Source organism: Phacochoerus africanus, unplaced genomic scaffold (genome assembly GCF_016906955.1).
Source record: "Phacochoerus africanus isolate WHEZ1 unplaced genomic scaffold, ROS_Pafr_v1 Scaffold_68, whole genome shotgun sequence".
NCBI lineage: Eukaryota > Metazoa > Chordata > Mammalia > Artiodactyla > Suidae > Phacochoerus > Phacochoerus africanus.
Window position 1 is genome coordinate 1 of NW_025927440.1, and position 55,452 is coordinate 55,452.

Sequence of the window (55,452 nt, forward strand, 5' to 3'; positions counted from 1 at the left end):
CATGGTTCCAGAGCCCTCTGTCTGGCAGGACAGTAGGGGTTGCAGTGAGGTAGGGGTGGCATTTCACTGCAGAAATCAGGTCAGAAAGAGGACAGGGACATTGGGATCCTCTGCAACAAGGAGCCTAGCCCTCAGATTAGTGGCCAACAGAAGGGCATCTGGCCATGTCCCCAGTCCAGACCAACCAGACCCCACACTCATGTCCATAAACATCTCCCTGGGGGTGGCCAGTCTCCCAGGCTCCTAGTGGATGGATCAATTTTACTCTGCAGCATTTCCTCCATGGCTTTTCAAAGCTGGTCCTTGTCACCTGCAGGGCTCCAGTGTTTCACCTCTGTCTCCCTGAGTTGCTCAGGAGGAATTCAAGAACAAATGGGGTGAGAACAGAGGCAACAGAACTGCCACAGGGGCACAGTGATCCCTCCTCCCACATGGGTGACACCACACAAGGAGGGAGATGGGACAGTCGAGTGTATGGCAGGGTTGGGAATGCTTCTCAGGAGAGATGACCTTCACCAAGGCCTTGGTCTGGGCTTTGGTTAATAGCTCACTTAGCTGGGACCCACCAAAGATCAGCCCTACATTACTGGTAAGAAACAGAGACATAAAGGGAGAGAAACCACCTAAACAAGAGCACTGATTCACAGTAGAACCAAGACATGACCTTGGACCCAGAGCCCACACTCTGAATGTGCTGTGCAGTGAAGGGTGACTGCAGCAGGCCTGGGATGTCCACACCCTTGCCTGATCCTAGAAGGCCAGCTCTGAGCCTTTGGAATGACCTCCTCAGGGGAGCATTTCTGTTTAGCTGAGGTCTTGAGCCACACGAGGTCATTTGCACTAACATTAATTTTAGGACTGCTCCTACTCACCCCATCCCTTGCATCCAATTTTGTTTCATATTTGTGGAGCTCTCAGGTGGGAGAGAGTGGTAAAACAGCTCTGCTTTGTATCACTGCAGGATCTTGGGCAAAAGAAGTAAAGAAACAAAACTGCTAGGAAAAAGAATCTTAAAAAAGCAGTTTTGTCTAGCACATGTATAAAATTTCAAAAAAAATGGTAACAAAAAGAACAGCCAAATTAAAATGCAAAAGTGTAGATACACTCAAATAAGCTATGTGAATGAAAACTATATATTAATTTATATGTTAGAAACAAATAAAACATTTTTCAAAACATATTCATCTGTACAGTTGAGATCCAGCTCTCACTGTAAGTGAATTTCCCTCAGTTCTTATACACATGGAAGTCCTAGAGGAAGAGGGCACAAGTAACACATTATGAGATGGAACATACTCTCTTATATTAGATTTTTTTTTCTTTTTAGGGTCATGCCTGTAGCATATGGAAATTCACAGGCTAGGTGTTGATTCAGAGCTAGAGCTGCTGGTCTATAGCACAGTTCATGGCAATGTGAGATCCTTGACCACCAAGAAAGGACATGATTGAACATGCATCCTCATGGATACTAGTCGGGTTCATTACCACTGAGCCATGAATGGACTCTCCTATATTTTATTCTCAGTGAAGTTGTGCTGATCCCTAGAGTTGTGGGATCTCAGTTCAGGAAACAGTAGGGTTGAGATAAGCATTATAGTAACACATTGCTATACAACCATTATTATATGTTTGCCTTATAAAAGGACAGAGCCTAGGGGAGTTCCCATTGTGGCTCAGTGGTTAACAAATCCAACTAGGAAACATGAGGTTGCGGGGTTCGATCCCTGGCCTTGCTCAGTGGGTTAAGGATCTGGCATTGCTGTGAGCTATGGTGTAGGTCACAGATGTGGCTCGGACCCCAAGGTGCTGTAGCTCTGGCATAGGCCAGTGGCTGCAGCTCCAATTGAACCCCTAGCCTGGGAACCTCCACAGGCCGTGGGTGCGGCCCTAGAAAAAGGCAAAAGACAAAAAAAAAAGGACAAATCCTATATATCACTCATTTAAATATGAGGCTTTAACTTCAAATCTTCTAGTTATCAATCATGCAGCTTTTGTCAAATTACATGGTTTATCTGAGTTTGATGTCACCTGAATATGGGAACAATATCTCTCTCACATAAGTTAAATGATATATATTTTAACACAGTGCCAGTACATATTTCATTTGAATAATAAATTCAGAGAAAAAAATGTATGCGATGATGACAATGCCCTTTAAAATTTATTGTGACTTTTGGAACTCTCCTAATTTTACTGGAATAAAATTGATGTCAAAGTATTTTCCATGCTTAATTTAAACATTAACTCTGTGTAGGTGAGCAAAGTACTTTTATGCGGATCTCCATGAAGTGTGTGATCATTTATGCTGTTTTGTACCTTTATTTAATTGTCCCTTACATTTTTCAACTAGAGAATGTGTAAGGTGTCCTAGATAATTAGCAAAAACCATGGGCAATTTTTTTAAATCACTCAGATGATTTGGGCATAATCACGTGTATCAATTATATGCTATTTCCTCAGGGAGCATGGCAAAGAGAGAAGGAAGGCATGCATTCTCCCTACCCAAAGAAAAAGCAAAAATTATTTTGGTGAAGAAATCCAATTCTTCATTAAAGGTGAATAGATAGGAATTGTTGATTTCAATTATCATCTGGCTATAGGTAATTTCCCATGGTTTCTGTCTTCTGGACATGGACACTCTTACGGTCATTGACAGCTGATTCTTTACACCACAAAGATTCATTATCTCCCTTTTTAACTGGAGTATTTTTAGGACATTAAATCTTACAAATTGACTAGGTTTATATATCCCTCTTATTGTGAAAAGTTGAAAATGTATTTGGACATTGCAAGTAAAGAGAAAAAAATCTGAAAAAAATCAACACTGATCTAAGCTATTATAAAATAATAAGGTTAGGCTTTCCAGATAAAATACACAATACCCTGTTATGTATGAATTTTAGATTAAAATATTTTTAGTATATGTCCTATGTACTGCTTGTCCAATGTAATATTTTAAAAAACATTAAAATATGTATTATTTTACAATATTTTATAAAAGTTTGCAATATTTTAAAGGAAAATAATTCCAATATAAGGATATAAGTCTTTACATGTAAGGATGAACTCTCATGCATGAAATTGTATTTTTTTTTCAGTTTTCTACTTGTTTTCCCAACTAGTTGCTTACTACTTATTTTGTTTGTTTTATTTTGTCTTCAGAATAGGTTTTAGAAACTGAGTAAGTAGACTGGAAAATAAGTAGAATGATTTAAGGATTATAGAGAAACCCCTGAAACCCAATAATTCCTAACTACTATCACCAAGGCTGAAGATTAAAAAGCCAGCCATCCTTTTGCATCCTTTTGTACCCTGTCTGCTGTAGTGGTTACTTCCAAATGGAAGTACATAAAAAGTTGCATAAAGATATTAAGAAATGACCAGTAGGAATTCCCTGGTGGCTCAGTGGGTGAAGGAGATGGCATCATTGCTGTTGTGACTATAGTCATTGTTGTGGCGTGGGTTTGATTCCTGGACCAGAAACTTCCATATGCTGTAGGTATGGCTGAAATAAAAATTAAAAAAAAGAAAAAAGAAAAAAATGATCAAAGATGTCTTTTTTAATAAGAAGGGACAGTGGATTCATAACATTTTAGACTTCTTGATAGCATTCTTATCAATAAATACCCAGAGGTGAGATTGCTATGGGGAATTACTAATGAACATATATAAAATTTCAATCATGCAAGATGACTAGGATTAGATAAGTCAATTTCTGTAAGTTCCTCCATTTTCCTGGGTATGTCTCATATCTACATGTTATACAACTTTGATTTTTTTTATTATCTGCTGTATAACATTGTGTATATAGTTAACAATGCTGCAGTGTACCCTTATAAGTATTTTAGTGGGAGTAAATTCTCATATTAGTATGAGCAGGCTAAAAGAATCTTGACATCTTCAGGGTTGCACTTGTGGTTCAGTGGGTTAAGAAACTGACATAGTGTCTGTGAGAATGTGGGTTTGATCCCTGGCCTTGCTCAGTATGTTAAGGATCCAGCATTGCCAAGAGCTGTGGTGTAGTTTGAAAAAGCTATCTTGAGAGGGAGTTAATAACTGACACTCAAAATGGAGGCAAACTCAATAAACACAAGAATAATTCCCAGCAATACAATAAAGTCTTCAAAGTGGTAGGATTGCTCCTGGAATGTTGTATCCATTTGCTTGATTCAGTGTGTCTCCCATTGTAAGGAAAACATTGTAAGGCCTTGCAACATTTAGTTTTTATTTTTAAAAATGAAATGGCTAGATAGAAATAGCTTAGCAGTCTCCAGTATTGCATTTCTATTCCTTGGATCAAACTGGCTAAATCAACCCTAAAAGTTAGAAGATACCTAGAGCTCTGCCAAGTGTCATTCAGCGGCTTCAGACTCTTGGTGCCTTTAGGGGAGCGACATTTGCTCCTCCTCCATCAAATGTCTCTTTAGCATGTGATTATTTCCAGTTGAAAATTCAATACCCAAAAGACGCAGAAAGATTCTTTGATCTTCCCCTCTATCACCTGAAAGAATTTAGGTAAAAGGCTTGTTCCCATAGTAGAAATATCACCAGCCATATCAGTAGAGAAAGTCTGCTAGGGGTGATGGGGGAACTCAGGAAGTGCCTTGAGGTCAGAACACCATGTGCCATTGTTTCTGCATGGCCAACAAATATCTACTTATCAAATATTTGCTTTTCCATTTCCATGTGAAATACCTCCTTTCCCTTTGACGTCCCAAATCACTACCCCCAACATCCTCTTTAGTCCTTAGCTGAAGATGATATTGAAGGTCAGAGCTTTGGCAATTTCTGTAAGTTCCTCAGTTTTCCTGGGCTTCTCTCATATCTACATGTTATACAACTTTGATTTTTTTTTCCTGCTAGTCTATCTCATGGAAATTTAATTCTTAGACCAGCTGAAAGAACCTAGAAGGGTAAATGAGAATTTCTTCCTCTCTGACAGCTCTGATGAAATAGAAATGTATATTTAAGTCAGGTCAGAAAACTTTAAACAAAATTTTTTTCTCTACCCTTTAGCCTCTTGTCCCCTTTACTGTGCATTGTGTATCTGCATTAGGAATCAACCAGACCTCCCTGTCAGCAGAAATGCCTGCTGAATCATAAAGAGCAATATTCTCCTAATATTAAGAAGATAATTGTATAGGAGATAACCTTCTTTCTTAATTTTGTACAAGGCCACAATGACCCATGACTCACTGCTTGCTTTGTATTCATACAAGAGAATTGGATAAACTATCAATAATCCATCCTTTAATGTATAACCTTCTGACTCAAATTCTTAAACAACTTTGCTTTTACCTTTAATGGATGGAGCAGTTCTCAGATCTTCTGAGAGGCTGGTCTTGGGTTATAAATCTCAATTTGGTTCAAATAAAATCTTCCATTTATCTTTTTAGTTTGACTTATTTTTTGTTTGTTTTTTTAGGGCCACATGGCATAAGGAGGTTCCCAGGCTAGGGATCCAACCTGAGCTGTAGATTCTGGCCCATACCACAGCTTGTATTCATTTGCTTGACTCAGTCTTAGCAACACCAGATCTGAGCTGCATCTGCAACCTACACCACAGCTCGTGGCAATGCTGGATCCTCAACCTACTGAGTGAGGACAGGGATCGAACCCACATCCCCTTGCATCTTAGTCAGATTCATTAACCACTGATCCATGACAGGAACTCCCTTAGTGATTTATTTTTTAACTAAAGCTCTCAGAAATTTCACTTGATAGGGAGAAGTTTCTGCCTTGGCCCTTTTGGACTGTGCAGGCTAAACCAAGGATTGCATGTTATAATGATTATATCCTACATTTAATCTGTTTGAATATTTTGAATGATACCTACACCTCCAATTGAAAATCATGCTTACAGAGTTCCAGATTTTCACAAAGGAGAAATAGAATGTGAAAAGAAGGGAATCAAGGTGGATTAAGCCAAAGGAGTTCATTATCTTCAGTCAGAGCAGTTCTACTTGGTTTTCCTGATTTTCCATACAAACTTTATGAAATGTAGCAAGTGGAACTTATCAATAAAATATATTTATGCATTCTTTTCAGCTCCAGAGCAAAGTCTAATTAAAATGCATGGATAAATAGTTTCCCTTGTATTCAGTCAAATTAATCCTCATATTTTAGGTCTCGATTTAATGGCACTCCCTCCCCAACATGCCTTATTGTTGATTCAATATTTCTTTTATTGTTTCCACAGAAACTCACATTTCTCCTGATGGAAACACTTATTAAACTCTTGGTCAGGGAACCATGTGTTTGTTGTCAGGTAAATACTTAAAATCTATTTATGTTCAATATACTGAGTAATTAATAAAAACATATTTTGAGATAAATAAAAGATTAAAAATAACAAATGGGACATCTGGAGATGAAAATGCAATATTTGAAAGGAACATATATTTGTTGAATGTGAAAAACAGCATATAATGTGCTGAAAAAGAAATGATAGGTACACTTACACACATCACAATAAAGGCTATCAAAAATGAGGTCAAAGGAAAACTGAAATACTGAATGAATGTAATGAAAATAGTCTCAGTGATCCCTAGAACAGCAGCAAGCTTCATAGAGTACATTCAAATGTAGTGCAAGTGGAAAGAAGAAATTATATGAGGCAGAAAATCTTGCAGAAGAAATCTTGGCCAGAATTTTTTCCAAACCATAAAAAATAAAAAATAAAAAACAACCATAACCGCAAGATATAAAATTCTAACATAATTCTAAGCAGGATAAACAGAAAGGAAATTACACCAAAGTATGTCATATAAGGTTTCTGAAAATCAAAGATACAGAAAAACATTTTTAAAAGATAGGGATGAAAGATAACTTATGAACTGATGAAGAAAATATTTACTGCAGATCATTGGAAAAAACAATGTCATTAAACATTGTCTTATATCGACTTTTAATTATACATCCATCAAAATTATACTTGGTTAATGAATGATACTTTGTCATAATAATATATAATGCTTTTCAACAAAGTCACTTTTCATTTACTCATGAATTGCATATGTATGTTTAAAATATACTTAGCCTATACATTATATTATGTACTTGAGATGCTGACAAAGGCATATTTATTTTTCCCAATGTTTAGTGCCATCAGGTAATTTATTTATTCCGTTAGACCCAGGCATGACATAATTTTGACTTTTCCTAATGTGCATTTGAAGAATAATTAACAAATACCCAAGAAACTCTCCCTTGGTAATTGTGTGCCCTTTTTTAAACTCTTGAATAATATCAAATATTTAACAAAATGAGTCTCAAAGGGGTTTGAAAAACCCAAAATATTCTGTGACAGACAATGAAGATGAAAACAATAGGAAGTAAAAGCAGATTTTCCAATTAGGTAGGTAGCAAACATTGGTCATTGAAAACTTCTCAGGACCTACAGCTTAAACTCAAACATCACCAAAGATCTTGAAAGCATTATGCTGTGCAAAACTGCTTCTTTTGTTTAAACATATTTATCTATCAGGAATAGGATCAACATGTACTACAGACCAGTATAGTCTCTGATAACCCTATGTTGTGCATTTAGACAAACAGCATTTTTTTTCAAATGAACATAATACTTAAAGTATCTATTTTAACAAGGATCTTTATCCCTATTTACCTAGTATTTCTCCTGTCCCACTTTTTATTTCCTATGTTCTCAGGTGGACCTTACTAGAACAGAAGAATGCTATTATGTTTTTGTAGATATATTCTGAATACAGAATTACTTTGAATCCTGACTCTACCACTTATTATCTAGATTACTTGGTTAAGTTAATTCACTCCTTGTGTGCCTTGTTTCCTTGACTCTCAGGTGGACTATGGTAATACAAACTACACCTGAACAACAAGGGTTTGCACTGCATGGGTCCTCTTAGACACAGATTATTTTCAATACATGCATTGCTATGTTTACCAGTGTTTGAATCTGCAGATTCAGAATCCCCTGAGGACAAGGAAGGTAGAGTATGAGGCACGAGTATCTGCAGATTTTGGGATCTATGGCAGGTCCTAGAACCAATACCCTGTGAACACAGAGGTGACCATACTATCTACTTCCTAAAGTTATTGTGTGGATCAAGTAAATTAATATATGTAAAGTGCTCATAAAAATGCCTGGCACATAATGCATTCTCTGTCAGTGCTTGATATTCATTTGTATTTTGTTTTCTACTGGGTCTCTTTACATGAATCTCCATATATCATCAGAATTCATAAATAATCAGAATGGCCAAGTTCCTTTTATTCAAAAGAAGGATGTATGATTGGAAGTTCAGTATAGGCAATTTGTCAGAAATAACTGATGTGACAAAGGAGAACTAAGATATTAATAGCAAAATTCTAAAACTTAAAATAGCATTGGATTTTGAATTGAGTAAAAATCTGACTTTATACTAAGTGGAAGTACTGAAATTTATATTCAATGGTCAGAGGTTTTACAATCACCATGTAATCCATCACTCCACCAACAGTTTACAATGTCTGTCTATGTCTTACAACTTTAAACAGGCATGATGATTGTTGATAATGTTTAGTTGCATGGTTTGGGTGTTGATTTTTATTTTATAAATTACTTGAAAATTTAAAAAAGCAGAAATATAGTATATAGGTCATTTGATATATTTAAGTAGCTGTATCAAAACAGTCACTTCAAAATATCTTGCCCCTTTAAAGTGTACTTTACAAATGTTTCAGTGAATGTGTGCTTTGTGAGTCTATCAACTAGGAATGGGCACTCCACTGGGCCTTAATATTTTTGGAGAGCACCTAGGGACAATTCCCTTGGCCAGAGCTAGTGTGTGGTTCATCAACCCTTGTGATTCTTATTATGATTTCAGGATGCACCCTGGTGACAGTCATCAGGGAACCTTGAAAAACAAGGCTTATTACTCATACCCTGGAGGGTACATGGCACACTCAGAGCCATACAAAGAGGTTGAGGAGAGAGCAAGGGAGGGAGAAAAGCCATGGGTTCTTCTTTCATTGTGGTCAACAGTGGTGTGCATAGATTCAGTTTGTATTGGTGAATTAAAAGCATAAGAGCAGAAATTAATGTGCAAGAAGGGAAAAGCAGGTTCAAGCAAGAAGTCAGTTACCTGTATCATCTAGGTCTTTCTAAAAGGGAAACCTTATGGTTGGAGCAGCCTGGCTCTTGAACTAATTTTGTGGCTGAAAATGTACTTACTTGAGGTGAATGTCTTCAAATGGACTGTCTAGTAAGCAAAAGCTGATGTCAAGAACAGCATTACAATCAGAAATGCTAATCATTAGGCACTTTCACTGCCATGTGAATGTAGGTATGTGTGATTTTGACCTTATGGGAAGAGGAATCTCCATTTATATTTGAGACAAAGAAAACAATTCTATATCTCATATATCATGTATTTAATTCCCTTAGGAGATGGCATTTCCTGGAATTCTGGACCAATATTTTCTCTGAGGCAACACAGATTCGGTCCCCAGCCTGGTACAATGATTTAAGGATCCAATTTTGGGGCAGCTAGGGTGAAGATCTCAACTGCTGCTGGGATTCAATCCATATACCTCCAGGAGTGTCCATTAAAAAAGAGGAGAGCATCTCAAATATAAGTAGTACTGATCTTATACACAGGTTACCAAGATGAACCATATGGAGAAACACAATCATACTGTAGCACCAAACGTGACTACATTTATTCTCATGGGGATCACCAATAACCCCAGGCTGCAGGTGCCTCCCTTTGGAATCATCCTGGTCATATTCTGTATCACAGTGCTGGGAAATCTGGGCATGGTTTCCAGACTCATTTGAACTCCAAAGTACCATGTGCTTTTTGCTTAGACATTTGTCAATTACTGATCTGGTTACTCCATTCTCATTGGCCTAAAAATGATGGTCAACTTTGTCCCTCACCAAAATACAATCTCCTATCATTGGTGTGCCACCCAACTAGCAGTCTTTGAGATTTTCATCATCACTGAGATATTTATGCTATCAGCAATGGCCTAACATCATTATATAGCCATTTGCAAACCTCTACATAGTCACCACGGCAGAAGTATGTTGGGGCCTAGTACTCACTCCCTAGCTCTCTAGCACTTTTGTGTTACAGATTCTCACCATTAAGTTATTTAAGTTGTCCTTCTGTGGCTCTAACCTCTAACATCACCAGTTATTTTTACCATGACTGTCCCCCTCTGATATCCATGCCCTATTCTGACACACATGAATTAGATTTGATCTTTTTGATATTTTCAGGGTGTAATTTGCTCTCTTCACCCTTGATTGTTCTTGTATAACACACATTTATTCTCATGGCCATTCTCAGAATGAACTCAACTGAGGGAAGTTACAAAGCCTTCTACCTGCAGTTCACACCTGACAGTAGAGATCGTGTTCTACAGGACATTATTGTTTATTTACCTGCAACACAAATCCAGCTATACATCTTCTATGGATAAAATGGCCTCTGTGTTTTACACCCTGGTGATCCCTATGCTGAATCCATTGATCTATTGCCTAAGAAACAGAGAAGTTAAAGATGCTCTGAGGAGAACTTTAACTAATTGATGCAAAATCCCCAATTAATATCTTAATATTCAGTTAAAAGTGGGTCCCAAAGTTGTTGTTTAATATTCTGTCAGTCCAATTATGCCATCAGAAAGTAGAAATGGTTGACCATGTTGCTTTCTTCTTGTACATGATGAAACACTTCCTCTTGGACTGAATAAATATTATAGCCAGATAATTTAAATCTCAAGTAATTTTCAAGACCATATAGGAACCTATATATTTAGAAAGAAGGAAAACCATACCAAATTTTTTGGTCAAGCTTACACTTGTGGATGTTAAAAAAAAAATCTTAAGTAGTCAAAATGGAGTACAATTAACTAGAAAATTAGTAATGTATATGTCATAGCAGTCGTTGTGTATTAAAGATAAATAAAAGTGAACCATGAAGAATGTGTGGGTTAGAAAAGCCTTAAATAGTAAGAAAATCTGTTATTATAACACAGCATGAAAAATCTGCTTCAAGAATCTAAGCTAGGAGTTCCCGTCTTGGTGCAGTGGTTAACGAATCCGACTAGGAACCATGAGGTTGCGGGTTTGGTCCCTGCCCTTGCTCAGTGGGCTAATGATCCAGAGATTGCCATGAGCTGTGGTGTAGGTTGCAGATACGGCTCGGAGCCCACGTTGCTGTGGCTCTGGCGTAGGCCGGTGGCTACAGCACCGATTCGACCCCTAGCCTGGGAACCTCCATATGCCGCGGGAGCAGCCCGAGAAATAGCTTTTAAGACAAAAAAAAAAAAAAAGAATCTAAGCTAAATAGGAAATAAAGCATGCCACCTCAGAAGGAAATTTTTAGTCAGATTGTATCATGATTCTCCTTCTCTCCTTTTCACAGCTAGAGTGGACATTTGGAAGATTTTTTTCTTAATGAAGAACCATGAGAAAAATATTGGCTAATTCTAGATATCCTTTGAGAGACTCTCATACTACAGCTAACTTTGTTTTTTTGATAGCTTCTGGATAAACAAGTTGATTTAGGATTGGCAAGCTCAAGATAAAGGAGTTATCTGGTCACTTCCTAAATGACATCAATATTTTGAAAAGCTGTGTCAATGATAACAAAGTTTAGAGATAACTGATACCCTTTAGAGTTAATTGAACTTTCATCATGTCTCCTTTGACTCCCTCATGAGCTTGTACAAACAGAGCTGATATTTTGCTAACACAAGGTTTCATTCTCCTTTTCTACTCACTCAGCCAATGCATGGATTCCTTACATCTTCATGTTCTCCTATTTGTTTAAAGAGGCGTTTTTTAGATTTTTAAAAATGTATACACTACCTCAGTAATGCTTGTTTCAATCTACCCTGGAATTCAAAGTGAAAATTGTGAGGAATTATATCAAAATATGAATCAGGATCTCTTTATCTAAGATGCATACATTTCATTTCCTTTTTCCTTTTTTTTTTTTTTTGTCTTTGGTCTTTTTAGGGCTGCACCCATGGCACATGGATGTGGGGTCTAATTGCAACTAATCTAACATGGGATCCTTGATCCACTGAGCAAGGCCAGGGATGGAAACTGCAACCTCATGGGTCATAGATTTGTTTCCACTGAGGCACAACAGGAACTCTCAACTTTGTCCATTTTTAATGCACTGAGGTTTACTTTACTAAGGAAGTTCATTTTAAGTGTTCTCATCACAAAAGAAAAAAATATCTATGTGAGGGGATGGCTTAGCTAATCACTTCAAATTAGCTATATTTAGCCAATCTATACATATGCAGATATTTTATATACAGCTATATATATATTTATTTATATATTATTTATATAATTAAAATATGTGTTTAGCCATATATAAATATATATTGTATATATTATATGCATATTTCACTATATATATAAATATATAGCTAAATCTTAAAATATCATATGGTATCCTAGAAACTTATCCAAGATTTATGTACTCATTATGAATTCTATAAAGCTACAAACTTTTAATTTTTAAGTAAAAATGAAATAAAGTAAAACATAAATTAAACCAAGTAAATGAAATATAAAACTTCGTTGTCCAAGAAAATCAATTCTGCTTACCATGTTAGCTTTGGATCCTGTCCATAAGCATATATATTATGAATAAATTTCACTTTTGAGACTAACAATTTGTATTATATTGCAGACTTTCTTGATCATGTATGATTTTCCCCCAAATTCTTGCATTGCTATTAATTTTCACAACCCCCAAGTAAAGTTAAATATTATTCATATGTGCAGTATCACCCATACAGAAAGAACTTTTAAAAAATCATACCAAAAAGCCTAAACTTACCTTTGTAACTTGAGAATTCATCATGAGCACCTTTCTTGGGTAATAAAGTTTTTTTTTTAATTTTTAATATCAGCACCCAACTGTGGAATACAGATTAATCATTTTGTATTTGGTCATTCTTCAACTGATGGACACTTGGTTGTTTGCATGTTTTTATTTCTTTTACTATTTTAAAAATGCTCTAAATAGTCCTTGTGCTTATAAAACAATATACTATTGATTTTTATTTCTGAAATAAATGCACAAGTTTTCCTCTACAATCTAACTATGTGCTGATAGGTAAATGATTTACATGTTTACATAGTACTTTAAAATAAAAATAAAGCACTAACAAAAAGTGCTATGTATTTTGATTTTTTTTCCAAGTACTATTTTTTTCCAAGAAAGGATACTGACATCTCTGTTTCATTGAATGATGACAACATTGCAAAATATCAATAATAGATGAGTAACATCAGCTATTTGACATCATGGATACAATGTGAATTGTCCTAAAGCATTACCTTATTTTTTAATAGAAAGCTTATAATATTCCTGACTTCACTGTCCCCAGTCATTGTCTTAATACCCACAAAACACATATTTGCATTATACTTATAATAATGAAGAGTTTAGATATAATGCTTCCAACCTATTTGAAAATATTTTAGTTCTTGTACACTGAAACTTCTTTCTGAAGTACAATTTTAATTTTACTGAGATTATTTGTGTTCACTCCATACCTAATTAATGGCTTGATGCAGTAAGAGCTTTGAATTAGGAAACTGGAAAGTATTTGTATTGACTTTTAAATGGCAATAGTTGCAAGGCCCTAGTGGCTCAAGTGCATATACTCAACCTCTAATTATTTATAAATGTCCTTGAGGTCGATTTCCTTCATGGACTCTGTAATGATTTCTTCAATTTCTGTCCAATTACTACTTTATTCAGACTGCCAATATACTCTTTTTTGAAGAGATTTTTCCAGACACTTCAATTTTCCCACATGTAATAGGAAAACATTCTGGCTTTAAGGTGTTGAGGAAAGATGACTCAAAAAAGGAGCATTATCTATTTTAATACTTTATCCTCATCAGCTGAGTGGCTCATCCCTTAATTTAACACAATATTATTAAGACCAAAGGTATACCTTTTAACAAGGTATGTACTTAATTTTAAATTAGAGACCACATTTAATATTAAAATAATTTAATAATCACTACCAAATGTGACTGCTTTTGTAGTGAGCAGGCATGTCTAGACATAACCTTAAGATCTAAAAGCTAAATCCCCTTGTGTCTGGCTTTAGCCTGTTTCTGTACAGTAGAGAGAATTCCAGAATAGCTAAATCAATTTTGAAGAATAAATTTGAGGACATTACAATAATGATTTCAAGACTATAGGAATTCCTGTTGTGGCTCAGTGGTTAACTGAATCTGACTAAAAACCATGAGGTTGTGGGTTTGATCCCTGGCCTTGCTCAGTGGGTTAAGGATCCAGCATTGCTGTGAGCTGTGGTGTAGGTTGCAGATGCAGCTTGGATCCCACATTGCTGTGGCTCTGGTGAAGGCTGGTGGCTACAGCTTGGATTAGACCCCTAGCCTGGGAACATCCACATGCCACAGGTGCTGCCCTAGGAAAAAAAATAAAAAGATTATAAACCTATAGTAATCAAGATAGAGCAATATATTATAGAGATAGATAAAAAGAAGTATGGAGCGAGTGTCCAAAAGATATGCACATAGGTATGTTCAATTTATTATCAACAAAGAAGCCAAAGTAAGTAAAAAGGCTATAGCTTATGCATAAATATCCTCTAAAAATTAATGGGTTAGCAATGAGATCCAGCTGTGTAGCACTGAGATCTATGTCTAGTCACTTATGATAGAGCATGATAATGTGAGAAAGTAGAATGTGTACATGTATGTGTAACAGGGTCACCATGCTGTACAGAAGAAAAAAATGAATTGGGGAAATAATTTAAAAATAAAATTAAATTTAAAATAAATTAATTAATTAATTAAAAATTAATGACAGAAAGACCACATAATAACAGTGAGGGAAATGTCTGAAAAGACATTTCACAGAGGGAATATGAATGCACAATAAACACATAAAATGACCTAACATATTTAGTTATCAGGGAAATGAAATTACAAGAGCAATGAAATGCTATTTCCCACCCACCAGTTTGAGTTAAATTAAAAATGCTAAATTCCCAAGTACAAAGTATCATAACAGCTACAATGTTCGGCTCTTAAAAATAACATACATTGTTGATTGGACTACACAAAAGTACTTTGCTTTAGAAAAGAGTTTGGCTGCTTTAAGCAATGTGGATCATGGTCTTCTAGAAACCAGAACTAAGAATATATTTCTATTGTTTAAGTCAACCAGTTTACAATATTTTGTTACAACTGCCCATGAAGACTGATATATTTTTCATCTCTCCCACGACCAGGTAACCATCCATAAGTACTTAATGCGAATCTGTTTGTTTTCATCTGCTCTTAAAATGTATATATTACTCTCCCATATGCCTGCATTAACATGTTATGTGTATGTCATTTTGCCTTTGGCTTCAAATTCCAGCTTTAAATTTAAGGCCCTACAGGAAAAAAATCTTATGTCAAAAAATAATAAGTGTTATTGCAAAGAGGACTTAAGCTTCAAAGGAGAGAATTACTCCATGGCAGGTTCCTCTCTACATAATTCTTTTAGTCTTTTAATATGTAAATACATATATTAAAATATTCCGTGTGTAAAAAATTTATTTGTGGGACAGGAAATTTGTAGACATGACACAAGGGCTTTATTTTTAAACATTCTGTTTGACTCAGAGTTATCTTCTACCTTTTCTCACTTGAAAGACAATCATAAAGAAAAATTAAAATAATACTTTTACTACTGAGGATTGTTCTTTGGAGGAAAAAAATCTTCATTTTGAACGTCACTTTACCCCATTACTTGAAATAATGACTATGCTAATTTTGTATTATTTGAAGTAAAGCAGAGAAAAAACCCAACAGAATGGTATAAAAAATACAATTTATTAATGGACTTTGTTCTCTTTTCACTGCTAACCCATTGGTTTCTAAATCTTTAATATTATACTTTTGCAATAACAAATCTCAATGCAAATGAGCTACTCAACAGGTACACTTTAATTAGATGCCATGTAGTTGAACTCACTTCAATAATGTAGGTCCAGACTACCACACACATACATACATATGTGCATGCGTGTACACACACACACACACACACACACACACACACACACACAGACTGCTGCAGTGTCTGGATGAACTCCTAGAGGGAAATCTTGTTAAGGAGTAAATCCCAAGTGAAATCTTCCCCAAGGATGTAAAAAGCAATTTGTGGATGCTAGAATCACCTGTGCTTTGGAGTTAGACTCTGAAAGGTTTATAGAGCTCCACTAAATCTCAAAGCCACAGCCATGTAGAAACTCTATGAGTGTGAAACAGATTTTCTTTAGAGGTGGGTAGGCAATATTTACCTTATCTTTGTACAGCTTCCAAAAATCCAAAACTATATGTTAAACTGAGCCACTTCACTTTCATTTTGGAAGGCACTGGACATTGTGAGTAATGATATAATACAATACTTAAAGTAAAACTTATTTCCAATATTTAGAACATTTTTGGAGAATACGCATTGTTGAATATCATACTGCTATTTATGTTTCACAATTAAAACTGGTGCCATTAGGTCTTATGTACTTAAATAAGTTATAACACTACTGACACAATGGATGTTTTCTCAGTGAGATGATTTATATCATAGTTGTATTTCTGCAATATTAGCTAAAATTAAAAAATAAACATTTCAAAAAAATCTGTGAAAGAAAACTGGATACACAATTACTTAAACTTTAAATGATGTTCCTTTTTGATGATATAAATATACATCACAAATTTCCTTAAGAAAATTTCCATTAACTCTGTTAACATACAAATATAAGGAAAAGCATATATGGAAGAAGAGTATATAATCAATGTGTAATAGAATATCTTTAGGTAAACCATCTATTTCATAGTAAAAGAAATCTGTCAACATTTAAATTAAAATTTCTAAAAGTTCTCTGATGGCTCAGCTGGTAAAGGATCTGGCATTGTCATTGCTGTGGCTCTGGTTATTGCTATGCTGTGAGTTCAATCTCTGGCCCTGAGGCTTCCTCTTTTCATGGGCATGGCCAAAAAACCCAAAAACAAGTTATCAAAAAAGAAGGATTTCTATTTAAGGAAGGGCACTGTATAAGCAGAATCAAGATATTAAAAATCTGTAGACTCCAAGATTCCTGGTTTGATAGGACACAACCTCTATGACATTCTCAAGGAGAAAATGAAACTTGGGAAGAAAATTAACTTACTAGGATACCTTTGGATCAAGTAACCAAAAATAAAGTGTTGAAAAATAAATTTACTTGAAAAAAATCCAGTCTTGCAAGTTTATAATGAAAGAAAATTCTGGAATTTCCATCGTGGCACAGCAGAAACGAATCTGACTGGGAATCATGAGGTTGCAGGTTCGATCCCTGGCCTTGCTCAGTGGGTTAAGAATCCAGCATTGCAGTGAGCTGTGGTGTAGGTTACAGATGTGGCTCAGATCTGGCATTGCTGTGGCTGTTGGGTAGGCCAGCAGCTGTAGCTCTGATTAGACCCCTAGCCTGGGACTCTCCATATGCCACACCATGGGTGCAGCCCTAAAAAAAAAAAAAAAGAAAAGACCAAAAAAAGAGAAAATTCTAAGTTCATGGAGACAATTTTAAATACATTTTTAGTACTATTATTACTCATTAGCTAAAAACCATTGGTAATAGTTTAAAGAAAACTCACTTGTCTTTTTATCCTCCCCATTGCTTAGTAACACTCCTAAAAAAGATTGGAAATGCCTAAAGTGTGACCAGGAATGATTTATTTAATACTCCAAATTCTAGTTTGCTAGCCTCATTTGCCATTAGATTTATTCCCAGTTTCTGATGACACAAGGTCACTGCTACAAATAATGAACAATCTTCTTTCAGATAACATGCCACCTCTGTGTGTGTGTGTGTGTGTGTGTGAGCAAATGGAGCACTCTCAGAAGAATCAACAGGAGTAAGAATGCAGAAGACCAGAGATAAAATTTTATATTCAGCACATGCCTGGTAACTTAGTAAGACAAGAAAAGTGATATGGACCTGATTATGAAAGTCATTGAAAATGAAGCTAAAGATATTTCAATTATTCTAAAAAGACATCTTAGATTACTCAAAAAGCTTTCATAATACCATTTGCCTTCCAACTAATATGAGAATCATGACACATAGAGCAAAGATACAATATAGTCTATGAGTGTATTAATAACCTAGGGAAATCTTGACCTAAGGGAATACAAGAATGGCTGCTTAGAATGGCAAAGCATTATGGAAATTGGCAAATAATATGATACAGAATTCTGAAAGGGGAAATTAGAGGATGAATGCAATGCTTGTGAATTAAAACAGCTGCTACATAAAATTTATTTTTGCAGTTTAAGATACAGTCTCTAGCAAGCAGCACATTAGATTTCAGCTGAAATAGAGGAGCTGATCTAATTTGGAAGAATAATTGCAGGAAATCTCACCCAAGGAATTGCCCTTCCCTTGCAATCTAATGGTCCAGTCCAGAAAATAAATTCTTTAAACTTTGTAACCACTTATCCTTGTTTTTCCCCCATGGATGACTTTCCAAACTCTTACATGGCTCCTGGAAATTTCAAATGGGTCTCTGAGTTCATTCTTACAGGAGTCTCAGACAACCCAGACCTCCAGCTTCCCCTCTTCCTTGTGTTACTGGTCATCTATGGGCTGGCCATGGCTGGGAACCTGACCATCATCACTCTCACCAGTGTGGACCCTCGACTGCAGACCCCTGTGTATTGCCTATCATCAATCTTGGCAATTTGACTGTCATTGCCCCTAAAATTATTATCCTTTTTTTAGTACAAAAGCATACCACCTCTTACCCAATAAGGAGGGTTCTTAGTTTTCATTGTGGCTGAGGTTTTCATGTTAGCTGTGATGGTCTATGACCACTATGTGGGCATTTGTAATCCACTGCTCTACATAGTGGTGTTATCTTGGAGGATCTGCCTTCTACTAGTTTCCCTCACATACCTTTACAGCTTTCCACAGCTATTGTAGTTTCATCTTGTGTGTTCTCTGTGTCTTACTGTTATTCCAATAATTTTTTCTTTCCTGTGATAATGTCCCTCTGTTACCATTGTCCTGCTCTGATACTTACTTTCTAGAAACAGTAGTATTTGTATCTGCAGCTACAAACTTGGTTTCTTCCATAACTATGGTTCTGATGTCTTATTTCAACATTGTATTGTCCATTCTAAGGATGGAAAAAAGCCTTTTCCACCTGTGCATCACATATGATGGCAGGGTCAGTTTTCTATGAAACACTTCTTTTCATGTATTTACAGCCTCAAACAAACCATTCATTGGATACTGATAAAACAGTCTCAGTGTTTTATACATTGGTGATTCCTATGCTGAATCCCATGATCTTTATCCTGAGGAATAAGGACATGAAGGCTGCCTTAAAGAAATTTCTGAGAAATTCAGGCTGTTCTTTAAGTCAATATGAATTTAAAACTCTATAGGTAAATGAAGAGATGGTTAGGATAGGCTGCCATTGTCTTAGAAGAAACTGAGGTTAGATGGCTGGCTTGCAGGTTTATAAGTAATTCTCAGAATTAAAATTGGCTAAGATTTAATAAACATTGACTTTAAAAATAGGAGTTCCCTAGTGGCTCAGTGGGTTAAGGATCCAGTGTCATCACTGCTATGGCTCAGATCACTGCTGTGGCACAGGATGGGAACTTCCACACACCAGGGGCATGGCCAAAATTAAATAAATATTTAAATAAAAAATAAACTGAAACTCTTGGACTTATGAGCTACATACAGAACTGGAATCCAGAAAGATATGTTAAAAAATTAAGTTTGAATAGAACAGCAACAATGGATGATAGAAATAAGTTGATTGTTCTTATTTATTGATTACCTTTTTTCTTTTTTTCCTGCACAAGTTTGGGTTTGTGGATCACTGCATCTTGAAGAGGTGTAATTACAGATGGCTAAAATCCTTTTCAGCTAACTTAGTGAAATTAAACTGACATGTATCTTTAAAACTATGTAACTCTTTTAATATTGTGTGATTGAAAAATACAAATGAATTTATATTCTGAGTATTAATAAAACATTGAGATTATTCAATTCCATTAATAATTTATATAATTTATCATACATTTACATATCAATATGAAAGCATATTCAAGTATCACTGAGTATGTTTTTATTTTATTCATGAACAGTCGATTTCATCAAGATTTTTCCTTTCCCCCTGCTCTAAGGATCAAGTTTATTTATTATGTTTAATAATTTTGCTTTATCATGATACATTAGATATTCAACGGACAATGTGAGAATTATTTATACCATTACAGTAAAATCTGTTTTGTTATTTTGTTCTGTTTTCTGATAATTTGTGATCAGTTAGATTACAACAAATCTGTGGCATACCTTTCAATACGTAGAGGTGGCCAGAATCTTTCTCAGACTTACAAATCAGAATCACCAGAGAAAGGTCACTAAGTCCATATTTTAATAAGCTCAATAAGTGACTGACATTTAACCTTAGCGATGAGTCTTAACAAATAAAGAACTAATTGAAAGACATATATGGAAAATCATATTATTTGGGTATGTTCACTTATAAATTGGTTTTAGTGTTGATGAGCTTCTTCAAATATAGGTGCTAAATCTTCATTCATAATAGTTAAAATATAAGAAGAGAAATGTAGTCCTACATGGCAAATATAAACTCATAGACATGAAAGATCATTGTTGGGTTATAATCAGACTACCCCCCAACACCTAATTTTTTTTTGAAGTCTACTAATTCCTTACTGATTAAGTTATTTGAGTTTTTTTTTAACTTCCAAAGTAGGGAGGAGAAATATGAGGCATCTTGGAGTAAGGGTTTCTTTAATCTGTTTCACTAACATTGGGATAAATCCTTTAGTTCATACTTTGCATTGCCTCTTGTGACCTTGAATTTATTATTAAGTGATTGATAAATGGTACTAGTTTTAGAATGGGTAGTTAGAGCATATCTTTAGTAAGCAAGGAGTCCATATAGTCCTTTGGAATCTTTTTACTTGCCTGAAATTAGGGATGAGAATTCATAGATCTACTAAAAAATGAGAAAGAATGAAATTATGTATAGCTTTTATTTTAGAATACTCCTAACTAGTTAATCTATGTTAAAACATTGATAGTTCAGTCTAATGTTACAGGAAGGGAAATCTATAATTCACTACACTACATTTGTTTGTCTGAACAGCCAACCTCTGTTTACCGGGCATGGAGTTTATTACATGTTTACGCACAGTCTCTGTTCTATAAATCTTGTTTGTGATGAGCTAGGAGAGTGAGGAAATGGGCATTGAAGGATGAGCTATGGATAAGTTACAAATGGACACTTCCAGTGGTTGCTAAAACTCTGGATAGAAATCTATGAATTTATGTTACACAAGACCATAGGTGAAATATATCCAGGATTCACTGTATAAAGTTCCTGAACTCCCTCATAAAATGTAGCTTTGTTTTTTCATATACCTCTCTGAAATATCCCCTATCAGTTATGCTTATTTACTTGTTTAAATTTATATAATATTTTAAGATTAAGAAAATGGGAAATCAAATGCAATATCTTATATTCCTAGTTCATCAGTAAGAGTTTCCTCTTAGTTACATTTAAGGACAGATTGTCCTGGCACGCTACCCATCTTCCTAAATATTTTGTTTCTTTGAAATGTTGTACCATGTATAATGATGCAGCATTTCAACACCAAAACAAAAGTCACTGCATTTTATAACAAGGCACAAGCAGAGGGGATATTTAGCCAAGAGTACCAGATGTGTTTCTCTGATGGAAATTTTTTAAAGAGAGACACAGCAGTGTGCAAATGCAGCATCGTGACTGTGCAGTGCCTGGTGCTCACTGCCGAGGCGGGGCAGTCCAAGTGGTCGCCATGGAGCTGTAGTAGTGGGGCTGGGGCCACTGCGAGCTGTTGAATTGAGTGCTGGGGAGGCCCATCGCTGGGCATGGCTGCTAGTGCTCAGCTTCGTGTTTGGGTGGTATGTACTCAGGATCCTCCTCAGGACTGTCCTTCTCCTCTTTTTTTTTTTTTTTTTTTGTCTTTTTGCTATTTCTTTGGGCCGCTCCCATGGTATATGGAGGTTCCCAGGCTAGGGGTCGAATCGGAGCTGTAGCCGCCAGCCTATGCCAGAGCCACAGCAACACGGGATCCGAGCCGCGTCTGCAACCGACACCACAGCTCACCCCAACGCCGGATCGTTAACACACTGACCAAGGGCAGGGACCGAACCCGCAAACTCATGGTTTCTAGTCGGATTCGTTAACCACTGCGCCACGACAGGAACTCCCCTTCGCCTCTTTCATGTCCTGGGTACTGCAGGAGGATGCGGAGCAGAAGTCCCAGAGGCACGCAGAGATCCAGGATATGAAGTAGGAGCTCCCCACCGTCAACATGATGGCCGAGTTTGCCAGATACGCCAGGCTGGAGCAGATCAACAAGATAACTGATAAGCTCAAAACTCACGTGAAAGCACGGACAGTGCCACTGGCCAAGATAAAATGGGTGGTAAGTGTTGCTTTCTACATATTGCAACTGTGCTGATGGTCTCACTCATTTGGAAGTATTATTCTGTCCCTGTGGCTGTGGTGCCTGGGAAATGGATAACTCCGCTAGACTGCCTGGCAGCATTTCCTACTAGAATAGCAGGTGGTGTTGGAATTACCTGTTGGATTTTAGTCTGCAACAAAGTTGTGGCTATTGCATTTCACCCTTTCAGCTGAAAGAAGATGAATGCAGCTACAGCACTGTAAAAAAGGAATTGTCATTTAGGAGGTTGAAAATATGATTTATGCTGTTTGTTTATTGTGTTTTTTTTTAAAGAAACATGGGCCACAGGTTAGTTTTTATTTTTGAACGTGTTTATTTTTGGAATTTATGTTGAGATTCTTATAGGAGTCATAATGTTATACAATTTGTCACAAGCCATAAAGATCAGTCTCACACCTACGTTCTAGCCAGCATGGCACCAGATTTTTAATAAGAACTGTGTGATGTCATGTGGTGTCCACATGTTGTTCCTTGTGATTTGCATTCTTGTCATATTTTAAAGGTCACATTGCCAACGGAAAGTCATAATTTTCTTTTTTCTTTTTCTGGCTGTGTCCACTGGATCCTTAACCTGCTGAGCTACCAGGAAACTCCCCTCAAAATTTTCTAATAATTTAAGGACTTTAAAGAATTCATGCTATTTTTAATCCAGATTAAAACGTAACTTAATGTGAAGACCACTACGATAATTTGAAATATTTTTATTTCTTTATATATCTATATATTTTCTAACTAGAGACATTTTGAGTGAAGTAAATCAGAAAGAGAAAGACAAATACCATATGAAAATGTGTTTTTTAATCTCATGCAGTACTATCAATAGAGAACACTAATTGACACTGCTTGTGCTTTTTACTTCCTCTGCTTGAAATGTCAGTTGTTGGGTAAGACTTTGGATGTATTATCTGCTTATTTGAAGCTGGTAATTTTTCATCACTATGTTTTATAAATGTATTCATGAGCCCATAATGCATTGTTTTGTGCTTGAGCTGTGTGTTTTAAAGTATTTCAAATGAAGGGTATTTTTAAGGCCTTGAAAAAAATTTAAAAAATTAAAGAGACACTATACATTCATAGAAAAATTATTTGATAAAATCATACAGTTCAAACATATAAACTTCCTACCTTAATCATAGTATGCAAAGTAGAAATGTTCTGTGACCTCTAGGCCTTTGCTATATTTTCTCAAATTGTCCTTCATGAAAAAGAAATACAAGATTTTATCCCCCTTTTCATTATATGGCAGACAACTGTTAGAGTTAAATATTTATTCAATGGAAAACTTAGGAACAGATTTTACATTGATAATTAGTATATAAAACATACAAATCCACCCTTCTTTTCCCTCACATTAGACCTGTAATATAGTCTTACTCATCATCTAGTTCAGAGTGACTAGGATGCAAGCTAATGCCCAGAGGTTTTATCAAATGCCTCGTGCATACAGTTCTGAGGGGTAGAACTGGCTACTGGGTTACTTTTGTCTAATAACCCCCCAGTTTAAGAAGTTCCCATGGGACCTCATCAAACTGAAAAGCTTTTGCACAGCAAAGGAAACCCAAAAGAAAACAAAAAGACAACTTTCAGAATGGGAGAAAATAGTTTCAAATGATGCAACAGACAAGGGCTTAATCTCTAGGATATATAAACAACTTACACAACCCAACAGCAAAAAGGCCAATCAATCAATGGAAAAATGGGCAAAAGACCTGAATAGACATTTCTCCATAGAAGATATACAGATGGCCAACAAACACATGAAAAAATGCTCAACATCGCTGGTTATAAGAGAAATGCAAATCAAAACTACCATGAGATATATACCACCTCACACCAGTCAGAATGGCCCTCAATAATAAGTCCACAAATAACAAGTGCTGGAGGGGCTGCGGAGAAAAGGGAACCCTCCTGCACTGTTGGTGGGAATGTAAACTGGTACAGCCACTATGGAGAACAGTTTGGAGATACCTTAGAAATCTATACATAGAACTTCCATATGACCCCGCAATCCCACTCTTGGGCATCTATCCAGACAAAACTCGACTTAAAAGAGACACATGCACCCGCATGTTCATTGCAGCACTCTTCACAATAGCCAGGACATGGAAACCACCCAAATGTCCATCGACAGAGGATTGGATTCGGAAGATGTGGTATATATACACAATGGAATACTCCTCAGCCATAAAAAAGAACAACATAGTGCCATTTGCAGCAACATGGATGGAGCTAGAGACTCTCATCCTGAGTGAAATGAGCCAGAAAGACAAGATAATACCATATGATATCACTTGTAACTGGAATCTAATATCCAGCACAAATCAACATCTCCACAGAAGAAACAGTCATGGATTTGGAAAATAGACTTGTGGCTGCCTGATGGGAGGGGGAGGGAGTGGGAGGGATTGGGAGCTTGGGCTTATCAGACACAACTTAGAATAGATTTACAAGGAGATCCTGCTGAGTAGCATTGAGAACTATGTCTGGATACTCATATTGCAACAGAACAAAGGGTGGGGGTAAAAATGTATACATGTAAGGATAACTTGATCCCCATGCTGTACAGTGGGAAAAAATTAAAAAAAATAAAAGAAAAAAAAGAAAGTGTGTTTCCATGGACAAGTTTGGTTTTCAGAGAAAACATTTTATTTCCAAAACTGAATTTTAGGCTTACACACAACTGTGATTAAGAAAATAATTTTTATGAGAAAAAAATGACATGTCCCCCAGGAAGCATTGGTGGTAAACCATTCAGGGAAACGAGGCAAAAAGCCAGCATGTGGAGAATATAAAGAAGTCCCATTTTTGATTCAAATATCATGCCCATCCATTTCTACTATCCCTGAATCACTAGACACTTCCAGATAAAACCACTGAAAATGTGAGATTTAAACTTATTATAAACAGTTAATGTTTTCATGTTTCATGTTGACTTGTATTTTGTAGTGTCCTATAAGCACAATTTATCTCTTCACAAATGTTTCATTGTTTATTTCAAGTAATTTTCCAATTTATCACAATCTTTTAAATTATTACAGTTATTTGTATTGATAGCATGAATATATTTTTCATTTGCCAAAAATATCAGTCAATATTTTTGTTATTTCTGGCTTTGAGAAAGAAAAGTCAGAAGGATATAATGTCTATTATTCATAGGAAAGGTTAAATACACCTTTAAGAAAATATTTTACTAATTAGGTAAATAACTATAGGTTTTTCAAGACAAATTTTTCTATTAAAGAACTTTGAATATTTCTAAATATGCATATCAAAATGAGACAATGAATTTTTTAGGAAAAGGATGCTTTCCCCCCAGAAGTTATATACAATCAGAAATATATCAGTCCATTCATAAAATAAGCTGAATATTTTGTAAAGCATACATGGTAATTTGTCTCATATAAAAAGCTCAGAACTTTTTTTATTGTCTGATGAACGTTTTACTGTCTTAACAATGTTTAACAGGTTGTCTGTATCCGTATTCAAAAAAGGTTGATACATTGGCATTTGGTTAATGTATGTCATGTCTATGTTTTATACTTCTGTCTCCTTTTTTTTTCATTTCCTTTGTTCCTTGTAATTTTGTTTTTGTTGTTAAAGAATAAGACTGCTTTATCCTGTAGAGTTTCCTATTATCTATATGTTAAGACTTGCATCCCTGTGAGGTTGTTGAATAATTTCCCCTGTTTAATGAGGGCTGATAAGATACTGGTTAGTTTTTTTGCTTGTTTCTTTGTTTTAGTGAGAGTACTTTATAGATATTATTGTATGCTTCCATCATGGATAAATAATGTCTGATTATCTATCATTTTATGATGTCAGCAGCCATTGATAGATCCATTGCTTAGATCCATTAATTCATCAGGTCTGCAAAAATTGTTGTATTTTTTTCCTTAGTGGATTTTATTACATTTACAGGTGGACAATAATCATGACAACCAAACCCTAAAGAACATTTTTGAAGTGATCACGATGGTGCACCAATGATTCATCCATTTGAACAGATTAGATTTATGATGTGTCTATTTATCCAGTAATGAACCTGCAGGTGTTTGCTGAGAAAGAGTGGCACATTCAGTAGATGTTAAAGCACATTAAATGAATTTGTGATTAAAATAAATTTGTAAATGTCCTATTACTGATTTCACTAGTGGAGAATTAACTGAGTTTTGATATAGATTCAATTTGCCAAGGGGATTGACCAAGCAATATGATGGGTTTTTTAAAAAAATCTTCCTAAAGTTTATTCAACAACTGTTTTTAAAAGTTGGTGACTATAATAATGAATCAAGGTAAATAATGTAGAAATGATGAAATAAGGCCAACTTTGAGTATATCACTGTATCATGAACAGTCTAACAAAATCCTGCTGACTATAAACAGAATGAGTTACTATACTTATAGCTCACATATTTGTGTAAAATTGTATTCTATGTTGGCACCCCAAGTTTCAGTGGGATGGTACAAGGAGGTGGGGCCTTTGGTAGCCAATTAGTTTATGAGGGTGGAGTCCCTCCAGGAGGAAGCGAGCTCTACTCTTTTCCTGTTTTATTGTGCAATGATGCATGAGAAAAATGACCCTGTGCGAATCAGAAACATGGCATTCATCAGAACCTGACTTTGTTGCACCTGATCCTTTAGAAATATGAAAAACAAATAATTACTGTTTAAGCCACCTCTTTCAGAGTATTCTGTTGCAGCAGTCCAAACTCACTAAAGCAGCCACCCCTATGGATCTTGAGAGTAAGATTTCTTTCTTTTGTTACTTATCTGGTAGTAAAGAGTTGCAGATATTTCAAGTAAAAAGCATGGCACTAGACAGAATTAAATTGGCAAGGAAAACTTTATTCAATACTTTGTGCTAAAGGTCAAGATTATTGCAAGGACAGAGATTGAACTCAGCTCCTCTGAAACATAAGAGGGGTGTTTGTAAACAGAGAGTGAACTAATTATAAAGTACTCCAAGTCCTTACCCTGAAGGGTGGGCTTCTGTGCTTACTATTTAGCAGTAATGGAAGTTAGGGTCTACCTTTGCATAGAGACTGGGATAAAGGTGCCTTATGTTTCTTGATTATTACTTTGAGGATGGAAGGCTCCCAGATTTTTGAACAACACATTCCTAGGTTGTAAAACTTTCACATATCCAAGGGACAGAGATGGAAGTTATATTTTTGTTTTCTTATGTCACTGCTCCAAGAATAAGGTAATGAAGAAAGAAAAAAAGTTACCTGAAGTTTCGTTGAGCTGTGGGAGTATTAAGCCCCTTTTCTTGCCTGTAAGTATTTGACAGTAAGGCAAAACCCAACAAAATTTAAATATGTTGACCTGATAATAGATGCACTGCTGATCATCCTACCATTAGGACTATACATGAGGAACATATGTATCAATGAAGCAGGCAAAAATAAAACCTAAACATTTCTCACCATACCTTATTAACACATAATAATTCTATAAAATGAGAAATAAGTACAATACAATAATAACAACTCACAGCGTCTGGTGTTTTTCTACATGATAATCATAGTATATTTTCTGATGCTATCATAAGGTTAACAGTGTAAGTGGCTGGAAATAACATTTGGGCATGCCAGACTTTCTCTACTGGCTTGACATCCCACCCAGACACCAGATCCCTGAACACATTTACAAGGCCACTTATTTCTTATTCTCAAGCCTATTATCCAGTGCCAAGGTAAAGAGATTTTATCAAAATGTGGTGGCATATGCTGTATGGCATTAGGATGGTAACTAAATACATTCTAGAGTACCTGATATTACTTATTTCTCAGTCAACATATGTCCTATATAATATAATTTGCTGGCTGTGAGAGGTCTTGGTCTCAGTTTTGAGCCTAAAAATTATTATACTGTATGACACTGTATAAACTAATGCCTTTATGTATGAGTATCTTATACATAAAATTAACCATGGCACCTACATTCATACATGTTCTGAGAAATACATGATACTTTTGTATGAATGCTAATTACAGTTCCAGTGCATATTAGGTGCTCAAAACATGAGCTCCCTAGCTAGTAATTGAAACAAGTGATAATAGTAGCAACAGTAATACTCAAAAACACCTCAAAGTATTTCATACACTGTACTTTGATATTGTGTTTAATTCCTTGACTGTCTTATTTCAAATATGTGACCTTTATGTGTAATATGGTTGGTTGAAGTCTTTGATGTCTTTATTCTATCTGTAACATTCCCTAATCTTGCATAATGTAATGAGAACCTGTTTTTCCTTCTTGACTAGCAAACACTATGCTTTTTTATTTTTATTACTCAAATGAATTTATCATATCTGTAGTTGTATAATGATCATAACAATCTGATTTCACAGGATTTCCATCCCACAGCCCAAGCACACCCCTCCACCCCCAAACTGTCTCCTCCGGAGACCATAAGTTTTTCAATGTCTATGAGTCAGCATCTGTTCTGCAAGGAAGTTCAGTCTGTCCTTTTTTCAAATTCCACACGTCAGTGAAAGCATTTGATGTTGGCGTCTCATTGTATGGCTGACTTCACTTAGCATGATAGTTTCCAGGTCCATCCATGTTGCAAAAAATGCCAATATTTCATTCTTTTTAATGGCTGACTAATATTCCATTGGGTATATGTACCACCTCTTCTTGATCCACTCCTCTGTTGATGGACATTTAGTTTGTTTCCATGTTTTGGCTATTGTAAATAGTGCTGCAATGAACAGTGGAGTACATGTGTCTTTGTGAGTTGTGGTTTTCTCTGGATAGATGCTGAGGAGTGGGATTGCTGGATCAAATGGTAGTTCTATGTTTAGTTTTCTGAGGAATCTCCATACTGTTTTCCACAGTGGTTGCACCAGTTTACAATCCCAACAACAGTGTACTAGTGTTCCTTTTTCTCCACACCATCTCCAGCACTTATTGTTTGTAGACTTTTGGATGATGGCCATTCTGGCTGGTGTAAGGTGGTACCTCAGAGTGGTTTTGATTTTCACCTCGCTAATAGTGACGTTGAACATCCTTTCATGAGTTTCTTGGCCATCTGTATGTCTTTGGAGAACTGCCTGTTTACATCTTCTGCCCATTTTTTGATAGGCTTGTTTATTTGGTATGGAGCTGCAGAAGGTGTTTATAAATTTGGGAGATTAATCCCATGTCAGTCAATTCACTTGCAAAGATTTTCTCCCATTCTGTGGGTTGTCTTTTCATGTTGTTTCATGTTGTTTAGGGTATCCTTTGCTGTGCAGAAACTGTTGCTTTGTAGTACCGTCTGAAGTCCGGGAGCCTGATTCCTCCAGCTCCATTTTTCTTTTTCAGGATGTCTTTGGATATTCTGGGTCTTTTGTGCTTCCAAACAAACTTTAAAATATTTTGTTTGAGTTCTGTGAAAAATGTCCTTGGTAATTTGATAGGGATTGCCTTGAATCTGTAGATTGCTTTAGGTAGTATAGTCATTTTGATAATACTGACTCTTCCAATCCAGGAGCATGGTATATCTTTCCATCTATTTGTGTCATCTTTGATTTCTTTCATCAGTGGCTTATACTTTTCAGAGTACAGGTCTTTTGTCTCTTCAGGTAGATTTACTCCTAGGTATTTTATTCTTTTGGATTCGATGGTAAATGGGATTGCTTCCCTAATTTCACTTTCTGCTCTTTCATTGTTAGTGTATAGAAATGCCATCAATTTCTGTGTATTAATTTTGTATCCTGCGCCTTTGCCAAATTCATGGATGAGTTCTAACAGTTTTCTTGGAGAGACTTTAGGATTCTCTGGGTATAGTATCATGTCATCTGCAAACAGTGATAGTTTTACTTCTTCCTTTCCAGTTTGGATTCCTTTTATTTCTTTTACTTCTCTGATTGCTGTGGCTAGGACTTCCAGAACTATGTTGAAGAGTAGTGGTGAGAGCAGACATCCTGGTCTTCTTCCTGATCTCAGTGGGAATTCTTTCAGGTTTTCACCATTGAGAATGATGTTTGCTGTGGGCTTGTCATATATGGCCTTTATTATGTTGAGGTAGTTTCCTGTTTTGACCATCTGTGTGTCTTCTTTGGAGAACTGTCTGTTTAGATCTTCTGGCTGTTTTTTATAGGCTTGTTTGTTTTTTTGGTATGGAGCTTCAGAAGTTGTTTATAAATTTTGGAGATTAATCCCTTGTCAGTTGATTCACTTGCAAAGATTTTCTTCCATTCTGTGGGTTGTCTTCTTGTGTTATTTAGGGTTTCCTTTGCTGTGCGGAAACTTTTCAGTTTGATTAGGTCCCATTTGTTTATTTTTGGTTTTACTGTCATGACTCTAAGAGGTGGATCTGAGAAGATGTTGCTGTCATTTATGTCAGAGAGTGTTTGGCCTATGTTTTCCTCTAAGAGTTTGATACTGTCTGGTCTTCTATCTAGGTCTCTAATCCATTTTGAGTTTATTCTTGTGTATGGTGTTAGGGAGTGTTCTAATTTCATTCTTTTCCATGTGGCTGTCCAGTTTTTCCAGCACCACTCATTGAACAAGCTGTCCTTTTTCCATTGTATATTCTTGCCTCCTTTATCACAGATTAGTTGGCTGTAGGTGCGTGGGTTTAATTCTGGCCTTTCTATCCTGTTCCACTGATCTCTATTTCTGTCTTTGTGCCAGTACTATGTGGTTTTGATTTTTGCTTTGTAGTACCGTCTGAGTCCGGGAGCCTGATTCCTCCAGCTCCATTTTTCTTTTTCAGGATATCTTTGGCTATTTTGGGTCTTTTGTGCTTCCAAACAAACTTTAAAATATTTTGAGTTCTGTGAAAAATGTCCTTGGTAATTTGATAGGGATTGCCTTGAATCTGTAGGTTGCCTTAGGTAGTATAGTCATTTTGATAATATTAGCTCCTCCAATCCATGAGCATGGTATATCAGTATATCTTTCCATCTATTTGTGTCATCTTTGATTTCTTTCATCAGTGGCTTAGAGTTTTCAGAGTACACGTCTTTTGTCTACTTTAGGTAGGTTTACTCCTAGGTGTTTTTTCTTTTGGATGTGATGGTAAACGGGATTGCTTCCCTAATTTGTTTCTGTTCTTTCATTGTTAGTGTATGGACATGCCATCGATTTCTGTGTATTAATTTTGTATCCTGCAACTTTGCCAAATTCATGGATGAGTTCTAACAGTTTTCTGGTAGAATCTTTAGGATTATCTAGGTATAGTACCATGTCATCTGCAAATAGTGATAGTTTTACTTCATCCTTTTCAGTTTGGATTCCTTTTATTTCTTCTACTTCTCAGATCACTGTGGCTAGGACTTCCAGAACTATGTTGAAGAGTAGTGGCAAGAGTGGACATCCTTGTCTAGTCCCTGATCTCAGCAAGAATTCCTTCAGATTTTCGCCATTGAGAATGATGTTTGCTGTGGGTTTGTCGTATGTGGCCTTTATCATATTTAGGTAGGTTCCTGTTATGCCCACTTTCTGAAGGGTTTTTATCAGAAATGGGTGTTGGATTTTGTCAAAGGCTTTTTCCACATCTATTGAGAGAATTATGTGGTTTTTATTCTTCAGTTTGTTAATGTGGTGTATCACACTGATGGATTAGCGCATATTGAAGAACCCTTGCATCCCTGGCATAAATCCCACTTGATCATGATGTACTATCCTTTTAATGTATTGTTGGATGTGGTTCACTATTATTTTGTTGAAGATTTTTGCATCGATGTTCATCAGTGAAATTGGCCTATAGTTTTCTTTTTTTGTGGTATCTTTTTCTGGTTTTGTTACCAGGGTGATGATGGCCTCATAGAATGAGTTTGGGAGAATCCCTTCCTCTGCAACTTTTTGGAATAGTTTCAGAAGGATAGGTGTTAGCTCTTCTCTAAATGTTTGATAGAATTCGCCTGTGAAGCCATCTGGCCCTGGACTTTTGTTTCTTGGGAGTTTTTTAATCACAGTTTCATATTTAGTTCTTGTGATGGGTCCATTCATCTTTTCTATTTCATCTTGGTTTAGTCTTGGAAGATTGTACTTTTCTAAGAATGTGTCCATTTCTTCTAGGTTTTCCATTTTATTGGCATATAGTTGCATATAGTAGTCTCTTGTGATCCTTTGTATTTCAGTGATGTCTGTTGTTACTTCCCCGGTTTCATTTCCAATTTCATTGATTTGAGTCCTCGCTCTTTTTTTCTTGATAAGTCTGGCTAGGGGGTTATCAATTTTGTTGATCTTTTCAAAGAACCAGCTTTTCATTTCATTGATCTTTTCTATGGTTTTCTTTGTTTCTATTTCATTGATTTCTGCTCTGATCTTTATGATTTCTTTCCTTCTACTAACTTTAGGTCTTGTCTGTCCTTCTCTCTTGAGCTGCTTTAGATATAAAGACTATGCTATTTCTTAGGCAATCTGTGAATTTGTTCTTTACCCTTTTTGTAAGATATAAAATCAGAAAATCTTTATTAGGAACAGGCCATCTACATAAAATAATTCACTCTTGGATAGCACTTTATTCTCTTTTGTGGTCATGGTCCACTGTAATACTTTTGAAAGAATTCAATATATTAGGAGGGAATGAGAATACATTAAGTGAATCTCAGGGCATATTAAAAATGTTATGACTTTCCTAAGTAGAAATAGAATATTCCTAAGTAGAAATTCACAAAATAATTTTGAGGAAATTGATAGAAAAAAACTGCATTTATCTTACCAGAATAATGAAAATCAAAAGATAGTATTTTTAAATTACCTACCTTACAATAACTTAGTATACAAACGTGTGTACATATGTGTGTTTATATATATGTATGTATATATGTAACATAGAAATTTGAAGTTAAATTAATAAAGAAGACTTGTTTTTGTTTTTGTTTTTTTTGTTTGTTTGTTTGTTTGCTTTTCATGGCTGTAATTGTGGCATATGGAAGTTCCCAGGCTAGGCATTGAAATCAGAGCTACAGCTGCTGGCCTATTTCATAGCCACAGCAATGCAGGATCCAAGATGTGTCTGCAACCTACATCACAGCTCACAGCAACACCAGATCCCCAACCCAGTGAGCAAGGCCACGGATTGAACCTGCATCCTCATGGATATTGGTTCAGACTCATTTACACTGCCCCACAACAGGAACTCCCAGAAGGTTACTTATTGGAGTGTTTATATAGCACACAATTGCATAGAGTTTCATGATCAATATCCAATCAACCTCCCTTGATAAATGGTGGTCTAACACCTGGAAGGTCTATTCATTAAAAAGAAGAAGTAATAACAGCAAAATTGTGACCGGAGCTTTATATGATAAATTATAATTGCATCAAATGAATAAAATACCCAGGAATAAACTTAGCAAAGAAAAGTGAGATATCTTTACACTGCAAATTATAAGACATTAATGCAGTCAATTGAAAAAGTTAAAAAGAAATTAATGGATATTCTGTGCTCACAGGTCAAGTCCTAGTATAGTTAAAATACCTATGTTAGCCAGAGCAATATACAGAGTCAATGAAATCTCTATCAAAATTCCAATGGTATTTTTCACAGATGATGTGTACAGAACCAAAAAGGACCCAAATAGTTGAGACAATCTTGAGAAAGACAAAGCTGGATGCTTCATGCTCTTTGATTTAAAATTATATTACAAATCTACAACAATCAAAACAATATAGTATTGACATAACAACAGAGATAGATAAAAGGAATAGAAGAAAAAAAAACCAAAATAAACCCACATATCAATGATCAATTAATTTATGACAAAGGAGGCAAGACTACAAGGCAGAAAGTATAGTCTCTTCAATAAATATATTGGGAAAAGTGAACAGCCACATGCACAAACAAAACTGGGCCTCTTTCTTATATATAATACACAAAAATCAACTCAAAATGGTTCACATATTTAAACACAGACCAGAAAACAGAAAATTCCTAGAAGAAAACATTGGGGGTACATTCTTTGACCCAAGAATTTGACAATGATCTTGGCAATGATTTTTTGGATTCAACAACTAAAGCAAAGACAACTAAAACAAAATTAAACAAGTGGGACTACCTCAAACTTAAAAGTTATGCATTGCAAAGGAAACAATCTAAAAAATGAAAAGGCAATCTATGGACTTGGAGAAAATATTTGAGAATCACATATCTGACAAGGCAGGGGTTAATATCCAAAAGATAGGTGAGTTAGTCTAAGTCCTACCTTCACGGGGCACTCTGTTCAGACACACTTGATAATCTAAGGAGTTACTTGCTATTTCATGCCATGGAAATCCAGTACTTTCCACTTAAGGACCTTCCAAAAATACCTTAGCTGCCATTTTTGGTGGTCTTGTTCTTGGAAACACTTTGGTGCTCTGGTCTGTTTCATTCATAGTTGTGTGAAGGAACATCATTCTACTTTAGGTACCTCAAGCAAAAATATATTTAGTGTAGAGAATTGGTACTTACAAAAGCATCAGAAGCCATGGTGGAGTGAAAGTCACTAGATTCTTCTGTGTTATTTTTTTCAGTTGTGATCTAAATAACCAAAAGTTTCTCTCATGACACATCATAAAGTGACTGGAAAACTCCACTGATTATTAAGGAGTTCCTAACTACATTTGTAGTTAAAAGAGAATAACTTGCTGCTCCTACAATGTGTGGCTACAGGAACCAACTTAAGGGGAGGAAGTAATTCTGTGAAATAAAAGGAAAAAAGAAAAGTATAAAAAATAACCCTCTATATAGACTCATGGATGCCCACCTCAGGGTTATGATAACAAATGACACATAAAATACAAGAAAGACTGTTGTGCTTTGATTCAGATTTTTAGAAATATTTTCCAAATGACTCAATGCAAAAGATACTTTCATGACCCCGAGAATGTTACAGCAATCTAGCAGACATTACCCTCCTCCTCCCACATCTTAAAGACTGTCAAAGGAATACAGATAAGGAATCAGAGTCATAACCTAATGACATACCTCTGTACTTGCAGAAGACATGGGAGAGAAATATTAGTAAGTTTAATTTCAAATTTTAAAAAAGAAAACGCAGACATCTGATTTTGTTATTCACCTAATCAATACCCTTTAGTAGGAGTATTCCCACCACTCCTAGGATAAAGCCTCAAATAATTGAGGGAGCTGCCATCCAGCCTCAGCTCCCAATACTCTCCCCTTGCTTAAGATGTTCTAGTCCTAGGAGACACCTTTCAGTGCTTCAAGTTCCTTATCCATGTTCTAGCTTCAGGTCTCTGCACATGTTTGTCTCCTCTATCTGCAATACTTCCTCCATTCATTCCTCTTCTGTCTCCTTCTACTCCCCTTGATCCTTCCAGTTCTCATCACTTCTTCAGGGGAGGCTTCCCTGACATTCCAGACAGGGTCAGGTCCTCCTCTTACAAGTACTTATAGAACCCTGATTTTTCCTTTATGGCTCTTAGCTCAATTTGCAGTTTGCTATTTATAGGCAGGATTAGTAAGGTCTGTTACCACTCCTCCTAGACTGCAAGCTCCCAGAGAGCAGGACTCTTGTTTGTCTTGCTACACCATGGCATTACTAGGAGTTCGGTAAACATTTGTGAAATAAATGACTGTTCCCTGTTAATGAGAATGGACCTTAGCTCAGCACTAGCTCCATTTGCCTCTCCATTCCAACCCATGCCATCAGATAAGCAACCTCAATGACTACCGATGACTCAGCCCACAGTTCTAATCTCACCGTCCCTTGATCTCCAACACTTGTAAACCTCTGACCACATGCCACTTCACATGGCATTTACAGCTCTTAAGTGTCCTAGACCACTCCATACACATGAGGTTGCTCCACTTCACAAGTCCTGAACTCCACTGGCCCATTCTCTGGCTACAACCTCTCACCCCTATGACCTATGACTTCTCAGAATACCCACTTCTCATTCTCAAAAGATGTCTCTCCCTTTGACTTCTCCCATTCTTCAATTCATTGCCACCTTACTGCTTAACTCCCTATCATGTCTAGATGCCATGGTCCATCACTTCATGCACTTATGTTAGCAGCCTCACTGTTGTAATCCATTTTAATCTGCCATTTGTCTGAGCTACTATGAGTTACCATGGGCCACTCTACACTCAATACTTCTAGAACTTCTCACAACAGCTAAAGAAGGTAGAGACCACCACTGCCCCCTTTTACAAATAAAGGAAAGGATTCTTTTCTGTCTTCTTAGAGCCAAGCCCATGGCATATGGAGGTTCCTAGGCTAAGGGTCAAATCGGAGCTATGGCTGCTGGCCTATGCCACAGCCACAGCAATGCAGGATCCAGGCCACTGCCTGCAAACTACACCACAGCTCAAGGCAAAGTCAAATCCTTAACCCACTGAGTGAGGCTAGGGATTGAACCTCATGGACACTGGTCAAATCCGTCTCTGCTGAGCCATGATGGGGACATCAAGGGAAAGGATTCTTAAAGAGGTGAAATAACTTGTCCAAGACCACGCCAAAAAGTGGCAGATCAGGGTGGGGTTGGGATCTGAACAAGATGTGTCCAACATCAAGGTCTGTGCTCTGAACCGGTTGGTAACTCAGTTGCTCTGAGGAAATAAGGGAGAATAAAACTGGAGGGAAGCAAGCAAGTGTGAAGACTTGGAGACCCAGGCAGCCATCCAGCTGGGAGCTAATGGTGAAGTAAGCCAAACCTCTCAGAATATCACAAATAACTTAAACTAAAGGGCCACTTGCTTCAGGCTTGTGACTTCACAAGATGGACCTGGTGGGCTTTGGTTGAATATGGCACAGCGAGGTATGCCTAGAAGAGACCAAAAAGAAATCAGCAGTTTAATACAGTCTTTCTTACTACAATTTGTACTTTATCTGGAAATACATGTATATACTGGTATTTCCAGGCACGAGGCCATGCACTAAATGCTTCCACGTGCCAGGAAACTATTAGTCTCAGTCACACTTCCAACTATGCTGTGAGCTATTCTCCCATTTTATAAATGAGGAGAGACAGGTGCAGGAAGCTCAGGGAAATTGCTTCATAACCCAATTAGCTAATGGTAAAGAAGGGATCAGAACCCCAATCCACTGCTCTCCTAGTCACCCGTGTGGGGGTAAGGGTCACATCTCACACACTACACCCAGGATGTGGAGACCGCAGGAAGAGGAGTGGGAGGATTAGACCAGGTTGCATCTCTTAAGCCCCACGATTCAAATTTAGCCAGAGCAGCAGGCTGACCAGCACGTCTGAGGCCAGTGCCCAGATCTGCACTGACCGCAGACCAGTACCCCCAGGCTGATGGAGTACCTCAGCATTCCCTTCCAGTCACGCTATGCCCAGACAAGGGCTGCACACAAGCGGGTTCCCGCCCACCACGCCCCTCCCAACACTACAAAGTTTCACCCCAATTCCTGGGATCCTCCAATTTTTCAAGGGATCCTGTCCACCCTGATCCCCTTCTCAAAAAAAAAAAAAAAAAACCTCACCTGAAGCTGTCAGCTAGAGCTGTGCTATCATCCTTACCTCAGTCCACCACGATTGCTGGAGAATTCCCTCTTGCTCTTTCCTCTGCCCCACACACGCAAAACACACCACACAAGCAAAGAAACCAAGTGAGTCCCCAACCCACTCGTCCCTCACTGGCACTACGGTGGTCCCCAAACCTCCAACACACTTTCTCACATTTTCAAAGATATCCTGCCCTCTTCCATTCTCAAAAAATAGCCTACCTTGAAGCCTTCCGAGGGAGCTCCCCTGACATCCTTACCTCAGTCCCCCTCGCTCCTGGAGTCCCTCAGCATTCCTTTCCACTCTACCCCCCCAACCCATGCACGCAATGCCCAAGCAGGAAACCTCCACCACGCCCGCAAGCGCCTCAGGCAAGGAACCCAATGCACACAACCTACACGCACTGGGCTCAGGCACCGTGTCCACGCCCCGCGCCCGCTCCTCCACACACTCCCACATTCACGCGTTCCCCCCCTTTCTTGCCATCGTTCCTGCCATTTTCAAACGGATACTGTCCACACTCTTCACCTTCTCAAAACATACCCTGCCTTGAAGCTGTCCACAGGAGCTCCGCTGACATCCGTCCCTCCATCCCCGTCGCTCCTGGTGTCCCTCAGCATTCCCTTCCACTCTCCCCTCCGCCCCACGCACGCAACGCCCATGCACACAACCTCTACCACCACGAAGGTGACACCCGCAAGGAACCCTCACACGCACACAACCAAGAAGCCCTGGTCTCAAGCAACCGGGCCCCGCCCCTTCGCCGAACTGCCACATTCCCCCATACCCCCCAGGTCCTGCTAGCATTCCGCCCAGTTTCAAAGGGACCCTGGGAAGGGAAGAGGGTTCTTCCCTTCTCAGAAAACTGCCCAACTAGCAGCTGTCAGCAGCAGCCACCCTGACATCCTGAACTCCATCCCAGGGGTCTACTGTCCCTCAGCATGATGCCCTCTGCTCTCCCTTCCTCCCTACACAGACAACCCTCAGGCATGCCACCCCCCCAGGCACTGACCTCAGGCAAGGGGGTCCCCGCCCCCCTCGCCACCCCAGGCACTCCCGCACTTTCGCATCCCTCTCCCTTGCCCGCCAGCTTCCCTCCCTTTTTCAAAGGGATCCTGTCCACCCTCTTCCCCTTCTCAAAACAAACCCTACCTAGAAGCTGTCCACAGGAGCTCCGCTGACATCCTTCCCTCAGTCCCCCTCGCTCCTGGTGTCCCTCAGCACTCCCTCCCACTCTCCCCTCCGCCCCACGCACGCAACGCCACCGCAGGCAACCTCCAAGACCATGCAGGCAAGGTAGGCACGCAAGCAACTCCCATCCCCTGGTCTCTCTCAAGCGGGTCCCTGCCCCCTTCCCGCACTGCCCCATTCCCCCATACCCGCCCCCCCCCCGTCAACAGCTAGCTTTCCACCCAGTTTCCAAGGGATGCTGGGCACCCTCTTCCCCTTCTCAGAAAACTGCCCAACTTGAAGCTGTCAGGGGCAGCTCCCCAGACATCCTGACCTCAGTCCCCCAGATCTAGTGTCCCTCAGCATGATGCCCTCCCTCTGCTAGCCCTTCCTCCCTACACAGACAACCCTCAGGCCTGCCACCCCCTCAAGCACTGACCTCAGGCAAGCGGATCCCTGCCCCCCTGGCCAACCCAAGCAGTCCCTCACTTTCAAATCCCTCCCCCCTTCCCACCAGCTTTCCTCCCCTTTTCAAAGGGATCCTGTCCATCCTCTCCCCCTTCTCAAAACATGCCCTGCCTTGAAGCTGTCCTTGGGACCTCAGCTGACATTCTTCCCCCTGTCCCCTTTGCTCCTGGTGTCCCTAAGCACTCCCTTCCACTCTCCCCTCCGCCCCCTGAACGCTAGCCACCCCCAATACACATGGGCCACACGCTAAGGGGTCCTCGCCACTCTCACCCCTCCCAGCAGGGACACATCCCACCCCCATTCCTGAGATCCTTCCTCCCCTTTTCAAAAAGATCCTCTCCACCCTCTTCCCCTTCTCAAAACATACCCTACCTTGAAGCTGTCTGAGGGAGCTCAGCGGACATCCTTCCCTCCGTCCCCCTCGCTCCTGGTTTCCCTCAGCACTACCTCCCACTCTCCCCTCCGCCCCACGCACAGGCACGCAACGCCCACGCACGCAGCCTCCACCACCACGCAGGCGACCAAGGCACACAAGCAACCCCTATGCCCTGGTCTCAGGCAAGCAGGGCCCCGCCCCCTCGCCGAACTGCCCAATTCCCCCATACCCCCCAGGTCCTGCTAGCTTTCTGCCCAGTTTCCAAGGGATCCTGGGCACCCTCTTCCCCTTCTCAGAAAACTGCCCAACTTGAAGCTGTCAGGGGCAGCTCCCCTGACATCCTGACCTCAGGCCCCCAGGTCTAGTGTCCCTCAGCATGATGCCCTCTGCTCTCCCTTCCTCCCTACACAGACAACCCTCAGGCATGCCACCCCCCAGGCACTCACCTCAGGCAAGCGGGTCCCAGCCACCCTTGCTACCCCAGGCACTCCCTCACTTGCGCATCCTCCTCCCCTTCCTGCCAGCTTTCCTCTGTTTTTCAAAGGGATCCTCTCCACCCTCTTCCCCTTCTCAAAACCATACCCTATCTTGAAGCTGTCCCCAGGAGCTCCGCTGACATCCTTCCCTAGGTACCACTTCCTCGTGGTGTCCCTCAGCATTCCCTTCCGCTCTTCCTCCCCCCACGCGCATTCCAGCTACCCCCAATACGTATGCGCCACATGCTAATGGGTCCTCGCCCCCCTCACCCCTCCCAGCACTCACCCATCCCACCCCCATTCCTGAGATCTTTCCTCCCCTTTTCAAAGGGATCCTGTCCACCCTCTTCCCCTTCTCAAAACAAACCCTACCCTGAAGCTGTCTGCAGGAGCTCCGCTGACATCCTTCCCACCATCCTCCGCGCTCCTGGTGTCCCTCAGCACTCCCTTCCACTCTCCCTTCCGCCTCACGTACACATCGCCCCCGCACGCAACCTCCACCACCTCGCAGGCGACGCACGCAAGGAGCCCTCACGCAGGCACGCAACCGCCACGCCCTGGTCTCTCGCAAGCCCCCTCCCCACACTGCCCCATTCACCCATACCGCCCCCCCCTTGTCCAGGCACAGGGCATAGGTAGGCGTGTTTCCACCACTCCTTTCCCACCTTGCATTCCCACATTCCTGCATCTCCCCCCCTCCTCACTGACAGCTTTCCTGTTACTTTCAGTTGGATCCTGTCCACCCTCTTCCCTTTTTTGATAATCCTAACTTGAGGTTGGCAGCAGAAGCTCCGCTGACATCCTTCCTCATTCCCTCACACATTTTGTCCCACAGCATTCCCTTCTGCTCTCCCCTATGCACAGAGACATACTGCCCACAAGTATGTCCCCAACCCCTCGCCCCCACCCACACTCGCGCATTCTGCCCCGCCCCCTCCCACTTGCTCATTCCCCCCCCTTCCGGAATCCTTTCTTCTGATTTTCCCATGTATCCTTGGCACCCTCTTCCCCTTGTCAAAAATAGCCTAACTTGAAGCTCTCAGTGGGAGCTCCGCTGAAATCCTTACCTCAGTCCCCAATGCTTGTTTTGTCACTCAGCATTCCTTTCTGCTCTCCCCTCCGCCCCATGCACTCAGCCTCCACCACAGCCCAGGCACCACATGCAATTGACCCTTGGCCATGCAACCCCCAGGCAGTGCCAGCACTCAAGCGCTTCCCCACCCCCCTCGCCCCTGCCCACACTCCCACATTCCACTATTTCCCCCCCCTTTCCTCCCACCTTTCCTCCCATTTTCAAAGGGAATTTGTCCACCCTCTTCCCTTTCTCATAAAATAATCTAACTTGAAACTGTCACCCTCTTCCCTTTCTCATAAAATAATCTAACTTGAAACTATCCCTACCTCAGTCCACCATGCTTGCGGTGTCCCTCAGCATCTTTAAATCCGGTAGGGTTAGTACTTAAAAATTAGCTTCCTAGGAGGTGTTCATCCAGTTTCTCCAAGGGCATGATCCTGAATACGGGTCACAGAAGTCATCTGCTAAAAGCTCTGGGAATCAGCTTACACCTTAGTCACTCTGAGTTATGTGATGAATATGAAATTGGCTTCCATTTCGTACTGGGCAAATATAAGTTAAGGATTGTGTATTTTATATACGGTCTATGAATCCTCTGTTTTCTAATGAATATTTAACACTGGGCTGCAATCTAAGAAAGGGTCGATAATCTTGCACTTCTTTTTCATGCTGTATAAACAGGGCACTTTGACTTAAAGAGCAAATACAGCAAAGGCTTAGAAATCACATTGTGTAGAGGACGTTTATATGTCTGAATTTCACGTTGCATATCTTAAATAATTATTCTATGAATATACTCTATTTTTCTAAATTTTTTTTCCATCAAGGAGACATATCTGGTACAATATAGCTAAATGTTTCATCTCTGCTTGTGCCTTGTTATAAAATGCCAGGATTTGTGATTTGGTATTAAGATGGTATTGAGATACACATTGACTGTTATATAGGGTATGATACTTCAAACAAATCTTCAAATCCTTAGAGTGTCCTGAGCAAGCTTTTTGATCTTGAATACAATTGAGGAAATCATTATAGATGAGTTAGAAATATTTAAATCCAGAAATTACATTTAATTCCCCATTTTTTTGTTTTTAATCTTAAAACATTATATCACATTAAGTAACTAAAGCAAAAATGATAAAGGATATTGTATAAATGGCCATGGGAAACCAAGACTATATTTTATATGGGAGTTCAGGAAGTTTATACAGTGAATCCTCCTTATAATTCCCCTGATGGTCTCATTTAACACAAATCCATAGATTTCTATCCAGAGTTGTAGCAACCACTGGAAGGGTCCATATGTAATTCAGGACTTAGCTCATCCTGCAACACCCATTTCTTTTTCTCATATCTCATCACAAACAAGATTTATAGGGCATAGTGTGCACATGTAATAAACATATACATGTAATGAACACTATGCCCAGTGACCAGAGTTTGATTGTGCAATCAAACAAATGTAATGTAGTAAATAAAGGGTGTCCATATTGTAACCTTATACTGAATCAATACATCAGTGTTTCAGTGATGATTAATTAGTGGTGTATACTAGAAGACAATACATAATTTCATTCTTTCTTATTTTATAGAGATCTGTGAGTTCTCATACTTAATTCCAGGGGAAATAACTAAAGATACCAAAGAACCATGTGCCCTCTGTGCTTACTAAAACATTTGCTCTGGCTGTCTATTCTTAAACTAGGGTCATTAATCAATAACTTTGTAATGAATTAAAGAGAACAAGATACAATGCCAAATAGGAACTAAGGATTTTGTCACAATATTAGTATAACTGATATAGAATATTTTCCTTGGAATGTCTCACATTTCATGTCCCTAAACTGGGGAATTTAGAAGAAAACCCTTTGGGTAAAATTTGATGAGATAATTAGTAGGGAACTGGTCATTGGTCAAAAGTTTCATTTCCTAGTTTTGTCCATTTTCACTAGTATCTGCCCAATGGGTGAAGACCTCTCAATGGAAGCTGAGACTATGAAAGGGTTTTATTGATGTTATGCTCCTCTTCCATAGTGGAGGAGGAATCAACATTGCTGACCAGTGTGTTGTTCTCCCATAGAATCATTTCAACATAATGACACCTTTTGGTGACTATGGTGATCTTTAAGAACTTGCCTAACCTCACTTGGCTGGTTAGTAGTAGAAGGAGACTCTAGAATGATGGTTCTTTGTTTCTTCACTTCAAAGGATCCTGTTTTCCCCTGCAGACGCCTATCCAAGGGACTTTCTAGATGACTATGCCTTGGCATTATGGAAGCTTTCAAAACCAGGCAATTGTGTTCCAATCTCAAGGTGTGTACATGCATCTTAGCTCATTCCCAGATACATGCACACACTCTCCTCTCATTATCTGAGATGCGCTTCCTTTCTGCTCTGTATTCTCCCTCATTCTCTTCTATACTGTCTTATCACTGGAATCCTGGTCAAGACTCACTAAACTGAAACACACTAATGGTGAATAAGCACTCTTAATGCACTATCTAGACTTCTCTCAATTTCTGTAAACACAAACACAACCTCCGGTAATGATCTTGGAGCAACATCTCCCATCCTCCAAGATATTTCCTTCACTGCTTTTATAACAAACATAAAGTGTAACAATCTCCTTACTCTTTGGACCAATACCAAATGTTTTATTCTATATTTCTCTTGAGTAAATATGGCATTCTCTTTATCCTCCTTCTCTTTATAATAGAGAGCTAGATAAGAAACATTTTGTTAAAAATTTGCCAAATTGACTTACCCTTGTAGAAAATATTGGATAACCCACCACATAGTTTTCCACTTAAAAAACTTCCAAAAATTATAACACTGGGGTATAGTATAATGAGGAGAGGGACAGAATTTTTTTAAACATGATTCATAGACACTAAAGATTTCACTGAAACAACAATGTGTCAATTACTTAAAAATACCAACCAGTATTTTGTGGGTTATACCATTCATTTTTTATTTCATTGATTAATTTTACATATGAATCTACTACAATTGGCCAAATGTCCTATCTCCACTTGTACCTTGATAGCTCACTACATTTTCTTGCTAGATAGTATTCCATTATATGGATGGCTACTATAAGCCAAATTTCATTTTGGATAAATCAGATTCATTATGTAAATATCTAGAAGTGTTATTGGAGGGAAGTCATGAGGACCTTCAGCTTTGCTGATAGAGAGGGGCTGATTTGATTCAGAGTGGAATTTGAAGAATCCCTATGCACAGGGTTGTTTTCAAAACAAAATGATCTCAGCGGCTTTTCTGGGAAAGGCCAAAGTTGTAGAATCTGTGAGGCTCTATACTGGTCCAATACTGTTTGGTAGAACCATCAGACTAGCACATCAGCTGCAGATTTAATAGAGAGATCAAGGTCAATAATCAGCCATTTAAGAAATGCAAATTAAAACCACAGCAGGGTGTCATTACATATCAGCTAGAATGACTTTAATCAAAATAACTGCCAGGAGTTCCCATCGTGGCGCAGTGGTTAACGAATCCTACTAGGAACCACGAGGTTGCGGGTTCAGGTCCCTGCCCTTGCTCAGTGGGTTAAAGATCTGGCGTTGCCATGAGCTGTGGTGTAGGTTGCAGACGCGGCTCGGATCCTGCGTTGCTGTGGCTCTGGTGTAGGCCGGTGGCTACAGCTCCGATTCAACCCCTAGCCTGGGAACCTCCATATGCCGTGGGAGTGGCCCAAGAAATAGCAACAACAACAACAACAACAACAAAAGACAAAAAAAAAATAATTGCCAATACCAAATATTATTATGAAGAAGCTGGAACTCTTATTTTTCTATGGGGATGAAAAAAAGCTTTGGAAAACTTTTTGGTAGTTTTATAAAAGGTAGTTTTATGGTCTCTCCTCTCACCCCAGAAATACTATTCCAAGATATCAAGTCCACGAAAAATAAAAACATATTTATAAAAATGACACTCTTACACAAAATGCATAGCAACATTATTCATGGAAGGCCAAAAAGAGAACTAATCCAAATGTCTATCAATTGGTAAATGGATTAAAAATATATCCATACAAATACTACTCAGTAATACAAAGGATTTTTTTTTCATTTTAGTGCCCATACACCACGTGGCATATGGAAGTTTCCAGGTTGAATTGGAGCTACAGCTGCCAGCCTATACCATAGCCACAGCAATGCATGGTCATTAAACCACTTAGTGGGGCCAGGGATAATATTTGAGTTCATTAACCACTGAAACATGAAGGGAACTCTAAGGATGATATTTCTAATACATGCTACACCATGAAAGAAACAAAAAAAAATTGTTGAACAAATGAAGCTATGCATAAAAGTCTATACATTACATGAGTGCATTTATATGAAAATTCCTAACATGGCAAATATATGATACAGAATGTAGATCACCAGTGGCTTAGAGGTATAGGAGGAATTGAAAATCAACCAGAAATGTGCACAAAGGAAATTTTTGTGGTGATATAAATATTTACAACTGGATCGTGGTTACGTTTGCACAGCTCTGTTTATTTACAAATATTGACTTTGTAAAGTTACAACTTTGGAGCTGGATACAGATAATGGTATGGTTGCATAATTCAATAGACTTACTAAAAGAATAAATTACTGAAATTATTTCACTTGCAATTCATTTACTTCCAATAGGTAAATTTCATGGTATATATGTAAATAAAGCTATTAAGAACCTCATCAATTAACAATTTTTTTAATGTTATGGCTAGCTCCCAATTTATCCAGCCATTATAAAATGTGTAGCATCAATTTGTATTTATATAATATAAATACCTAAATTTAGTTGAATTTTGTATAATGAAAATATGAACTAAACACAATTTGATGTTATATAGTTTCATGCAGTTGTTGGGAGTATAGGTCTTTGAGTTAAATTTGTTTTGAATCCTAGCTCTTTCACTTATTAGCTGGTAGATTTTGGCCATTGCTCTTTTCAAAGTTGCCACTATCTTATCTGAGAACTGGCTTAAAATTCAAATGCTATTTGTTTTGGGTTAAAAAAGGGATTAATATAATTGTAGAAATAAATGATGCCTATAAATTGGCTAACATACTGCTAGAAATAGTGTACTATATAAAAATTATAGCAGACACAAATCATTTTTTCCATTCTTTTATGTTTTCACTTAAATTAATTCACAAATCATAAATGGATTCTTCATCTCAAAACTGTGGTCATAACAGATGATACACATATCTTCCTCTTTTCAGAATGATGAAATTTGACCTTTGTCTAGGACTTGCTTCAACTTTGGTTTTTCATGAATTATAATCTTATTCTTGTTTTATGCTAATGGTCTTCATGGTTTGTCTCTATTGTCACAAGGAGGTCACAACGAACAGTGTCAGTGCCTATTGAATATCAGAAGCTACTAGGCTGTAGGGAAATTTTCTAAGTCTGATGTGTTGGTTTCTGACTTTTTTCCTTCAATCTATGGCTAATGTGCTCAAGTCACAATTCATAAATACCACCCAGTCTTCTGGCACCATACAACTTGTCCTTGTAATTTGTTTGCTGTTACATTATGTTTTTCTAATTATATGTGGCCTTGAAGAGATGTTCAGGCTCTGAATATATAGAATGAATCCTAGTAGGCTATGAATATATAGAGTAGAGCACACATGACACCATATAATCCACACATCCCACCTTGTTCTCTTCCTCACTCTCTTTTGGTCTTCTATCTCACCCCATTCATATTGGCATCCTTCTTTTTCATCCTTGATGCCACTTGTGCCTCTAACATAGAATTGTTTGGCTGAGACAATAACTGTTTTGATTACCAGTGTAAGGAGATGTTCTCTCTCATTTCCTTTAATAAATTACAAGATTACCCTTTTCTATTTACAATGATAATAGTGGTGTCCACACATTTTTAAACATACTAAATTCACAGCACAAGTACTATAGGCATTTAAAAAATTTTTTAATGGGACATATTTTAAAAGGTGACTGATAAATGGAAGTAATTGACCAAACTCAAGTATTCTGATCCAGAAGAGAGAGGAGGTGTTACACAGACAGATCTGGGGAATACTTAATAGTTTTATGAAGAAACTTCTAAAGATTAAGAAAGTTATTCAAAAATACCCTTCCAAATGAGGTTGTATTCATAACATTATTAGTTTGCACAGCATAAGAGAAAAGAAAAGAAAAAAAATAGAAACACTTTATAACGTAACACTGAGTATTATTTTAATGTTTACTGTTTGGGATTTTAAATGAAGTCAAATATTTTCTGGAATATTACTTGTATACCAGGTAAATGGCTGGTCTAGAGAGCCAAAAAATTTTATTTTATTATTATTATTTTTTGTCTTTTCTAGGGCCACTCCCACGGCGTATGGAGGTTCCCAGGCTAGGGGGCTAGTTGCAGCTTTTGCTGCTGGCCTACGCCAGAGCCACAGCAACGTGGGATCTGAGCCGCATCTGCGACCTACGCTACATCTCATGGCAATGCCAGATTCTTAACCTGCTGAGGGAGGCCAAGGATCGAACCCACAACCTCATGGTTCCTAGGCGGATTCATTAACCACTGCGCCACGACAGGTACTCCGAGATCCAAACAGTTTTAATACATTAATTTCAAAGAAGGATTATCGTTCTTCATTGGGAATGCCCAGTTTTGTTACATGCAGTATATAAACAGTAATGCATTTATTTATTATCAAGTCAGTTAACCCAGTTCTTTTTGGGGAAGACAAGGAAAAATGGTTACAGATATTAAAGTATTGTCTAGGACTGTCATTAGATGGCAAGGGAAGGGCAATTCCTTGGGTGAGATTTCCTACAATTATACTTCCAAAATTATGTTATCTCCTCTATTTGCCTGAAATCTAATATATTGTTGATTATATATTGCAAAAAATAATTTTTAAAAAGCAGCCATTTTAAATCATTAACAGTACATTCATCCTCTAATTTTCTTTTAAATTCCTGTATTGTATTATTTGTCAATTTACATAATGCTTTGCCATTTTAGCACACCTCTTCTATTTGCTTCTGTCAAGCTTTCTTTCTTTTCTTTTTTTTCTTTTTTCTTTTTTGTCTCTTTGGCCGCTCTTGCAGCATATGGAGGTTCCCAGGCTAAGGGTCAAATTGGAGCTGTAGCCACCAGCCTACACCAGAGCCACACAGCAACACATGATCCGAGCCTAATCTGCGACCTACACCACAGCTCATGGCAATGCCAGATCCTTAACCCACTGAGCAAGGCCAGGGATCGAATCCGCAACCTCACGGTTCCTAGTCAGATTCTTTAACCACTGTGCCACGATGGGAACTCCCAAGCTTTCTTTTATGTCAGTCATTGACTACTGTATCCTTCTTGATTTCCATGTCATGATTCTCTCAGATTAGCTCATTAGCAAATAAATAGCAGTCATTAATTGAGTAGTAAAATATGTAATGAGCTATTTTTAAGAACAAATAAAATACACCTTAGTTTCATTTTCTGTGCATTCCACCATCAAGTACACATCACTTTTTCAGTCATACCCCCTTACCAGGCATGTTGAACTCAAAATTTTCATCTTTGGCCCTCTCTGTCCTTATTCATATTGATTCTTCTGGGATTGCTCCATTCTTTCTTTCTTTTTTTTTTTTTTTTGTGAGAGGAGGCATATTATCTGAATGTTTGAATCAGTGGCACCATAGAATCAGAAAGTGAGAATGAATGTAGTTTCAAATAAGACTAACACACTTGATTTGAGGTATTTAAGTATGTTATTCCTTACGTAAAACTGAATCATTTTGCTCTATACCAGAAATTAACACAACATTATAAATCAAGTATAATTCAATTAAAACAACTTCTTAAAAAAGAATGTCATTCCTGGAGTTCCCATCGTGGCACAGTGGTTAACGAATCCGACTAGGAACCATGAGGTTGCGGGTTCGGTCCCTGCCCTTGCTCAGTGGGTTAACGATCCGGTGTTGCCGTGAGCTGTGGTGTCAGGTTGCAGACGCGGCTCAGGATCCCGAGTTGCTGTGGCTCTGGCATAGGCTGGCAGCTACAGCTCCGATTAGACCCCTAGCCTGGGAACCTCCATATGCCGCGGAAGCGGCCCAAGAAATAGCAAATAGACAAACAAACAAACAAAAAAAAACAACCAAAAAACCAAACAAAACAAAACAAACAAAAAATGTCATTCCTGATCATACTCTAGGCTTTAACAATCTTCTTATGAATACTAATGAGCAACCAGGAGATTAAAGGATATGTGACTTATCTTTAATTTTCACCAGTGTTTTGTGGCTGACAAGAAATAGCAGTAGCCTTACAAACCTGTATAAGAAATAGTTTCTATATACCTAGACTTTTCCTTTATTATAAAATTATAAGGCAGGATTTTAAAAAAATAAATTTATTTTTGCACATTCCATTTTAAGTCAGTTGAATGAAGGAAAACCCAGAAGATAAAGATTTTCTTGTGAGGCTTTATTTTCCCCTTGAGATGCTACAAAAGTTCTGTCATATCAAACCAGGCATCTAGTCTGATCCAAAGAATGGGGTTGGGAAGAGAAGGCAATGCTGGATACTGATGAACCAATTCTATTTTTTTTTCCTAGATGAAGTTATTTGCTGTTTCTCTAGTGAGTCCCACTCTGCTAGCAGGCCCCTTCCTCTTTCATAGATAAGCATCGAGTGTTGCATGGCCTGATATCATGAGTCTTCTTGTAGAATAAGACATACTGGATTAAGCAAAGGAACTCAGACTTCTAGTACCAATCCTAAAGCCTACCTTTGAAGTCTTCAGTTCTGATAAGAATTATTCTAGTGTTTATTGAGTGCAGTTTCAGTTATCACCTACCTCTGAAGATGTCTAGATTCTTTTATGCTGCCTATTTTTTAAAATCTTAATTTATGGTAAGATTACTTAACCTGAGTCTAGTCCACTAAAAGGTCTTTAACCATATAGCACAGTATTGTTAATTATAGCCACAGTGTTACACAGTGGATCCCTAGATCTTACTCATCTTACGTAACTGGTACTTGTTGAATGACAACTCCCCATATGATCCAGCAACCTCACTTCTGGGTATTTATAAAGGCATATTAATACCCTCCCCATTCTTTGTATTTGCAAAAGGATATCTGGTCAATATTGAGCATCTTGATGCAAAACTTTATGTACTTCCACTTAGGGCCAACCATTAGCATAGAAGGATACGAAGAGTAGGCAAAGTGATGGCTATCTTTTCAATCTTCAGACCTAGTGATAGAAGTAAGCAATTATTTGAGGTTGAGTGCTTTCTCCATAAGGGTTTTTGTTTTCAGTTCAAACAGTGTTTATTAGCTTTTCTTTTAATATGAGCATGAGAAAGAAAAAACACATAAGCTGGAGCATTCTTTTACAAATAAAACTTCAATCAATACTCAAATCTTCAAGCTCCATAAACAATATTTTTGAGATGGTAGATTGTAATATTTTATATGCCATTTTTATCATTTAGGTCTCTGTCCTTTAAAAGTGATGGAAGCTGCAGCACTCAATATAAAGTGAAGCCTTTCTATAAAGAGAGAAAGTATTCCAGGCCCAGAAATGCTTTGTTTATAGGCAAAATTCTTGAAGGTAAGAGGAGAAAGATTTTGCATAGTTGAAAACACTAGTTTTTAAAAAATATTTCAAGTTTAGGTGACATTATTACCAATCTCCTAAAAAACTGATTACTGGACCTCCCTGCTTTTTAAAGCCTGAGATAAGTAAGGGTTCCTAAGATTTATATGTTTCCTCTCAAATGGCAGAACTTGAAATGAGATACCTACAGCCATGTTAAATACATAGGATAGAAAATCTGTTTCATATCACCTATTTTTATATCACTATTACTATTAGGGTCCAGTTCCTTTTAAATTTTTACAAGTGAATTAACACTGCTCTTTATAATCCCTTTACCAAATCTAGAAAAATGAACCTTAGATGATCAAAGAAGGTAGAGAACCCAGCCCGGTGAAGAACTATTTCTAAAAAAGGAGGGAAGGTCTGTCAAGATATAAAATATTCCCTGAAGTCTTAGTGCAACCTTAAGCCTTGATACTCGTAAAAGTATAAGTGCCACACACTTACAAAACACCACCTGAAAGTTTAATTGAATTTTTTCCAAACTCACCTAGTTATGTAAATTTCAAATAGTAGGCTCTCAATTTTATTTTTTTGTGACAGCTATTGTTTGCCATTTTCAAGAGGGGCTGAAACAAAAATTTAAAACCAAAAGCCCAATGCTCAAAAGCCACAAAAGCAAGCTCAAAAGCAATGCAACCAACTTGTCAAGTGATATCCTGTCAGTCAGTAGCAGTAATACTTTGGCAGCAGTGTCCTGGAGTGTCCAAGTACAGTATATTAAAGCTGAAAATTGCCCTAAGACTTCTGGGACTCACTCTCTTTCATTACCCGCTTGTTAACTACTGGACCTCCAAGTTGGTTGGAATTATGAAAGTACCCTTTAATACAAGTATTTAACAAGGGGGAAATCATCAGGAAATGAGAAGCACTATTATAAGTTCACGAGAAATGCAGCATAGACCCAATGGAAGTAGATAATAACATAGTTTCTCTGCTTCTGATTCCCAATATGCTAATATGCTAAGTAGGGCTTGCAAAGAATTTAAGTAAGTGTTATTCAGCAGCTTTTTTGGTTTAAACTGATTGCCAATAATGAATAGCAGCTTCAATAATATAATAGGGGGGAAGAATCTTCCAAAACCTAACAGTCCTTTGCTAAGTGGCTAGTTGCTAAGGACGGCTAGAGCAGTCCTTTGCTAAGTGGCTTTATGAGTTGTTAGGAGTCCCATGTTTTAATGGTAATGTCACATTAATTATAAAGGAATATGCAGCAATATAGAGAAGGGCAAGAAAAATTGGAAAAATGTAGAAGTTATATATTCAGTGTCTTTAAAATCTAAAGAAAACCTATTAATTAAAAAGTCACATAGTTCACTGCTATCAACCTACACAGTAAGTAAATATCTCTGTGTTAATTTGGAGCTTTTAGCTTTGGAGTGGTTTTTGTAACTTTCTTTATATTAAAAAGAGAGAAGAGTCTGTTGCATTGACAAGGTCCCATTCTTTCTTATGAGCATAATCCTCACTGTCCTTGAATCTTTTGAATTCAATGTCTTTCTTTCAGGTGAAAATACTAACTTTGCTAGTTTATGAGCAGGAGAGGTGATATATCTCCAGTCTTTGTTTTAAGGGGATGATGATGTTACAACCCCTCACTTCTCTCTTAAGAGAGGATGACATTGGAGCACTGAATACCAATGAAATTATCAGCTCTGAAAGACTTCCTCAGGGCAGCTCTGCACAAGTCTTTGTATTTGTCTTCACACAATCTGGAAATGGCCTCAAGGTGCTGTGCTCTTTTTTTCCTAAGAGGAGCAAAAAGAAAGTTCATGTTGTCATCTGCTAAGGAGCAAAGGTCAAAGTAGTATTTGCCATAAGCACTGGCAGGAATATTCATATTAAAATGAAGTAGCTCCAGAAATTGCCTTTCCATCTCATTCATGTCCTCAACTGTAATGTCCTTGAGGACTTGGCAGTAGTCCACATTCCTTACAGCCTGATTGTCCCAAACCTTGGAGGCAAGAAGAATAGTTCCCAAGACAATTCTTTTGCAGTTAGTGAGACAAATGTCCATCTCAGCATTAAGTTAAAGGCCTTTCTAAGTAAACCAGAGTTACTATTGCACATCCAGCTGTTAGCTGTGTGGCACTAAAAAGACTACGAACTAATATAAATGAATTTCAGGATCATGCTTAAAGTATTCCTCTGGTACCCTTGCTCATGTGAGTGAATATGGTTGCTCATCAAAAATATCCAAGAATCAAATTGTAGTTCTATTTTTAGTTTCCTGAGGAATCTCCATACTGTTTTCCACAGTGGTTGCACCAATTTACAATCCCACCAACAGTGTAATAGGGTTCCTTTTTCTCCACACCTTCTCCAGCACTTATTGTTTATGGACTTTCAGATGATGGCTATCCTGGATATTGTAAGGTGGTACCTCATTGTGGTTTTAATTTGCATTTCTCTAATAATGAGTGATGTTGAACATCTTTTCATGTGTTTTTTGGCCACCTGCATGTCTTCTTTGGAGAATTGTCTGTTTAGATCTTCTGCCCATTTTTTGATGGGGTTGCTTGTTTTTTTGGTATGGAGCTGCAGAAGGTGTTTATAAATTTTGGAGATTAATCCCTTGTCAGTTGATTCACTTGCAAAGATTTTCTCCCATTCTGTGGTTCGTCTTTTTGTTTTGCTTAGGGTTTCCTTTGCTGTGCAGAAACTTTTCAGTTTGATTAGGTCCCATTTGTTTATTTTTGCTTTTACTGTCATGACTCTAAGAGGTGGATCTGAGAAGATGTTGCTATTGTTTATGTCAGAGAGCACTTGGCCTATGTTTTCCTCTAAGAGTTTTATAGTGTCTGGTCTTATATCTAGATTCCTCAGAAAACTAAAAATAGAACTATAATTTGATCCATTTGTATTTGTCTTCACACAATCTGGAAATGGCCTTGAGGTGCTGTGCTCTCCTGGGCATCTATCCAGAGAAAACCACGACTCACAAAGACACATGTATTCCAATGTTCATTGCAGCACTATTTGCAATAGCCAAGACTTGGAAACAACCTGAATGTCCATCAACAGAGGAGGGTATCAAGAAGATGTGGTACCTATACACAATGGAATATTACTCAGCCATTAAAATGAACAAAATACCAGCATTTTTAGCAACATGGACGGACCTAGAAATTATCATACTAAGTGAAGTCAGCCATACAATGAGACACCAACATCAAATGCTTTCACTGACGTGTGTAATTTAAAAAAAGAACAGACTGAACTTCTTTGCAGAACAGACACTGACTCACAGACATTGAAAAACTTATAGTCTCCAGAGGAGACAGTTTGGGGGGTGGGGGGATGTGCCTGGGTTATGGGATGGAAATCCTGTGAAACCGGATTGTTATGATCATTATACAACTACAGATGTGATAAATTCATTTGAGTAATAAAAAAAGAAAAAAAAAGAAAAAAAATCCAAGAATCTATTTACATCTCTGTTTGTTTGTTTGGGTTTGTGTGTGTGTGTGTGTGTGTGTGTGGTAATACATTGCTAAAGGCCCACATTTTATTGTGGTTCTAAGACTAGGCAGGCTGACTGTGCTGCCATCTAGAAATATCATTGAGACTGAGTTAGGCTTTTTAGTAAGCTACCCTTGAGATGACATGGTTTAAATGGTTGCTCTTCCTCTTTTCTGGCACATCCATTTGAAATTTGCTCAGAAAATTTGTGCTTGCCCTTGGGTTGTCAGAAGGGTTTGATTCCAAAGCTAAGTCTTAGGGCATCTCCTGGTTGCTGATGTGCTGCAGGTGCTGGCGCTCACCGGCTCCAAAATCCAACTTGGCTGGTTCCATGCCAGTCAGCATGGATGCTACTGCCAGTGCGACCCCAGCCACCAGGGGTCCTCCAACACATACACCTCAGACTTAGTCTGGCTCCACTAGCTTGACACCAGCCCAGCTTGGGGCTGGTGTTGGGGACATGCAACAGATGAAAATGTTCCCCATGTGATGCCTCTGCCCCTTGCAGCCACCTCTCCCCTCGCACCCAGACTCTGCAATAATCAGCTGCCTCCTCCCTCAACAAGGTGCATTGGGCACTGGCAGCCCCAGGCTATGCAGGCACTGCGCTGGGCAGGCAGATGCAGCCTTGACTGCTGCTTGCCCATCCAATTCCACCACCTGCTCAGGGAAGGGCTCAGGCCCCTCTGCACCTCTGCCACCACTCAGCTGCCACCTCACATGAGCCAACTCCATCTGTCTCCATAACTGTTAGACATCATTCTGCTTACTAGTCTATTCAATG

General features: G+C 38.2%; 4 pseudogenes; 3 read left to right on the forward strand and 1 right to left on the reverse strand.

The window, feature by feature from the left end:
* The first annotated feature begins 9,625 nt into the window (after positions 1-9,625).
* On the forward strand, positions 9,626-10,555 carry LOC125119336 (olfactory receptor 8K1-like; annotated as a pseudogene).
* Positions 10,556-18,549: 7,994 nt separating this feature from the next.
* Positions 18,550-19,460, forward strand: LOC125119339 (olfactory receptor 8J1-like; annotated as a pseudogene).
* A 57-nt stretch (positions 19,461-19,517) lies between these two features.
* On the forward strand, positions 19,518-22,744 carry LOC125119337 (guided entry of tail-anchored proteins factor 1-like; annotated as a pseudogene).
* Positions 22,745-52,812: 30,068 nt separating this feature from the next.
* LOC125119338 (cyclin-Y-like protein 1) lies at positions 52,813-55,037 on the reverse strand (annotated as a pseudogene).
* Between the last annotated feature and the right edge of the window lie 415 nt (positions 55,038-55,452).